This window comes from Trichechus manatus, unplaced genomic scaffold, assembly GCF_000243295.1.
Source record: "Trichechus manatus latirostris isolate Lorelei unplaced genomic scaffold, TriManLat1.0 scaffold00008, whole genome shotgun sequence".
In the NCBI taxonomy this organism is placed as follows: Eukaryota; Metazoa; Chordata; class Mammalia; order Sirenia; family Trichechidae; genus Trichechus; species Trichechus manatus.
Genome location: NW_004443944.1, coordinates 25,408,098 through 25,479,243, shown reverse-complemented (window position 1 = coordinate 25,479,243; position 71,146 = coordinate 25,408,098). Strand labels below are relative to the sequence as shown.

At 46.5% G+C, this 71,146-nt stretch overlaps 2 protein-coding genes across 2 annotated transcripts; both read left to right on the top strand.

The window, feature by feature from the left end:
• The first annotated feature begins 15,940 nt into the window (after nucleotides 1-15,940).
• Nucleotides 15,941-20,810, top strand: SLC32A1 (solute carrier family 32 member 1). Its single transcript, XM_004370349.1, has 2 exons — nucleotides 15,941-16,596; nucleotides 18,873-20,810. Exons 1-2 carry the CDS (start codon nucleotides 16,204-16,206, stop codon nucleotides 20,058-20,060), a joined length of 1,581 nt encoding a protein of 526 aa, XP_004370406.1. The 5' UTR covers nucleotides 15,941-16,203; the 3' UTR covers nucleotides 20,061-20,810.
• A 765-nt stretch (nucleotides 20,811-21,575) lies between these two features.
• On the top strand, nucleotides 21,576-61,232 carry ACTR5 (actin related protein 5). Its single transcript, XM_004370572.2, has 13 exons — nucleotides 21,576-21,687; nucleotides 22,232-22,423; nucleotides 22,473-22,627; nucleotides 22,856-23,048; nucleotides 33,675-34,219; nucleotides 35,838-36,067; nucleotides 38,088-38,257; nucleotides 47,245-47,462; nucleotides 48,188-48,370; nucleotides 55,035-55,151; nucleotides 55,868-56,007; nucleotides 57,131-57,263; nucleotides 60,189-61,232. Exons 1-13 carry the CDS (start codon nucleotides 21,576-21,578, stop codon nucleotides 60,444-60,446), a joined length of 2,646 nt encoding a protein of 881 aa, XP_004370629.1. The 3' UTR covers nucleotides 60,447-61,232.
• The last annotated feature ends 9,914 nt before the right edge of the window (nucleotides 61,233-71,146 follow it).

The following is a 71,146-nucleotide window of genomic DNA, read 5'->3' as shown; positions in this document are numbered from 1 at the left end:
GTCCAGTACAGCTAGATGGTGCCCAGCTACCACCACTGACTGCTCTGACTGGGATCCCAACAGAGGGTCCTGGACAGAGCTGGAGAAGAATGTAGAACAAAATTCTAACACAAAAAAAAAGACCAGATTTACTGGCCTGACAGAGACTGGAGAAACCTCAAGAGTATGGCCCCCGGACACCCTTTTAGCTCAGAGGTGAAGTCACTCTCGAGGTTCACTGTTCAGCCGGGGATTGGACAGCCCCATAAAACAAAACAGAAGTAATGAGGCACAGCAGTCCAGGGACAAGGACTAGATGGCAGGAGGGGATAGGAAATCTGGTGATAGGGATCCCAAGGTTGAGAAAGGACAGTGTTGACAGGTCATGGGGTTGTTAACTATTGTCATAGGGCAATATGTGTACTAACTGTTTAATGAGAAACTATATGTTCTGCAAACCTTCATCTAAAGTACAAAAAAAAAAAAAAGAATTATCTATGTGAGATAATCCTGAGAACAGCAACTCAAAAGTTTTGATGGGAAGCCTAGGGGAGAGTGAGTTGAAACTAATGGTAATGGAATAATTTGGAAAAGGATAGTGAGAATAGCAGCCCAACTGGAAGAATGCAATCGATGTCACTGAACTGTACATGTAGAAATGTTTGAAATGGTGTTTCTTTGGCTATGTATATTTTCACAAAAAAAAAAAAAAAAGTCCTCCAAGGTCCAGGAGGGAGAGTGTTGACCTGTCGTGGGGTGGTTAACCAATGTCATAAAACAATATGCGTACTGACTGTTTAATGAGAAACGATTTGTTCTGTAAACCTTCACCTAAAGTACAATAAAAATATGTAAATAAATAAAAAAAACTCCCCCAACCTACCTGAAAAATCTCTGCCCCAGAATAGGAAAACGGATCTCCCCTGGACATCTAGCTGGGCAAACTGGCGAGCTGTGGCCACAGTGTAGCAAAGAGAAGAAACGAGAGGAAACCCGGTCCAGATCAACGGCAAAAGGCCAGTCACAGGCAACAAAAGTGAGCCAGGGGCTGCCCCTTCCCTGCTCAAGTCTTGCTGGGTGTCTTACTCATCTAGTGCTGCTGTAACAGAAATACCACATAAGCAGCTGGCTTTAACGAACAGAGATTTTATTTTCTCACATTTTAGGAGGCTGGAAGTCCAAATCCAGGGTGTTGGCTCTGGGGGAAGGCTCTCTCTGTCCGCTCCGGGGAAAAATCCGTGTCTCAGCTTCTCTAGTGTTCTTGGCATTCCTTGAACATCTCCATGTGCCTCTATCTTTCCCCTATTTGTGCTTCCTTGCTTCTGTGAGTAATCTGCTCCTTTTAAATCTCTAAAGTGGCTAAGTTTAAGACACAACCTGCGCTGATATGGCCTCATCAGGTAAGAAAACCCTATTCCCAAATGGGATTACATCCACAGACATTAAAAAAAAAAAAAAAAAACTCGTTGCTGTCAAGTCAATTCTGACTCATGGCAACCCCATGTGTTACAGGGTAGAACTGCTCCATAGAGTTTTCTTGGCTGTAATCGCTACAGAAGCAGATTGCCAGGCCTTTCTTCCACAGCACTGCTGAGTGGGTTCAAACCACCAAACTTTAGCAGCCAATCACAAACTGCTCATGCCAGCCAGCGACTTCTCTACAGGTAAAGGGGTTAGGATTTACAACACATATTTTGGGGGATACAGTTCAATCCACAACACTGGGTAAGCCTTGTCTCCCCCCAGCCTGTGAGCCCTGAGGAGAGGGGGCTTGGCCGATTCATTCCTGCATCTCTAACACCCAGCATGGGGCTGACACTGAGCAGAGGATTGGTGAATGATGAATAAATGAATGAATGCCCTATCGAATGGGGGCAAGCTGTAGGGTGTCAAGAAAAGAGAGAAGGAGAAAGAACTAAAGATACAGAGGACAATAAGAATATATATTTGTTTATAAGTTTGTACTTGCATATGCAAATGAAGGCTATTTAGGAAACCAATAGCAGTGATTAGGAGAGAACTGGGAATCGGGTGGATAGGAGACAGGAGTAAGAGGGACACTTTTCACTATATACAGTTTATAGTTTTTGAATTTCTGAACCATGTGGAATTTTTTAAAAAGAAAGAAATATAGGAAATTTCTGCTCCAAGAAAAGGCCGAATAAGAGTAATCCCGTGCTTGAGACCTGTGGAGGGAAGGGAACGCTTAGTTAATACCTAGGTACCTCTCATCGTATCAGACTCAGTTGGATTAAGGGCTTGGAGACTGCCTAAGTTATTGATCTGGGACCAAAAAGCATTAGGTGAATTCCCAGAAGCCTCGAGCTTTCTGAAATTGTTCCGACAAACTCCACGTCTCTCTTGTGGGTAGCCTCCTCACACTCCTACTGTGGCTGAGGGATAGAGTTGGTAGTGGCTGCTTGGGGCTAAAGACGACAGGAAAGGCCTCTTGAGGGGTCGGAGGCCATCCTAGAGGAGAAGAGGGAGAAAGGGGTAGAAAGGGAGCGTAAGGCCTAAATACAAGAGGCCAAGGTCAAGGAGGCAAAAAGCATTCATCATACCCCTCCCTGCTGCCCACTCCCGGAGAAATTTCATAATATCCAAAATCTTGGAGAGACTTGCACAAGCCATGGAATTGGGGTAGGAATAATCCGGTTTGGGGAACTTCTCCTGGCTCCCTGGGGGCAGGGAGAATGCAGCTGACATCAGGATTACATTTACAGTAGCCAAACGTGGAGGTAGCACAGATGCTTTTAAGGAGCATTGAGCACTGAGGGCCCAGGGGCTGAACCCCAGCACCATGAGCTGCAGGGAGGGGTCTGCAGCACCAGACTCTGGGGGTCAGAGTTGGTTCTGGGGCCAAAGGAAGGAGGCAGCAGTTGCGTCTGTCTGGCCCAACCCTGACAGGCTTGGGTGCTGTCCAGGCTGTAGAGGGAGAGATGGAATCTCTCCCTGTCTATGGAATCTGGACTTGGACCCACAGCAAGGACCTCCTACCTCAAGTAGACCTATGGCCTTTGTGGTCCCAACATTGAGGGTCGCCCTTTGTACCTGAGACCCTGTGGTGAGCACATTCATTTGGCTTTTACATCTTTGCATGGAAGAGGCCTCATCCCCTTGGATGACCTTCATGTTGACACACAAAGTGGCCCAGGCTGTGAGTCTGCAGCTGCAGAGATCAAGACTAGAGGGAGGCTCCAGTGGGCTTGTGGGAAGCTCAATCCTTTGAGCACTGCCACAAAGTGTGGTCACCCTCCTGGCTGAGGTGACAAGGTGGTCTGGGGCATGCTCTCCTGGTCACAAATGCCCTTCTCAGAACAGTTTGTTCTTCCTTGGAACAGACCCTTATTGTTAGCCTGCCCTCTCTCATGGGCTCCAGCCCAATGTCCCCTCTGCAAGTGCCACCATCCTCTTAGGCTGAACACGGCTAAATCCAAAAAAACCAAACCTGTTACCATCGAGTCAATTCCCACTCATGGCAACCCTATAGGACAGAGTAGAACTGCCCCATAAGGTTTGCAAGGAGCGGCTGATGGAGTCGAACTGCCAACCTTTTGGTTAGCAGCTGAATGCTTAACCACTGGGCCACCAGGGCTCCATAACATGGCTAAAGATGGTAATAATAATAATGTTAACACCAACAGTAACAAAATTAATCACAGCTGCCATTTACTGAGTGCTTACTGAAAGACACAGGGCTTCAGGCACATTAGCTCACTTAATCCTCACAACAACCCTATGAGGAAGGTACTACTATTAACCCATTTTAGAGATTAGGAAAAGAGGCACAGAGAGGTTAGATAACTTCCGTTGGATCTCACAGCCAGCAGTGATCATGCTGGCGTTCATATCAAGGCAGTCTGACCCCAGAATGAGTTTTCTTAACAAAGATGCTATACCAGGCTCTCGCTGATTCCTTATCCAGCCCGCCCTTCCTCCCAAACTCCCTGCACTGCCAAGGCTTCTCCAGGTTCCCTGCCATTGGCTTTGGAACCTCAGGATCATCATGGAGAAAGAATTTGGCTTTGGTGACAAATAGACATGGGTTCAAGTCACAAGTCTGGCACTTGTAGTTGTGTGACTGTAGGTGAGGTGCCCATGCTCTCTGGTCTTCGGTCTCCAAGTGTATAGCATAGTCTAATAACATCTGGTGGACATCTGTGTCCTTGTCTGCTCAGCACCCCTCCTTTCTCTGAGAACTGTCTTCCCCAAGCCCACTCCACAGGGCCATGGTTGGGTTTGCCATTCTTATATAACCTGGACTCTCTGAATATAATTTGTTGGTCCAGGGATAGGGGCTTGACTAGAGCTGGCCGCAGTCATTCTCTGGGCCTTTTCCAGTCAAGCTTCAGACAGCCCACCAATCCCACTCTGGTGGTAGTAGCTGCGAGATGGGAGGCTTAACAGCTGTTGGTAGTCATGTTTCCCTCAACATGGAACAAGTTGGTCCACAACAGAAGAGAGCAAAGACGACATGTTGTGAGAAGCCAGAGTGAGGACAGAGAGGAGGTCCAGGTCCAGCTCTCCTGAGGCCAGACTGCTTCCTGCGCTTCTCAGAGTTACTTGAAATCCCAGTATCCCTCCAGGAAATGCCCCTGATGCCCTAAGCTAGTGGCTGAGGTGGAAGATAAAATGAGATAATACACGAGGGACACCTAATACATTACATAGAGAGAATAAGTCATCAATAGGGGTAACTACTATTACAATAAGGAGCTGAGGTGGCACAATGATTAAAGCACTCAGCTGTTAACCAAAAGATTGGTGGTTCGAACCCACAGCTGCTCTGGGAGAAAGTTGTGGCAGTCTGTTTCCGTAAAGATTACAGCCTTGGAAACCCTATGGGGCAGTTCTACTCTGTCCTACAGGAATTGACTCCACAGCAACAGGTTTGGTTTGGTACAAAATTATTACAATTATTAAGCGAGCACAGACTCAGCTCAAATACACACCCTAAGAGACAGTCTGTTGAAGGGGAAAAGGGCAAATTTATTTTCTAGATGTCACTATGACCTGGCATGGTTCCCAAAAGCTCCTTGGACAAGACAGGCTTGGGGAGGCCAGGAGGAGGGAGGAAGGCACTCCAGCCTGGGGAAGAGACTGGGCACCTGGGATGAAGAGACAGGTCTTGCTGAAGAATAGAGCTGGGTGGCTTGGGAACTCAGCCCCACCCTGGTCCCTGCCCTTGGGCGCCAGTCCTCCAAGGGGTGCTTGGCATCCCCATCTGGTCCTTGTCTGGCTGTCAACACCGTGGTTTGTCCACAGACCTGTGGAGAGCCTCCTCCGTGCCAGGCTGTGAGCTGAGCACCAGGATACAAGGATGACTAAGGCACAGGCCATGCCCACATGCACAGAGGATAGTAAGACTACTTAGGAGGGGCCCACCCCACATCTGGGGCATCAAAGACAGCTTTCTGGAGGAGGTGTCATCTAAGCAGTGACTTACAGAATGAATAATGATAATGGCTAATATCTCTTAAGGATGTACTTCATGTGAGATGCTTTATTTCCTTTAACTCAATCCTCTCTGCCTAAGACCAAAAAACCAAACCAAACCCATTGCCATCCAGTTAAGTCTGACTCATAGTGACCCCATAGGACGGAGCAGAATTGCGCTATAGGATTTCCAAGGAGTGGCTGGTGGGTTTGAACTGCTGACCTTTTGATTAGCAGCCGCAGCTCTTAACCACTGCGCCAGCAGGGCTCCATCACCTTGAGAGGGAGGTCTGACTACCCCCACTGAGCAAGTGAGAAAACTGAAGCTTGTTAGGTGAAGTGAGTTTCTCTGGTCAGACAGCTACAAAGTGGTGGAGGCTGGATTTGAACTCAGCTCTGTCTGCCTTTAAGATGTGTGTTCTGAACCACAGAAATGAAGTAAATGAAAGTAGGGGTGGAAAGCAGGTCACTTCCTGTACCAGAGCTAAGAGATCTTGTTGAGCTGCTAGAGAGCAGGCTACTGAGGCAGACTGGGGGTGTAGGTGGCGGGAGAGAGTTTGGTCTTCATCCCAAGGGCAGTTGGATGATGGGAAGGCTAGACTTGGCTTCAGAAATCCATCAGGTAAGCACCATACCCATAGATGCAGCCTGCAGCAGCTGAGCACACCAGGGGACAGGCCTGGAGGATCAGGATGCCCTGGGTGACAGGGTCTTCCCCTGAGCCCCTCGTGCCTTTCACAGGCCCCCTTGGGGCTGGGCAGCTGCAGAGAAGGAGCTGAAGGACCAGATTCCCAGCAGCCTTGCTCAGAGCCTTTTCATCTTGAGTGAGGCGCAGGCTGGGGCTTCTCAGCCAATCACCAAGACCGCCCTAAATGAGCCATAATGACTCCTGATTGCTCCTTTGTCACTGGACTGGCTCTCAGTGCCACTTCCATCAGGGGCTGTGGGGTGGGAGGACTCGGGGGCCATGTAGACCAACGTGCGCCGCTGGTTTCCTATTGTAGGATGACAGCATGACGTGGGGGCTGAGCAGCCCCTGGACTCTAAGAGAACCAAGTGGAGTGGCAGGCACAGACGAGTGGGAGCGGGTCCTGGGGTGATGAGAACCAGCTCCCACAGTGGGCAGGACTTTACAGTTCGCGAGGCACATCTGTGACAATTGGGGCAGGATCCTATCCCTATTTGATTAATGAATAACTGAGAGAGGCTAGTCTATGAGATGAGACAGCTGATAGATAAAAGAACCAAGTGAGGGTTTCATTCATTAATTCATTCAACAAACATTTATTAAACACCTACTATGTGTTCAGGAACTGTGCCAGGTGTTAAACATAAAGCCAGAGCTTTCCCAATTGTGACAAAGGTAATAACAATACCCATCGCTGTTGGGTCGATTCCAACTCATAGCGACCTTACAGGATAGAGTAGAACTGCCCCACAGGGTTACCGAGGCTGTAAATCTTTACGGAAGCAGACTGCCACACCTTTCTCCCGAGGAATGGCTGGTGGGTTCAAGCCGCCAACCTTTCAGTTAGCAGCTGAGCACTTAACCACTGCACCACGAGGGCTCCTTGATAATAACAAGAGCTAGTTTTTATTGAGCACTTACTATGTGCTCTGTGCTTTCACATAATGTCTCATTAACCCTCCCACCCACACTGTGAAGTAGAGGGAAGCAGCACTGTGATGGGGTGGGAAGTGCTTCTCTCTGTGCCCCTCCCGAAGATTGGCACATGCCAGTGGTGGCTAACAAATAAGGGCATTTGAAGGGGAATGAGGACTGAGGTGCTACGGGGGGCGGGGGGAGGAGAAGGGGTCCAAAGGAGAATGCAGACCGCAAGAGTGGTGATCATAGGAGGACTCCAAGAGATCTGATGGAAGAACCTCATCCCGCAAAGTGTGAGGAGCCTGGGGAAGCTGATTAGAATAGAGGACACGCACACAGAGCCATGGATTGTGCTGGATGGAAAGATCAACTTGAACATGAAGTCAAAGCCTCTTCCACATCTTCCTTTGGACTCTAGGTGCAGCCCTGCCTGCTGACCAGTTTAATAATGAATGTACCACCGCTTCCTTCCACTTAGGGCGTAGTTCTAGGATGACACTTTTACTCCCATTTAACAGATAAGTAAACTGAAGCTGAGAGATCCAAGATCACTGAACCAGGAGTGGGTGGCACAGCTGACTCCAGAGCTGAACTCTGAACCAAAATCCCCCTTAGCCTGTCCCTATAGCTAATGGTCATGAGGCCAGCCTGGGCATTTGATGGAACAGCTTCAGCCCCTCACTGTATAACTGCAAGCCCCTTCCCCCTCCTCCACCCCATTCTCCCCACGGCCTGGCTCTGCTCAGAGCTATTAACCAGGTCACGCTGGCTTGTCCCAGTCCAATAGTTCCTTTAATTGCCTTTTTATAGCACGTCGTACAACTGTTCATTACGCTGTCATATTTTCCCTTGAAGGCAGCAGTGGGGGAGCCAAACTGAGGATGGAGACCCGTCCAGGTGGCAGGGGCTGTGTGGGGGGCACAATGTGTGAAGCTTATTTTCTACTCGGTCAGAATGAATTAAACGTGTGCTTTTCACACTTGAGTAATGCACAAGCCACTTTTAAAGTGAGAAAAAAATCACAACCCCCCAACAGTTGACAGATTATCTTTATTACAATTTTACTGAAATATGCACAAACATAAAGCTAGGTCTAAACCCCTTATCTTTTGAGCCCTCATATAACTGGAAAGGCAATATAGCAATGCAATACAGACCAAGCTACAAAATCAGAAATTCCAAAGTAACGCGATTAATTTAATGTGATGGATGATGTTTTGCTGAAATTAAATTGCCACTTGCCCGGTGAATGAGCTTCTGCCTGCTTCGGCATTCAACCCTACTCTGCTCTTTTGTCAGAAGACCCGTGATGATTTAAGTGGTATTTGGTCATTGAGGAGATTCAGGATCTGCTGGTAGATTTTTTTATATATATAAAATAATATAATGTGAAATTAGCCAGTTCTGGGTGAGAGCTCACACTCTCCACGCTAGGAAACAATAAGTGACCCAGGAGCCTTTATCAGCTGTGCAGGGCTTGCTGCCTATGCTGTCGCATGGGAAACAGCCATGTGTTTTGGGGCCTGTGAAGTCCAGGGCAGAGGGCCCAGCCCTCCCAGGCCAGACCTCCCCTAGACTTTAGTGAAAGCCACAAGCCCTAGTGCACACCTCCTGTGTGCCTGGCCCTATGCCCCCACCTTCCTATAGTTGGGAGGATGGAGGTGGCCCAGAGTGGACACACATACCGGTCAGTGCAAGGAAGATGCCCCAGAGCAGGCATGGAAACAGTGGGAGCCAGATTCAGATTGCAGACCCCCTGGAGCCCACCAGCCCCCGCTCTTCCTGGCAGATTCACCCAGAGTGCTGAGGTTCTAAGGACAGCTCTGGAATCAGACAGCCCTGGGTTTGAATTCTGGATCTGCTGCTACCTAGCTTTTAGACCTTAGGCAAATTAACTTCTCTGCACTCCACTTATAGGATCACTATGAGTCGGAATCGACTAGAAGGCAGCACGTTTGTTTTTTTTTTTTTGCAGTCCAGTGTCCTCATCTTTAAAATGAACATAAAACCAGTCCAAGCTCATGAGGGATGCCGTAAGGCTTAAATGCGATAATACATCTATGACACTTAGTCTAAAACCTGGTGTCTTAGTTATGTAGTGCTGCTATAACAGAAACACCACAAATGGGTGGCTTTAACAAACAGAAATGTATTTTCTCACAGTTTAAGAGGCTAGAAGTCCGAATTCAGGGTGCTGGCTCTAGCTCCGGAGGAAGATCCTTGTCTCTTTTGAGCTTCTGCTCCTGAGTGATCTTCGTGTGGCTTGGCATCTCTCTTCCCCCATCTCTGCTCACTTGCTTGTTTGTTATCACTTTTATAGCTTAAAAGAGATTGACACGAGACACACCCTACACTAATCCTGCCCGATTAACATAACAAAGACAACCCATTCCCAAATGGGATTATAACCACAGGCATAGAGGTTAGGATTTACAATACATATTTTGGGGGGACACAATTCAATCCATCACACCTGGCAGAGAATAAACATTCATCAAATGTTAATATTCATTATTATAATAAGCATAGTATTTGTTACTATTCATTAAAAGTTAAATATTGATATTTCACCTGGCACCAGGTATCAACAGAATTAGAAGAGAAAGAAGTCTCTAGATTGGGCTGTTATCCTGGAGGCCACGGGCTCCTCATGGGTGGGCTTTAAGGGATTTGAAGGCTTGTGCGGCATTTTGTGTGTGTATAAGCATTTTTCTGGAGAGAAGATCTGTGGCCTCATCACATGTTCAACAGGGGTTGTGACCTAGGAAAATCTTGGGCCACTGAGCTAGTGCTGGTCAAAGGCTGGGGCCGGCAGAGGTGCTCAGTGAAGTGGGCTATTCTAGTTCTGGGCGAGGGCAGGTTTTGACTAGCTAAGGCTGACCCTTGAGGCTTCTAGCTAAAGCAAGGATCAATCCTAACTCCTGGCCTCAATGACCTGACACCTTCCCACCCCCATCATTCTTCCTCCCAACCTTCCCCTCTCCCCTGCTTATGCCTATCCAATACCATCTCTCCTTGTCCAGTCCTGCGGGCCCCACCTGTACCCCTAAAATGACAGTGGACTAAGCTCCAGATTGGGAGAATTTGGGGAGACAACCCACAGAGAGTGCCTTCAACAGTGCCTGACCCATAAAGAGCACTCCATAAAACTTAGCTCTGCACCAGCAGACTCGAGGGTGCCAGAAGTCAGACCCATAGCCCCTTGCACTCCTGGAGGCCAGGGTCTGATTCCTAAGGAAGGGGTGCTGAGTGTTCTTTCAAGGAGCCACTGAATGCGGGTATCCCCTCCAAGCCCTCTCTATACAAAAATCACATCTCACATGTGTATATATGGCTGGCTTTCACTTGTATGTAGATGGTGATATGGGCATAAGAAACTCATTTAGAAGAGCTACAGAACTCAGAATTCAGAGCTGGATTTTGGCCATTAAAAAACACACAAACAAAAAAACCCATTGCGCGTCAAGTCAATTCCGAACTCATGGTGACCCTACAGGACAGAGTAGAACTGCCCCACAGGGTTTCCTAGACTGTAATCTTTATGGAAGCAGACTGCCACATCTTCCTTCCACGGAGTGGCTAGTGGGTTTGAATCACCAACCTTTGAGTTAGCAGCCAAGTGCTTAGCCATTGCCCAACCAGGGCTACTATTTTGGCCATAGTGTATGTGTTTCCTCAACCAATTATACTAAAAGTTCATGGGCGGGGGAGGGGAGGGGGACAATGGTTTTGTGACATCAATTTAATTCAATCCCACAAATATTTATTGAGTGTCTACCATGTGCTGGCGACCCCATGGGAAATAAGGCTGACCTTCTCCCTGCCTCCCAGCATAAGAAGGAGTCTGTGTTCTCATAAAACGGCAGGGACCACTGGTGTAACCCACCAAGTCATGTCCAGGGCTCCTCCCACAGTCCCAGGCTGCTTCTCCTGGTTTCACAGGCTATTGAGGGCAAGGCCTGGGTCCCTGTGTGACCTGCTTTCTCGCTCCTTCTTGGCGTCATCCACATGGAAGCCATGACCTTAGATGCCTAGAAGTCATGAAATCTAGCCCCCTTTGCCCTAAGGCAGGACTCCCCTAGACACTGTCCCTGATAGGGCATCCTTGGCTGATAGAGCATCTTTGGACTCCTCACTGTCTCAGCAAGGAAAACTGCTAACACTTACAAAGTCCTGCATGTATTTTAATATGTTTTGTCCTGAGCTAGCAGACATAGCACCTACACCCTACCCTCCAGGGCCCCACCTGATCTGTCCCACTGAAGACAGAACACTCAGGATCTCTGCTCAGTGCATGGACTGCTCACTTGGAGCCTTCACCTTTGCTGCCCACACTCTTCCCTTGTGCCCATGGGCACAGCATCAGGAAGATGGGTCCTAGTTTGGGGCACGACTCCCTCCAGCTTCAGGGAAACCTCACAGTGCCTCAGCCCCAGGATGCTTGGTGGGGGAGGAGGATTAATGGAGGCAGAGCCTGTCCCCTCAGCAGAAGAGGCTCAGGACAGATCTTGCTCTGGAAAAGGAGGGCTCCAAGCCATAGTCTGGGGGTGGGGGGAGGGGGTCTGTCTGTGATCATTCAGCCCCGAAATGATGCTCATGATATTGCCTTTCCAGGCCATTAATTCAAGAGCTCCACTCCCTCCCCCCAACGCTGCTGCCTGCTCTGGGAGATAAGCCCAGTTCTATTTAACCCTATTTATCCCCCCCCAAAACGGTCTTCATCTCATCTAGCCAGGCATTTAACCCTCTGGGTACTGAGGGCATCAGAGAAAGAGAAATTGACCTCAGTATGGTGGGAGGGGGGTAGGTATTTCACCTGGGCCCAGGCTTCAGGTGCCTGATTCATGGGACTTGGCAGGAGTCTTGGGAGCCCCTCTTAGGCAGCCCAGCTCCCCGAAGACTGGTGGGACCTTGGGTGGCCCTGGGAGTATAGCCCCCATCCCCACTCCCAGGTTGGGCATTGGTTCCTGCTCCTTTACCACACCGCCCACCACTCCCCAAGCCTCCATTACCATGGCAAAGAGGAAGGCTATGTGTCGCTGCCTCTCTGTGCAGCACTGGCTGGGTCCGCTGCCTGGCATGCCCTGCTCTGTCTCCCTCCCATCCCTCTTCTTGCTTGTTCCTTTTTGTCTCCCCTGCTCCATTCCTCCCTTTGTCCTCTCCTCTTTTCCCCCTCAGCAGTTACACAGGGCTGTTCGTGCATTGGTGGGTGTCTGGCTGTTGGTCTCAGTGTGAGTCTGTTTGCGAGTGTGTGTTTTCTCGTGTCTGGGTATTGTCAGTGTGGGTATGACTGTCCGTATGTGTGCCTGTCCTTGCTCTGCTGAGTCTAAGCCTGGTAGTCCGGTGACTCTGCTCATGCGAACGAGTCCCCGCGAGTCTGTCCCGGTTTCTTTGTGCGGTGGGCAGTCTCAGCACAAAGCCGGTGTGTGTCTGTGTGTGTGCCAGCCTGTCCTCGACCTGTGTGTGTTGCTCTGTCAATCTGTGTAAATCTGCCGATGTGCTCCAATCTGTGTCTTGATCCACATGTCTTTGTGCATCTGTCAGTCGGCTTGTCAGTGTGTATGTTTGTGTGATGTGGTGTGTTTCAACTCAGGGGGCCAGGCTGCTGCAAATTCCTCTCATTGGGGGACCCTTGGAGGAGCTATATAAGAGAATTTGGAGGTTGATGGCTTCGCTAGAGCACAGCCCAGCTCTTTACCTTGGGCAAAGGAAGCTGAAGGCTGAACTGCCAGCAGAAGCTAGGTAAAACCTCGTTTGTCTCGTGGGGCTGCCTGTCAGGTGCCCTCCCCTCTGCCCTTCTGATCTCGGTTTGCTTCCCTTCACGTTAGCTCAGGACTGGAAGGGGGTGGGGACAGAGGGCAGGGTAAAGACAGAAGAATTTAAATTTCAACTCGCCCCAACTCTCTGACCCAATCACAGGCTTTTTCTCGTAAATGCACTTTTGCCCAAAATGACAAATGGCCACTGGACACAGTAATAACAACAATAATAACTTCTATCATGTATTAGGTACATGCTAGGCATGTTATATACAACATCTCATTGCATTCTGTCAGTAACACTGTGAGGCAGCTACTATTATTTTGCCATTTTACTGATGAAGAAACGGAAGCTAAGAGAAGTTAAGTAACTAGCCCAATGTCACACAGTATGTGATGGGCAGGATTTTCCAATACGGGGTGGGCTGTTGGGGAGCTTGCCACCTTCATCGTGGGAAGCAGTATTTACTGTCAACAGCAGGAAAGGAGGAAAACGGAGGCGTTCCTTCCCCCAACTGCTGGAATCCAATTATAGCCAGGGCGGCTGGAATCTGCTTTTGAATTTCATCTCTCTTAACAGTGAGATGGTTAAACACCAAACAAGAACCTGTGGGAAGGGATAGAAGGACAAGATGTGGTTGCTGGGTGCTCTCTGAGGTTCCTCCCAGACCCAAGAATTGGGGTGAGAAGTGAGGGAGGGGGCCATGCTTGGGTCCTCTTGGTGGTTCCCCCAACAGCCAGAAGAGTCACATGCATAGTAAGGGCTAGGAGAATGAATGAATACATGAATGAGTGAGTGACCCCATTTCTCACCCCCACCTCTGAAGAAAGAGCATCACAGCCTACCTTGGTGCTGAAAGCAATAAGCATCATTCAGGAAAATGAAAGAGAAGGTAAGCACCTGGATCCTTGTAAAACCCACACATAAATCAACAGTGACCAACGGATTCATATGTCATTGATTCACTTGTCAAAGAAGGCATCAACAGCCATCTCAAGGTCTGGATGTATGTGGAGCTAGATGGGCAGTAGGGCACCCTACAAAGACACAAGTCTCTGCCCAGATGGTCCCTGTTGGTCAAAAGACTTCCACCAGGAGTAGAAGAGAGGAGATTGGGGTTAGGAGGTGCAGATCTTCCTCTTCAGCATCTCTCTCCAGCATGGGGAGGGGGAGGAGTTGTGGAGGGCGGTCTCTCTAGACAGGGCTAATCTTGGGATGCAAGTTCAGCTCTGTTTCAAAGCTTCTTTGGAGGAGGCAATCCCTGCGTTTGGGGACGAGGGTCCCTGTCCCGTCTTTGTTCTGAGTTCTGCTGTGCCTTGGAGGGTCTGTGTTTGGGGAAGGGCTCTATAGGGAGGTTTTTTGTCAGAGTGGCTGGTGGAGGGGAGAGTTTCTCAGGTTAAGGGGTTGGTTTCTCCCAAACTGGGGTGAAGGCTTTCCTGAGCTCCAGAGGGAATTTAAGGGGCTACCTAGGGAGGGATTAGGAACACCTCTGTCCAATATGGTGGAGGTTCCCTGTCTAGGGAGGAGCTTCCAGGAGACTGTAGGGTTGGTGGGGGGAGGGATGGGAGCTCCTGTCACGTCCTGGAAGCTCTAACTCGCTGGTCAAAGCCCTCAGGCCGCCCTACTTGCGCGCTGACGTGAGCTAATCTAGAAATACTGCAAGGAGAAGACTGGAGTTCCCAGAGAGAAAAGGCCGCTGCAGGGGGACATTCGAGGCCCCTTCCTTTCCCCTTTCCTTCAGCCCCCCACCCGCCGCCCCGCCTCTAGGGCTGGAGCTGCCAGGTCGAACACTGTGGTTCACTGCTCCAGAGGAGCCGGGGCAGGAACCCAACTGGGGGCACACGCAGGGACCTACGCAGAGCAGCGGACCCGGACGGAGACACAACTACAAAAGGGCTCACACAGGCAAGAACGCAGATAACCCATTCAGGTACACAGATACACGCGCAATCCAGCACGCAACCTACGCGCAGGGACATGGATCCGCTTCGTGCAAACACGCAGACTCAAAAGGGCACAAAACCACACATTCACAAAATGCATACGGTTACAAAATCTTACCCTCGCAGTCCCTCACAGTTTCAGCCCGTAGCAATATCTGATGCAGTATCCGTCTTTGTCTCTCGGTCTCTCTTGGTCGCGCGCGCACACACACTGACCCCACTCAACAGGAACAGCCCAGGCTCCCGTGGCCCTGGCAGCGGCGGTCCAAGCAGCGCCCGAGCGCACCGCGCGCCTCAGCGCCCCGGGCCCGCAGCGCTGCGAGGCCTCCTTTCATCGGCGCCGGAATCCGTCTGCGCCCCTCTACCGCGTGCGTATTCGCAGACCCGCCATGAAGCGGTCGAGAGGTGTCCTCACTGAGTCCTGCCTCCTTCCAGCTCCCACTCCCTTCTCCTCGAAACGAAAAGAAAGCTAAAAGCCAACCTTTCTCCTCCCTTCTGCACACATTCGGAGACCGGTTGGTGAGCGAGTGACCCGCAGAATCGCTTCCTTTGCGGCGTCCCCGCACGCGCGGAGACAGCCTCAGAGACGGAGCCCGGGGCTGGGCATTATTGAGAGCGGCCCATGCCGGACTCCTCTGCCCTCAGGAAGGGGCTTGCGGCCAGGTGTAAGTGCGAGTGATGGGTGCGAGCGAGACATACCGACGCCCAGACGGTCCGCACCACCAGGGACGAGCAACTTGGTCCTGTTGGCTTTCTAGGCGCACAGGCGAGTCCTTGGCTAAAGGATCTGGCGCCGCGCGGCTCCGGGACTCTGAAGGGGGTGGTCCGGGCCGCGAGAATCTGCCCGCCCCGGCCCCCCCTTCCCTGCGGCGGTGAGGTGGGAAGGGCCAGGATCAGAGCTTAGCACCTCCTCCAGAAATGCAGCACTCCGGCCCCCACCCCCGCCCTCCGCACCCCTCCATCTCCGTGAGCTCCCTCCTGCCGCCTTCCCAAGGGCGCCCTTCTCCTGCCCCATCTCCCTTATCCTGAATCCTTTTGTGCCCTTTTCTCTCCTCCTCGCCCCCTCCCCACGCCCCTTGCCTCCGGGTGTTTCCCCCTCTGCAACCCCCACCCGGCCGATTCCGAGGGGCGGGAGCGCGGAAGGCAGCGCACTGGTGGGGGCGCCGTGCTAGCCTCGCGTAGCTGCTCTGACGACTACGCCGCCCTCAGCAGCCCAGCTCGCGCCCAGCGGCAGCTCCGCAGTGCACTCGCTGCTGCCGCTCCGCAAGCCCCGCCGCCCGCCCGCCCACCCGCCCGCCAGGTCCTGCCCGGAGCGAGCCTCGAGCGCCAGCCGAGAGGGTCATGAGCCAGAGCGCCCGGGGGCGCTGCGGGGAGAGCGAGCGGAGATAGCGACCTCGCGTCCCCGGCCCTCGCCGCCTAGTCCCCGCGTCCCCGGCCCCTTCTGTCCTTCCCCGAGTCCCCTCGGGCCCCGCCGCCGCCATGGCCACCCTGCTCCGCAGCAAGCTGTCCAACGTGGCCACGTCCGTGTCCAACAAGTCCCAGGCCAAGGTGAGCGGTATGTTTGCCAGGATGGGCTTTCAGGCAGCCACGGACGAGGAAGCGGTGGGCTTCGCGCACTGCGACGATCTCGACTTTGAGCACCGACAGGGCCTGCAGATGGACATCCTGAAAGCCGAGGGCGAGGCCCGCGGGGACGAGGGCGCTGAGCCGCCCGTTGAGGGAGACATTCATTACCAGCGCGGCGGCGGCGCGCCCCTGCCGCCCTCGGGCTCCAAGGACCAGGCCGTGGGGGCTGGTGGCGAGTTCGGGGGCCAAGACAAGCCCAAGATCACGGCGTGGGAAGCGGGCTGGAACGTGACCAACGCCATCCAGGTGAGCGCGGGATTCCCAGCTCTATCGGCCCCCTATCTCACCCTCCACCCTGTGCGCCGGTCTCTACCCGGAACCGAGTCTCCGGGTGATCTGGTCTGCGGGACCCCTCCTGTACCTAGGATCTCCCCTTCCCCCATCCCTCCCAGCCCTGAGCGGGGATCTCTGTCCCTGGTCATATCCCCCTCCCAAGACGCTAGCTGCAGGACAGCCAGGCGGAGGTGCAGCCAGAGACACACGTCCGAGACCCTGTGAAAGAGGAAAAATGGAGAACGTGAAACCGGGGAGGAGTTGGGGGAGCTGAGGAGGAAAGAAAATCAGGATTCTAGGTAATGACATGGGCTGGGTCTCCGGAATGGATTCACAGCTGCATTTTCGGGACGAAATTGCCGAGCGGGGAGTCTCTTCTCCCGAGACACAGGCACAGACACGCGCGCACACGTACACAGGCAGACACCCATGCCCACAGGCCCCCTCTCCACAAACGAATGCCGGCGCACACGACATGCATCTATATACAGACCACACAACTATCCCCAAAAGCAGCTGCATACACCTCTACACCCCACACGCACAGAAGCAATATCTGTACATACCAAACACATACATCCATTTGACCGTAACACGCACGCACAGACTCATGCACACGGGACCCAGCCCGCACCCTCAGGTGTAGCCCTTTGGGGAGATGCACAAAAGCACATGGAGTCCGAGGCACTCAGCGCTACCTGCTCGCAGACTCACCCCTCTCGCCCGAATCCCGGCTGCACCGCAAAGAGGCAGCAAGACCACGCCTGACCAAGCCCTCACCCGAAGCTTATTAGGGTCTCTGGTCTCAGGGCGCACCATCCTTCCTCTCGGCTCCCAACCCCTTTCCCCCCCACCAGGCGGCGCCGAACTCCGCCAGGAGCGGGTTTGGAGTCCGCACAACGACCCCGGGGAGCAGGCTGAGGCGGGCAGGCCGCGGCTCTCGGGGCGGAGGAGGCCACCGCCCCAGGGGCCGCCGATGCCTCCGGCTTGGCCCCACGAGGTCCCGGGAGCGCAGAGTCGTTGGGGCGCAAAACGTAGGTTTTCCAGGAGCGGGAGGCCGTGGCGGGTTTGTTCGGGAACCTGGGCTGAGAGGGGCTCCGCAGGGCCCTGCGGACTAGGCGGCCCGACTCGAGGCTCCTCTCGCTCCGGGGCCTGCGAGACCACCACGCGGGACTGGGGGTCGGGGTTCCGCACCAGCCTTCGTTGCTGCCCGCGCGGTGGTCCGGTTCGCCTTAGAAGGCCGCGTTCGGTAGCCCTAGAGGGGGGCCAGGGCGGAAGGCTGGAGGCCCGCAGGCCTCCAGGACCCTGGATTTCGTTAGCTTTTCTTCCCCTGTGGATTCTAAACCCATCTTCCGCAGCCATTCAGCCCAACCCCACCGCTTCTGGCTCTAGATCCCTCAGGCTCGATCTGGCCTTTTGCGCAGCGCCTGCGCACCCCTTCCCCCTCCCCAGTATACCCCACTAACTGTTCGCCTCTACCACCTTTAGTCCGCTTGCCTTAGACCCAATCCAGCACTGGCCTTGCTCTAAGACTCCCTACCGCCAACCCTGCCTTCCTCCCCTCCCCACTAACTCCTTTCGTCCCGCCCCTTCTAAAAGCCGCCCCACGCAAGCATCTGCACACTCACCATCTCTTTTTGCCTCCCCGTGGCTCCGCCCAGCCTCAGCTCCTCTTCCCACCTAACCCATCTCCTTTCGCTCCACTGCCTCCTTTAACGTTCCCTTCTCGGGCTCGGTCTTGAGTACCCCCGTTTCCCCCATTAGCACCCCACTCCAGCCCCCAATTTAAATCCCTTCCTCCTTTCCCCCCACCCCCCCACCCCAGTGGCCTTGCCTAGCTCTCTACCTTTCTTAGCGCCCTCCAGCCCCTTTTCATCTCTTCCACCTCTTCCCGCCCCTGGCCTCACTTCTGGTCCCAGTCCCAGAACTACCTCCAAGTATCTCCACATTTCCTTTCCGTCTTTGAGGCTTCGCCCCCCCTCAGCCGCTTCTCCACCTCCCACACAGTCGCGCACCTTTTCTTCTCAGTCCTGCCCTTAAATACCTCCCTCTCCATATCTGATTCAACACCCAGGCTCCCCACCAGGCCCCCCTGCACCCTTATTCCACCCTACCCTTAATCCTCCTCCCGAACTCTCACTCTCTTTAGCGCCTCCTTCCGGCCATACCCTTAAGCCACGCCCCCGGTGCCCCTCTGCCAAAGCCGTGTCCGCTGAGCGCCCCCTTCTGGTTGCCTCTCCGTTCAACAGGGCATGTTCGTGCTGGGCCTGCCCTATGCCATCCTGCACGGCGGCTACTTGGGGTTGTTCCTCATCATCTTCGCCGCTGTCGTGTGCTGCTACACCGGCAAGATCCTCATCGCTTGCCTGTACGAGGAGAACGAGGACGGCGAGGTGGTGCGGGTGCGGGACTCGTACGTGGCCATTGCTAACGCGTGCTGCGCGCCGCGCTTCCCCACGCTGGGCGGCCGCGTGGTAAACGTGGCACAGATCATCGAGCTGGTCATGACATGCATCCTGTACGTGGTGGTGAGCGGCAACCTCATGTACAACAGCTTCCCGGGGCTGCCAGTGTCGCAGAAGTCCTGGTCCATCATCGCCACGGCCGTGCTGCTGCCCTGCGCCTTCCTCAAAAACCTCAAGGCCGTGTCCAAGTTCAGCCTGCTGTGCACTCTGGCACACTTCGTCATCAACATCCTGGTCATCGCCTACTGCCTATCGCGGGCGCGCGACTGGGCCTGGGAGAAGGTCAAGTTCTATATCGACGTCAAGAAGTTCCCCATCTCCATCGGCATCATCGTGTTTAGCTACACGTCGCAGATCTTCCTGCCTTCGCTCGAAGGCAACATGCAGCAGCCCAGCGAGTTCCACTGCATGATGAACTGGACGCACATCGCGGCCTGCGTACTCAAGGGCCTCTTCGCGCTCGTCGCCTACCTCACCTGGGCCGATGAAACCAAGGAGGTCATCACGGATAACCTGCCGGGCTCCATCCGCGCAGTGGTCAACATCTTCCTGGTGGCCAAGGCGCTGTTGTCCTACCCGCTGCCTTTCTTCGCTGCTGTCGAGGTGCTGGAGAAGTCGCTCTTCCAGGAGGGCAGCCGCGCCTTCTTTCCCGCTTGCTACGGCGGCGACGGGCGCCTCAAGTCGTGGGGACTGACGCTGCGCTGCGCGCTAGTTGTCTTCACGCTGCTCATGGCTATCTATGTGCCGCACTTTGCTCTGCTCATGGGCCTGACCGGCAGCCTCACTGGCGCCGGGCTCTGCTTCCTGCTGCCCAGCCTCTTCCACCTGCGCCTGCTCTGGCGCAAGCTGCAGTGGCACCAAGTCTTCTTCGACGTCGCCATCTTTGTCATCGGCGGCATCTGCAGCGTGTCCGGCTTCATACACTCTCTCGAGGGCCTCATCGAGGCCTACCGAACCAACGCGGAGGACTAGGGTGGGAGGGCGCCCCCTGGCCGCGCCCCCCGCACTCTCCCCGATCCCTACCCTTCCGCCCCCACCCCGCCCCCAGGCCCTTGCGCCTTGCCGCCGCACTTGGGAAGCCAAGCTTTCAACATCTCTGGTTCCTAGTTTCTGATTATTCAGGGATGGGGGTGGGGTGGGGGTGGGGGGGATAGGGATCCACGATCCATCCTGTCTGCGTTTTTGTTGTCCTTTCTTTTCCACAACGCCCTGGTTTGGGAGAGGAGGCGGGGGCGCATTTGTGGGCAAGATTTTCTGTCCTTCGGGAAGCGGCCCAGACGCTTTGGTTCCAGCCACCAACGGGGGAGGGAAGGAAGGGAGAGGAAACCCAGCTCGCAGGCGCGGGAACTTGACCTTGGGGGGACATTTCACAGCCATCCAGTGTTCGGAATTTGCAGCGTCCAGCCATTTCCAGCAAGAGCGCTTCCCATTCCGGAGACATTTCAGCCCTGCAGCGGGAAAGGCTGGCCAGGAAATCTGTTTCGGGTGGGCGATTTCCTTCGGCGAAAGCGAGAGGCAAGAAGCCACGGTGGGGCCGGCTTGCATGCCGGTTTTCAGGAATCCAAACTCATCTTGTGCAATTTATCAGATTGTGGAACTGTTCTACTGTGCGTGTGGTGTGCTCGTGGTAAATAAGATGAAATGTATATCAGAAAAAAAAACTATCTCTAATTTAGAGTGCGGTGCATAATTATATCCGCAAATAAAGAAGAAACAAAGGCTCGCGCTCAGCATGGTCTATCAGTTCTGCACCTTCGCACCGGCCAGGAATCCCCGCGCGGTGGGTGGCGGGAAGGCAGGCTAGCGCCCCACGAAAGAGGCAGGGGTGGAAGAGCGGCTGTGCTGAAAGGGTCCCGAGGGAGCTCAGAGGGTGGTTCGCATCCAGGCACCAAGAGGGACGCACTCGAGGTGTCTGGGGACGCAGGGAAAGGAGCAAGCGGTGGCGGAGCTATTTTGGTGAGGTAGCAGTTTCGGCCCCCAGCCACCAGACAAGGTTTGTCCAAAACTTTCCCGGTGGTCAGATCCATTTGAGAATTTGGTGAACGCTGTCAGACCAACACTTAAAAAAAAAAAAAAAAAAAGTTTTTCTGTATAAAACCTTAGACGTTTGTTCAATAAATATGTATTGGCAGCGCATCAGGGCTGGGACTGTGCGGAGTGCAGGTGAAAAAACTCTGCCCTCCTGGAGCTTACAGTCTAGTAGGGGGGACAGAGGCAATAAACAAGCACACGCAGAAATCCACAAAATGACAGCAGACTCTGAAAAGCGCAAGACCTCAGCAGCGGGTTGTGTATTTTCCGGCCCGGGGCTAGCCCCCAGCGCGCCTCGCTAGCCTCTCTCACCCCATAAAATCGCCCCTCAGGTCCAAGCTGGGCTTCACACAGCTACTGCCAAGAGACCTGGCTGTTTAGAATCCACAGCCCCGAGTTATTTGGGTCCCAATCTCGCTTTTCTTGCGCAGCCCGTTTGAGAATGTGTTTGTCTGAATGACCCAGACTGTCCACCGCTTCTTTGTGCGGATCCGACTCCAGAGGCAGCACCCGCGGTGCCCCCGGAGCGCCAGGCGGTTTGGAAGGGTGTCTGGACCAGATTTTGCGGGTGGGAGCCGGGAGCGAAGGACAGCTGGGTGCTTCTTGCGGTCTTCTCTCACTGTCAGAGCCGCCACGCGGGAGGTTCTTGAGCTCCACCGCCGAGGCAGAGGCCTCGTTTGGAATGATTTATCCAGGTGCGCTCAGGGCACGAGAAAAAAAACAGAGAACTGCATGCCAGACGGGCATGAGTGTGTGCGTGTATGTATGTGTGTGTGTGTGAGAGAGAGAGAGAGAGAGAGAAAGAGAGAGAGCCTGGGTGAATGAAGATACGTGTGTGGGTGAGGGATGCCGTGTCCGTATTGTGTGAGAGCCGTTGGTGAGCGTGTGTGTTGGGCTGAACGTCCGTGTGGGCGTGCTCCGTGACACGCAAGTGACATAGGTGACCTCGCACCACCCTGGTTCTGCAGCCACAGAGCGAGAGTCGGGGGGGGGGGGGGACAAGATCCGGCGCTCTCGGCCGACCGCCGCGGCGCTGACGTTTCAAACAGGCCATTTAGGATGCCCTCTGTCGTTTGCCTAATCACCCTTTGTCAGTATTGTCGCGCGCTCAGGATCCGGGGCTGATCGGAGGGTCTTCAGCTTTCAGTCCCCCGACGCCCACGGATGTCTCCCAGGCCTGCGGGAGAGATTGGTCACCTCCCTGGCCTATCTCCCGCTGCTACTCAGCGGGTCCATGGCCCCTGGGGTGCGCGCTGAGTGCGAGCGCCGTCTGCAGTCCTGCGGAAGAAGCCTGGCCATCTGCAGTGGGAGGGAAGGTGGGCGCGTCACGCTGCACCAGCTCCGTCCTTCTAGCCTTTAAAAGGACAACGAGATCCAAACAGGCCCGGGACCGTGGCTTCCACCTGCTCCGGCTCGCCTGGTTCCGCTCATCTGCGTCCCGGCTCCGGGCTTTGTGCTCAGCTTGCCGGAGTCGGGAACCCAGAGGGCTGGTCCCGAGGGTGGCAAAGGTGGGAAAGCCAGTTCCCTGGACGCCCCAAAGGCAACCCTGCACCCTCGTCGGTGGGACACCAATCCTCAGACGTGCAATCAGGCCGCTGGGAGAAAGAGGGAGAGGAATAGATGGGAACCATCTTCAACACCCCCCCCCCACCCGCCGCAAGTGCCTGGCTCAGGGCCTGGGTTGGAGCTAAAAGGAAGAACTCCTAAGCTCTGCTCGCTGTCCCGGTCCGAGGGAGCAAATATGGCCTGACAAGGCTCCGTTCCGGGGTCGAATTGAAAAGGAGAGGGGGCGTTCGCGCCAGCCCCTAGAGCCCCCATTGGTTGTCATCAATTCTTTCGGCGCGTCCTGGCTCTATACCCTGCGGACCCGGGATATTGTCCCTACCGCGCCCAACGAAGCCACTCTGTCGGCGCGCCGCGCCGGGTGCGGTGACAGCTCCGCACGGAACCACCAAGACCTTTGGCTCCAGAGGAATCGCCGCCACCTCGGAGGACCACGGTCCGAAGACTGCCCGCCCTCCCCTCAGAGGAGAGAGCGCGCGCTGAGGGCCCTCGGAGACGGTGGTCCACCTTTCGAATCTGGGTAAACTCTTTCGCACACACCTCAGATTCCTAAGCGCTTCGCGCCTCCTCCCCCGGCCCGCCCAGTTGATAATTACTACTTATCTCTAATGCTTTGTTTTAGGTCCTCATTATTTCAAAAATGGGCTTTTTGTCGTTCTTTTCCAAATAGAATTCTATATTATTGAACATGCTTTGGTAAACGACATCCCCTAGCCCAGGGACCGGTATGTCCCCAGCTTAGAGGCCTTGGAGGGAGGGAGAGAGTCAAATAGGCCCCGTGGGTATGCGTGAGGAAGTGGAGAGGATCCAGGCCTTGCTATTCCAGGGAGACCTCAAGAACAAGGGACAAACAGAGGCTTTTGTGGAGGAGTTAGCAGAGGGGAGTGCTCAGTCCTCACTGAGTGTGACGGTGAGGCAGGGACTAGGCCTGGAGGGGGCCTGAGGTCCCTGCCAGCCCATGGACATCCAGAGATTCGAGTGTGGAGCTGGTTTGATCCCAGGAAGCCAGTCTTGTGTGTCCTCGGCTTCTTTTATTTTTTTTTCTCCATTATTATGAAAAATTCCAGATATTCAAAGAAGTGGGAAGAGTTTTACACCAAATACCCATACACCCACCACCTAGTCTGAACAAAGAACCTTTTACAATACTTTATCCGCGGAGCCCTGGTGGCTCAGTGGTTAAGAGTTCGGCTGCTAACCAAAAGGTTGGCAACTCAAATCCATCAGCCGCTCCTTGGAAATCCTATGGGGCAGTTCTACTCTGTCCTACAGGGTCTCTATGAATCTGAATAGACTGGATGGCAACCGGGTTGATTATCAATCCCTATCTATCCATCTATCCAACCAACAATCCATCTTATTTGTGTGTGTGTGTGTGTGTGTGTGTGCATTTCAAAGTTTAAGTTGCAGACATCAGTATAGTTCTCTCCCAATTACTTACCATGCAAATCAGTAACAGTGCCATTCAGGGAGCACTGGGTCAGGAGCAACGCGATGTTGAGCCATCCGCCACCATATCGGAGTTTGAGGCAAATGGAAAAATCAGTAACACCTATCCTGTCTTTATTTCAGATTGTATTTTGTTTATCATAGGTTTTTGCATTAATATTGATGTTTAAAAAATATTACATTAAAACATTATCTTGTTTACTGAATTTTTTGGCACTCACTTAAATTTTGTTCCTGAGGCAAGGCAAGTGCCTCACTTGCCTCACCCTTGCCCTGACCTTGGGTGTGGGGTAGGGCTTGGGAGATAACATCTATTCCCTAGAAGTTTGGATCAAATCTTTTCAGGAGTCTGGATACAACTGATTTCACAGTGATCCTGTGGGTGCCACCTCTGCTATCTGGGGGATCCAGGAGGGGCCAGGTGAGGGAGGGGCCTCTGGCCAGGGAAACTGGCAGGATGATCCAGCAGTGCTGAGGGTCAGCCATATACAGGCTTCATACTTCCAGGGACTCCCAGCAACCTTCCAGGGATGGATGGAAACCCGGTGAGGAGATTGAGGAGCTGCTGAGGGGATGGTGCAGGAGATGGGGGATTGAGTCTCTACAGGGTCTAGACAGCCAGAAGAGAGGGAAGAGTTAAAGGATTAAATTCTTAGTATTATCTAATACCTGACACAAGGTCTGATAGGCACACAGAATTGACTTACAAAATATTTATTAAGTACCCGCTACAAGCCACACAGGAGCCCTGGTGCGCGGTGGTTGAGAGCTACGGCTGCTAACCAAAAGGCCAGCAGTTCAAACCCACCAGCCACTCCTTGGAAATCCTATGGGGCAGTTCTACTCTGTTCTATAGGGTCACTATGAGTTGGAATCGACTCGATGGCAACAGGGTTTATAAGCCACACAAGGAGCCCTGGTGGCACAATGGTTAAGCACTCAGCTAACCTAAAGGTTGGCATGAATCCAACCAGCAACTCCATGGGAGAAAGACCTGGTGATCTGCTCTGTAAAGATTACAGCCAAGAAAACCCTATGGGGCAGTTCTACTCTGCTACGAGTTGGAATCTACTCAAAGGCACCCAACGACAACAATATAAGCCACACACTGGGCTAAGGATTGTTCTAGGCCCTGATGCAATAGTAAACAAAGCAGATGTAATCTGTGGCAATTGTCAGTGCTCTGCCTCATATACCACAGACTTACCTGCGGTCACCTGAAGCTGTGGATGCTTCTCAGAAATCTGAGAGTGAACCGCCACATGTGCCTCCACCTGTCTCTCTTCTCTTCCTGAGGGCTTTCTAGGATACGTGGGGGCACAACCCAGAATTGTTGGGGAATTAACAGCTCCCCAGCAATCAGCCAGTTGGTGACAAATGCCTGATGGGATTGTCTGAGGTCTATTCCACAAGGTATCTCAGAGGACCCCAAACAGGATTGAACCTCCAGTGTCTTCAGTGGTAACAAGCTCATCATAACATAAAGCTGTTCAGCAAAAATCTCTAATACAAAAAATCTCTAACACATTGGGTGTCAGTTCATACTGTGCTGGGGCTCTTTCTTTTAAGTAGTTGTCCACTACTGCTATAACAGAAATACTAACAGCGGGTGGCTTTAACAAACAGAAATTTATTTTCTCACAGTTCAGGAGGCTAGAAGATTGAATTTAGGGCACTGGCTCTAGGGGAAGGTGCACTCTGTCCACTCAGGAGGAAGGTCCTTGTCTCTTTTCAGCTTCTGTTCCTCAGTTCCTTGATGACGGTCATATGGCATGTATCTTCCCCTCCATTTATGCCTGCTTGGTTGCTTAATCTGCTCTTTTATATCTCAAAAGAGATTGACTTAAAACCCACCCTAAGCTAATACAGGAGCCCTGGTGGCACGGTGGTTAAGAGCTTGGCTGCTAACCAAAAGGTTGGCAGTTCAAATCCACCAGCTGCTCCTTGGAAAACCTACGGGGCAGTTAACTCTATCCTACAGGGTCACTATAAGTTGGAATTGACTTGGTTACAGGACAGGGGGTTACAGAGCACTGATAACTGCCTCATTAACACAACAAAGAAAACCCATTCCCAAATGGGATTATAACCACAAGTATAGGAGTTAGAATTTATAACACAAATTTTGGAGGGACACAGTTCAGTCCATAACATTCCATTTGGCCCCTCCAAATTCATGTCTTCCCCAAATGCAAAGCACATTCACCCCATCACATCACCCCAAAAGTATTAATCAACTCCAAGTCCAAAATCTCATCTTCTGAATCATTGAAATCGAATATGGATGAGACTTTAGGCTTATTCAATCCCGGAGCAAAATTCCTCTTCATCTGTGAACCTGTGAAATCTAGAATACAAGTTATCTGCTTCCGAAGTACAATGGTGGAACAGGCACAAGGCAGACATTTCCATTACAAATGAGAGAAACTGGAGGGAAAGAAGGGATAACGGGCACCAAGCAAGTCCAAAACTCAGCAGAACGAATTATAGTAGCTCTCAAAGCTTAAAAATAATCTTCTGTTCTTTGAGACCATTTCAGCAATGGCCTTGCACTCCAGACTATGGGTGTTGGCCATGCTCCCTGATTCTAGGTGAAGGCCCCTTGGCCCTGGATAGAGACCCCACCCTCTAGGCCCACTGATATGGAAACCTCGCCCTCTCTGCTTTGGGTGGCCAGTTCTCCTACTCCACCTAAGTGGCAACCCCATGCCCTTGGGCCCCAGTAGGCTCTGTTCTCCTGCCCCTTGGGCATGGCAGCCCCACCTCCTTAGCTTTGGGGGACGGCACCATCCTCTTGGCCCACCGGAATGGCAGCCCCACACTCCAGAACTGAGTTGGTGGCGATCTGACTCTTTAAAACCTAGGAGGCTGTGGCTCCACCCTTTGAAACTGAGGCAGCCCTGCTTCCTGTACTCCTTCCAACAATTCTGCTGATCTCTGAACTGCTCCAGGGATGGTCTTTTTGTTTTCTTGGAGGTCAACAGATGTTTGGAACCAAGTTGCTCCATTGGTCTGTTTCTTGCCCTGTAAGCAGGTAGGAGCAAGAGTAGAATTCCAAGAGGCAGACAGCTTTCCTTCATTTTGTCCTGTCTCTGTCCCCTTCAGTCTAAGCTGATGGGTTTTCTGCTGAGGTAGTACAATACAGCCATCAGTCACCAGCTTAATCTCTTTAACAAAAGATTGTGTAGCCATGTGCTTAGTTAAGAGTCCGAGAACACATGTCCTTAATTTGTACAATAGAATTTTCCAAATCTTTAGGTTCTGGTTTGATTTTACAAGTTCATTTTTAAGTCCATCTCTTTCCTCCCACATTCTACTGTAAGCGGCAAGGAGAAACCATGCTGCCCCTTTGAGATCTTGCTTAGAAATCGTCTCAGCCAAATATCCAAGTTCATCATTTAGAAGTTCTACCTTCCACCAAACATTTGAACATAGTTCAAATTCTTTACCACTGCATTAAAAGTATCACCTTTCCTCCAATGTCCAATCACATGTTCATCATTTCCTTTTAAAGTCTCACCAGAAGCACATCTGATGTTCACATTTCTAGCAACATTCTCGTGATGAGAGATACTCTCATCACAGCTCTCAATTCTTTCTGAGCCCTCCTCCGAATCATCTTTAATGTTCACAATTCTACCCGTCTCTTCAAGGCAAGCTAGGGCCTTACTATGAAGCACATTAAAATTCCTTCAGCCTCTACCAATTACCCAATTCCAAAACCACTTCCACATTTTGGGTATTTGTTAGAGCAGCACTCCACTCTCGGTACCAAATTCTGTCTTAGTTATCTAGTGCTGCTATAATAGAAATACCACAGGTGGGTGGCTTTAACAAATAAACATTAATTTTCTCACAGTTTAGGACACTAGAAGTCCGAATTCAGGGTGCTGGCTCTAGGGGAAGGCTCTCTCTCTTTGTCTGCTCTAGGGGAAAGTACTTGTCTCCAGCTTCTATTCCTAGGTTAATATTCCTATGTGTGTTCAATTGCCTCATATGCACGCGAAAGCTGGATAATGAATAAGAAAGACTGAAGAAGAATTGATGCCTTTGAATTGTGGTGTTGGCGTAGAATATTGAATATACCATGGACCGCCAAAAGAGTGAACAAATCTGTCTTGGAAGAACTACAATCAGAATGATCCTTAAAAACAAGGATGGCGACACTATGTCTCACATACTTTAGACATATTATCAGGAGGGATCAGTCCCTGGAGAGAGACATCACGCTTGGTAAAGGAGAGGGTCAGAGAAAAAGAGGAAGACCCTCAATGAGATGGATTGACACAGCGGCTACAATGACAAGGTCAAGCATACCAACGATTGTGAGGGTGGCATAGGACCAGGCAGTGTTTCGTTCTGTTGTCTGTAGGGTCGCTGTGAGTCATAACCGATTCTACGACACCTAACAACAACAACAATTCCTAGGTTAAGGAATGCTGGGTGACACAACATTTGGCTGCTAACCAAGAGGTTGGGAGTTGGAATCCACCAGCAGCTCCACCGGAGAAAAGACCTGGCGATCTGCTCCGATAAAGATTACAGCCTAAGAAGCTCTATGGAGCAGTTCTACTCTGTCCTATAGGGTCGCTATGAGTCGGAATCAACTAGACTGCACACGATATCAACATTCCTAGGTTACTTGGAGATCATGTGGACTGTATCTTTTCCTTTGTTTGTGCTTGCTTGCTTGCCTGCTTAATCTGCTCTTTTATATCTCAAAGAGATTGTCTTAAAACACACCCTACACTAATACTGCCTCATTAACATGAAAAGAATCTATTCCCAAGTGGGATTATAACCACAGCTATGTTGTTGTTGTTGTTAGGTGCCTTCGAGTCAGTTCCAACTCATAGTGACCCTATGTACAACAGAAGAAAACACTGCCCAGTCCTGCGTCACAGCTTGGGTCAGGTGCACCTTAGTCTTCAAGGTGACATCTTTGCTTTGTAACACTTTAAAGCGGTCTTTGCAGCAGATTTGCCCAATGCAATGCGTCTTTTGATCTCTTGACTGCTGCTTCCATGGGTGTTGATTGTCGATCCAAGTAAAATGAAATCCTTTACAACTTCAATCTTTCCTCCATTTATCATGATGTTGCTTATTGATCCAGTTGTGAGGATTTTTGTTTTCTTTATGTTGAGGTGCAATCCATACTGAAGGCTTTGATCTTCATCAGTAAGTGTTTAAAGTCCTCTTCACTTTCAGCAAGCAAGGTTGCATCATCTGCATAATGCAGCTTATTAATGAGTCTTCCTCTGATTCCGATGCCCTGTTCTTCTTCATATAGTCCAGCTTCTCAGATTATTTGCTCAGCATACAGATTGAATGAGTGTAGTGAAAGGATACAACCCTGACACACACCTTTCATGACTTTAAACCACACAGTATTCCCTTGTTCTGTTTCAACAACTGCCTCTTGATGTATGTACAGGTTCCTCATGAGCACAGTTAAGTGTTCTGGAATTCCCATTCTTCACAATGTTATCCATAATTTGTTACGATCCACACAGTCGAATGCCTTTGCATAGTCAGTAAAACACAGGTAAACATCTTTCTGGTAGTCTCTGCTTTCGGCCAGGATTCATCTGACATCATCAGTGATATCTCTTGTTCCACATCCTCTTCTGAATCCGGCTTGAATTTCTGGCAGTTCCCTGTTGATATTCTGCTGCAGCCACTTTTGAATGATCTTCAGGAAAATTTTACTTGCGTGTGATATTAATGATATTGTTTGATAATTTCTGCATTCAGTTGGATCACCGTTCTTGGGAATAGGCATAAATATGGATCTCTTCCAGTCAGTTGGCCAGGTAGCTGTCTTCCAAATTTCCTGGCATAGATGAGTGAGCACTTCCAACACTACATCCGTTTGCTGAAACATCTCAACTGGTATTCCGTCAATTCCTGAAGCCTTGTTTTTCGCCAGTGCCCTCAATGTAGCTTGGACTTTTTCCTTCAGTACCATAGGTTTCTGATCATATGTTACCTCCTGAAATGGCTGAATGTCGACCAATTCTTTTTGGTATAGTAACTCTGTGTATCCTTTCCATCTTTTTTGATGCTTCCTGCCCATAGAATCCTTCAGTATTGCAACTTGAGGCTTGAATTTTTTCTTCAGTTCTTTCAGCTTGAGAAATGCCGAGTGTGTTCTTCCCTTTTGGTTTTCTATCTCCAGGTTTTTGCACATGTCATTATAATACTTTACTTTGTCTTCTCAAGCTGCCCTTTGAAATCTTCTGTTCTGCTCTTTTACTTCATCATTTCTTCCTTTTGCTTTAGCTACTCGACGTTCAAGAGCAAGTTTCAGAGTCTCTTCTGAGATCCATTTTGGTCTTTTTCGTTCTTTCCTGTCTTTTTAATGGCCTCTTGCTTTCTTCATGTATGATGTCCTTGATGTCATTCCACTCATCTGGTCTTTGGTCATTAGTGTTCAATGCATCAAATCTATTCTTGAGATGGTCTCTAAATTCAGGTGGGATATACTCAAGGTCATACTTTGACTCTCGTGGACTTGCTCTAATTTTCTTCAGTTTCAACTTGAATTTGCATATGAGCAATTGATGATCTGGTCTGCAGTCGGCCCCTGGCCTTGTTCTGACTGATGATTTTGAGCTTTTCCATGGTCTCTTTCCACAGATGTAGTTGATTTGATTCTTGCGTATTCCATCTGGTGAGGTCTATGTGTATAGTCATTGCTTATGTTGTTGAAAAAAGGTATTTGCAATGAAGAAGTCACTGGTCTTGCAAAATTCTATCATGTGATCTCTGGCATTGTTTCTATCACCAAGGCCATATTTTCCAACTACCGATCCTTCTTCATTTCCATCTTCTGCATTCCAATCACCAGTAATTATCAATGCATCCTGATTGCATGTTCGATCAACTCAGACTACAGAAGTTGGTAAAAATCCTCAACTTCTTCAGCCTTGGCCTTAGTAATTGGTACATAAATTTGAATAATAGTCGTATTAACTGGTCTTCCTTGTAGGTGTATGGATATTATCCTATCACTGACAGCGTTGTACTTCAGGATAGATCTTTAAACGTTCTTTTTGACGATGAACGTGATACCATTCGTCTTCAATCTGTCATTCCCAGAATAGTTGACCATATGATTGTTGGATTCAAAATGGTCAATACCAGTCCATTTCAGCTCACTAATGCCTAAGATACTGATGTTTATGCATTCCATTTCATTTTGACGATTTCCAATTTTCCTAGATTTACACTTCGTACATTCCACGTTCAGATTATTAATGGATGTTTGCAGTTGTTTCTTCTCATTTTGAGTTGTGCCACATCAGCAAATGAAGGTCCCAAAAGCTTGACTCCATCCACATCATTAAGGTTGACTCTACTTTGAGGAGGCAGCTCTTCCCTAGTCGTATTTTGAGTGCCTTCCAATCTGAGGGGCTCATCTCCCAGCACTATATCAGACAATGTTCTGCTGCTATTTATAAGGTTTTCACTGGCTAATTATTTTCTGAAGTAGACTGCTGGGTCCTTCTACCTAGTCTTAGTCTGGAAACTCAGCTGAAACCTGTCAGCCATGAGTGACCCTACTGGTATTTGAACCCTGGTGGCATAGCTTACAGCATCACAGCAACATGCAAACCCCCACAGTATGACAAACAGACAGACGTATGGGGGAACCACAGATATAGGGGTTAGGATTTACAACGCAGATTTTAGGAAGACTCAGTTCAATCCATAATAGTATCCTCTTCAATGTGCAACAGGTAACTGAGATGCTATGGGACCTTGAAGTTCCAGTACATTAATGGAAGGGCTCAGTGAGACGTGGCAAAGAGGGCTGCACAGTAGTTTATGAACACATCTGGGAGGTCTCTTGGGAGCTTCCAAGGAAACCCAGGGATTCCTTGGTAGGAAGAGGAATGCCTGTAGGAGCTCCCCAGTAAGCAGGTAGGAGCAAAAGTTGGGGAAGTTTGAGTTAACTGATTATGTGAGATCGATTTACCTCCAGGCAGATTCAGAAGTATAAAAGCAATGGGCATCTCAGAATTTAAAGTGGTGGGCATGGAAAATAACAAAAAACAAAGTATGATGTAAACTACAAACTTGTGGTTCCAGCAATACTGCAGCATAGATCACATAAAAGACACTTTGCTACTAACATCTAAAAACGCTGGATAAAATCTGACATTGTTTTAAAGGCAGAGCTAAGCTTAAAAAAAAGAAAGAAACAAATGCTTAGATGCAAGCAACCAAGAGTAATAATCACGTGAGCAGTTGCCTGGGGGCGGTTTATTATCCTCAGTAACCTACAAGCTTAGCTTTAGTTACAGAAGACAAGAAATAAGGCTTTTGGCCCTAGGACATGAAGAGTCAGTATCATGCCTCAGCATAAAACCCAGAGCTCCTAAGAATTTGTCATTTACAGAAGGGATGGCTAGAAACAAATCTTCTCTATGTCACAGGGAGATGACTGGGGTGCTCAAGAAAGGTTTGAGGTCTCATGTACTGCTAGGGATATGTATTCAGAGTCACTTTTTAATAAATGATTTGCTTTCACTTCTGAAAGTTCCATAGCTGGTAGAGTAAAGTCTCTAATTCTTATTATCTCCTCAGCTAGTGGAAAAGGGGAAATGAGGCACAGAGAGCGCCAAATCATTTTAGGGCTAAATCTGGGAGTGGGTCACATCACCTCCACTCCCATCCTCATTGTCTAGAACTTAGTCACATGATAACACCCAGCTAAATGACGAGGGAGTTCTACCACTAAAAGGAAGAAAGGGAAACTACACATATTGGGGAACAATTGTCAGTGCCTGAGGTCTCAGTGGGAATTACTGGATGGTGCAAAAAGTTAAGTGCTTGGCTGCTAACCAAAAGACTGGTGGTTGGAATCCACCCAGAGGTGCCTCAGAAGGAAGACCTGGCCATGTACTTCCAAAAAATCATCCACTGAAAACCCCATGAAGCACAGATCTACTCTGACACACATGGGGTGACAATGAGTTGGCATCCACTTGAGGGCAACTGGTTTGTTTTTGGTCTTGAGGTCTCAGCGAGAGGGCACAGTGTGGGAGTTAATAAGTAAATCTACTTTTTTTTAAAAACTTCACTTTATATTATAACGTACACACATAAAAGTGCACAAGTCACAAGTGGGTAGCTTCCTGACTATTCAGAGTGAACACAATTGTGTAACGAGCTCCCAGGTCAAAAAATTGAACACATCAGGAACCTAGGGTTTTGAGTTTTCATGACAGCCTGAGGGCGGAGTCAAAAGGGACGGCGCTCTACGTTTAGCCAGGTCGCTAAACTAGGGGCGTGGAAGCCACGTGAAGGCGGGGCCAAGGGCGGTTGAAGGGTTGTTACGCGAGAGTAGGTGTGGTTAGGCGAAAAGACCAGGAGTTTAGTAGCCAGTTCTAGAGGCAAGGAAGGGGCGGGACCTTGTGGAGATATACATTGGGGGCCGGGCTTCCTGGCTCGGAGTCCCAGCTAGAGCGATAGGGCGAGGTTTAGCAACAGGATGAGCGAGGTCTAGCGGTCCTGAGGCTACCTTGGGCCCCAAAGGCGAGTCAAGCGGAGAGGTGGCAGGGTTCAGCGACGAAAGATGCCTTAAGAGTTCAGTCGCCCTGCGTTACGCGCGGGAGCGGGGCTTCGCGCCGTCAGTACGGACGCTGGTGCGAGGGGGCGGGGCCAGGCCCGCGCGCTCCAACATGGCGGCGGCCAGTGCGGCAGGCCCGGCGGCGAACGTTTTCCCGTTCCGCGACGCTCGCTCCGCGCCGGATCCGGTGCTGGAGGCCGGCCCGGTGGCATACGGGCCGCTGCCGGTGCCGCTGGTGCTGGATAATGGGTCGTTCCAGGCTCGTGCCGGCTGGGCGTGTCCCGGCCCGGATCCTGGCCCTGAGCCGCGCCTGCAGTTCCGTGCGGTGTGTGCCCGCGGTCGTGGTGCGGCGCGGGGCGGGCCGGGCCCTCAGGTGGGCAACGCGCTGGGCAGCTTGGAGCCGCTGCGCTGGATGCTGCGCTCGCCCTTCGACCGCAACGTGCCGGTTAATCTGGAGCTCCAGGAGCTGCTGTTTGACTATAGCTTCCAGCATCTGGGTGTTTCCTCACAGGTAAGAGGCAGGGGTGTGGTGCGTTGAGGGGAGGGGTGAAACTTGTCCTTGCTCACTCCTGTCTCCCTGAGAAATAACAACCCCTCCAGTGGGTTTGATTGTCATTGTCATTCACTCAATTGGTGGATCAAATATTAAGCGCCTAACGTGTGTAGGGCCTTTGCTAAGCGCTGAGGGTAGAGCAGTGAACAGCACAAAGCCTCCCCCCGCCCCCCACCGCCTTTTCTCTTGGAGCGTACATTCTGGCATATGTGCTCGTTTGCTAATAAATTCATTTATTAACAAATATTTATTGAGTGCCTACTCTTGTCAAGCACTTTCTAGGTGGTTGGAATACAACTGTGAACATAACAGAAATTCCTGTGTTTATGGAAGTCGTATAGAAAGTCATTCTAGTATGGTAGCACAGACGATAAACAATAGAACAAAGAAGTAAGTTCCGTGACATGATAGAAGGAGAGGAGAGGGTTACATTTTTTAATAAGATGATCAGGGTAGGTCTCCTGGAGAAAGTGGTATTTGAGCAAGAACTTGAAGGAGGTGATTGAGGGAGTAAGCCATGTGGATATCTGAAGGAAGAGTGTTCCAGACAGAACAGCCAGTGCGAAGGTCCTGAGGCAGGAGTGTGCCAGTCCCTAGAAAAGGACATCATGTTTGGTAAAGTAGAAGGTCAGTGAAAACGAGGGAAATCCTCAATGAGATGGATTGACACAATAGCCACAACAATGGACCCAAACATATCAAAGATCATGAAGATGGCGCAGGACTGGGCAGTGTCTCATTCTTTTATACATAAGGTCATCGTGAGTCAGAGTCAGACTGGGTAACTAACATTAAGAGTGTGAAGGGGAGAGTAGTACTAAGTGGAAGAGGGGGTCAGAGAGGTAGCCAGGGAACAAATCACACGCTTTGTAGGCTTTTACTGTAAGTGAAATGGGGAGCTGTTGCAGGGTGTTGAGCGAAAGAAGGATATGACTTAGGTTTTAAAAGAATCAACTATGACTACTGCAGAGGAGCCCTGGTGGTGCAGCGGTTAAGCGTGGACTGCTAACTGAAAAGTTGGCAGTTCCAGCCTACTCAGTGGCTCTGTGGGAGAAAGACCTGGTAATCTGATCTGCTCTCATAAAGATTACAGTGTAGGAAACTCTATGGGGCAGTTCTGCTCTGTCACATGGGATCACTTTGAGTTGAAATCAACTCAGTGGCACCCAACAACATGGCTGCTACATGGACTGTCATGAGGCAGAGGATGGAACAGAACAGCTGTTGCAGTGATCTGGGTGAGAGATAATGGTGGCTTAGAAGAGGGAGGCTGCATGGGATGTGGTGAGAAGCAGTTGGATTCTGGAGATATTTGAAAGATAGAGCCAACAGAATTTGCTGACAGTTTGGATGGGCTTGACTTAATGACGTTAAATTGTTTGACCCTCCTTTCGCATTTTCCAAAGCAACCTCCTGTAGAACTGAGAGGAATGTTTTTCAGTGGCTTCTTATCAAGTATTTGATTAGAGACCAAAAGCAAATTCAGCTCTACAATAAGGATTTTGTTTTCTTTTATGCTTTAAAAAGAATATTCTTCAGCTATCACTCATCTGTTTGCCCTTTTCTTTCAAAGTAGGGCTGTGTTGATCATCCCATAGTTTTGACAGAAGCTGTGTGCAACCCACTGTATTCACGGCAAATGATGTCCGAGCTTCTTTTTGAGTGCTATGGGATTCCAAAGGTTGCCTACGGAATAGACAGTCTCTTCAGCTTCTACCACAATCAGCCAAAGAACTTGATTTCCAGTGGGCTCATCATTTCATCTGGATATCAGTGTACACATATTTTACCCATCTTAGAAGGGAGGTGAGTTACATTTATCACATTTGAGTGCTATTTATAGACGTGTTCAAGAAACATTTATTGAGTGCCTGCTTTGAAGATGGAGTGGACGAGCAAGTGCTGGACCAGGAACTGGGCCTCTGGGTTTGGCTCTGACCCCACTTTACTGTTAGACGATGGTTAAGTCACTTTACCTTCCTTCCTTAGTGACCTCCTGGAGGGAGTTGGAGTAGGTGGTCTCTCAGGTCCAAATCCATAATTCTAGAATTTTATAATTCTAATTTATGGGGAGATACTAGCACAGTACCTGCAGGTAGTAGGCACTCAATAAAAATGTTTTGAATAACTTACTTGAATATATTAGATTTAGACTGTCTTTTTGTACTGGAGTCACTTTTTTATTAAGAGATTGTATTTTTTTTTCAAAGCTTTTTAATCACTATTGTTTAGACCTTTACAGGTACAGTGCCTGGCACATGATACACACTTACTGAATATTTCTGAATTGAATAAAAGATGAAGGTAGTTTCTGTCATATTTAAAATCTGTCCTCACTTTGTAGTTGGACTTTAGTTGTCTGATAAGAGACGACCAGCTTTGTGCTGTCTTTGTTTAAAAGGTTCCTCACAGTGCAGAAATAGAGTACGTGCAGTAGGAGAGAGAGCCCTGGCTTTGGGGCTGAGTGCCTGGCTTTGTAGCCCTGCTAAGGAGGAAGCATTTAACCTCTCCACTTCAGTTTCCTAACATGCAAGTTTGGGATACAGTGATTTCTCAGGGCTATCCTGAGGATGAAATGAGATAATTTAGGTGACAGTGCTTTTTAAACTGTAACCAAAAAACCAAACCCACTGCCATTAAGTCGATTCCCACTTATAGGGACCCCATAGGGTTTCCAAGGCTGTAAATCTCTACGGAAGCAGACTGCCACATCTTTCTCCTGTGGAGCCGCTGGTGCTTTCCAACTGCTGACCTTTCATTTAGCCGTCGATTGCTTTAACCACGGCGCCACAAGGGCTTCTTTTTAAACTGAAAAGCAGTTTGCATATTTAAGTCACAGTGTTAAATGTTAAATGCTTAAATTTATTTGAGACCTATATTTAAATAAATACTTCAATTGATTGAAACCTTTATTGGGAGTTTCTCTTTAAGCATCTTTGAAAATTTATGAAGAAGAAAGTATATTCTTAGACATTACCAAATATTCTTGAAATACAGAGGGTCTCTGTTTTATTGGGTACGCAGAAATTAAAAATAGCATGTTGAGAGAAAATTGTTTTACCTGAAAGCTCAGAAATGAGCAGATTGGAGCATATCCTGTTCTATGCTGGCATCTACTGGTGAGGTCTGATACAGCAGTGACATTTCCATATACAGCAAGTTCTTAAATGCTGTTCTGTTCTTTCTCACAGTAAGGCTACTCTGGTTCTTTTTCTTTTCAGTTCGTGTGAGTGGCATCTAGTGCTCTTAGGAGATTACTGCAAACCAATATATGTATGGTTACTTAATGTGTTTGCATCAGTAGAAGTGGGGTATCTAGGGCAGGGGTTCTCAAACTCTGGTCCACACCAGAATCACCTGGGAAGCTTGTTAAAAAGGCAGATTCTCACGTCCCACCCAGGCCAAAACAGTTGGACTCTCTCGGGGTGAAGCCATGGGAATTGGCATTTTGAACATTTTCCCATATAATTCTGGGATACTTGGTCCTAGGACTACAGCTTGAGAAATATATGATGAGAAACGTAAACGTCTGACTCTGGAACATGTATTCTTTCTATTGATCCTTGTTTTCTTCTGAGACTCTGGTCAGAAGTTAGATGGCCAGGCATCTGTCTGGACGTGGATTAGGAATTCCTGCCTTGAGTAAGAGATTGGACCGAAGGACCTTTAAAATCCCTTCCAACTGTAAAGTTTTTATGTTATCCCAGCAAGTCAGTTTCTTCCTCATTCATCTGCATTAAGTTATCCCTTTTCCCCTAAAGATACTCCATGTTCTCCCCTCCATGTGCCAAACATTTCAGTGCCATTTTCTGTTGCTGGGTTGCAGGTTAGATGCTAAAAACTGCAAACGCATCAATCTTGGGGGAAGCCAAGCAGCTGGTTACCTCCAGCGCCTCCTTCAGCTGAAGTATCCTGGACACCTAGCAGCTATCACTCTCAGCCGCATGGAGGAGATCCTGCATGAGCACAGCTACATCGCTGAGGATTATGTAGAAGGTAAGCCTCAAGCAAAGGATGTTTACTTGAAGCTTTTGGATGTTGTCTGCTTTTGGGGTGTTCCTTCAGTTGTTATCAGGATGACACTTTGGCTTCTGTACTTTTCTGCTCTGTTTTTTAGCACCCCCTTCCTCTTTTGGTATGCATTTTCTTAACAAACTATTCATTACACTGATTATTTATTTTTGTGGGTTCCTTTTGCAAATGATAGCTTTTATAGCTTGCCAAAATACAGGACTTAGAATTGTACAACTTTCAACTTATTCCAGAAGGTAAACATTTTTAAGAGTGCCAGTATCTTGAGCAGACCATACTGGTTTAAAAATCAACTTTAAAGCAGTTGAAATTATTTCACTGCACTATTAATATAGAATTTTTGCTCTAGGAGCTTATTTTTTTCTTTTCAAGTTAGATCTTGAACTTTTGATTATATTCTCCATTAGTAATAATTACTGTAAGAATGATTACTATTGTTATCGCATAATGCAATGAAAATAATATTGTATTCCTCATAAATTTAAATAGTTCCAATAAAACCAAATTACTGTGAAAGTTCCACTGTGAATACAACTCCGTCCCACAGTACATGAGTGGATCTTCTGGTTGGCAATGAAGGTAGTGACTTCAACTCATTACTAGTGAGTTCCCGAAGGGCAAGAGCTGTGTCTTAATTCACTTCAGAACACATTTATTAATTGTCTCTGGTATTCCTGGGATACAGAGACGTTGGGGAGACAGACCTGGAAAGAAATAATTGGTGAGAACACTCCAGTCAGAGAGTTAAATGCTTGCCAGAAGACACACAGCTAATTAGCTCTCCTTGCTCCTGCTTCTCTGTTCTCACGGTGCTCTGGTATTGACTTTTCTTTGGTGCAGTGTATGAATTGTAACATATATATAGATTTATGTAGCCCCCACCACAGTTAGGACACAGAACATTCCAGCACCCCAAAAAAATTCTCTCATGCTGTTTATGGTCACATCTTCCCTTCACACCAACCAATCTCTTCTCCTCCACTGTGGTTTTGTCTTTTGGAGAATGTCACTTAAATGGAATCACCATATTGTATGTAACCTTTTGAAATTGTCTTCTTTCACTCAGTATAATGCCTTTTGAGATTCGTCCAAGTTGTTGTGTCTGTATTCATTCCTTTTTAGTACAGAGTAGTAGTTCCATTGTATGGATGTAGCACAATTTGTTTATCCATTCACCCATTGAGAGTCGTTTGAGTTGTTTCCAGTTTTGGGCAATTACAGATAGAGCTGCTGTAAAATTCATGTACAGGTTTTTGTGTGAACATGAGTTTTCATTTCTCCAGTGTAAATGGATTGCTGGGTCACATAGTAAGTGTATATTTAACTTTATAAGAAACTGCAGAGTTGTTTTGTGGAGTTACTTAATGTATGAGAGTTCCAGTTGCTCTATATCCTTGCTAGCGCTTGGTATTGTCAGTATTTTTTATGTAGCCCCTCTAATAGTTGGATAATGGTAGCTCACTGAGGTTTTAATTTCCATTTCCAATGGCTAATGATGTTGAACATCTGTCTTTTCAAGTGCTTATTTGCCTTCATTACATCTTCTTTGGTAAAGTGTCTGTTCAAGTCTTTCACCTATTTTTTACATAGATTGTTTTCTTACTGTTGAATTTTAATGTTCTTTATATATTATGGTTACAAGTCATTGTTGGCTATATGATTTACAGATACTTTCTCCGAGTCTGTTGACTCTCTTTTCTTGACAGTGTTTGTTGCACAACAAAAGTTTTTATTTTTGATGAAGTCTAATTTATCATTTTTATTTTATGGATCATGCATTTGTTGTCATGTCCAAGAACTCTTTGCCGAAACCCTAGATTTGAAAATTTTCTTCTGAAGTTTTTGTAGTTCTGTTTACATTGAGTTCTGTGATCCATTTTGAGTCCATTTTTATATAAGGTGTAAGGGTTAAGCCCTTAACTACTAACTCAATGCTTGGCAGTTTGAACCTATTGGTAGTTTGAGGTGCCTCAGAAGACAGGCCTGGTGATCTGCTTCTGAAAAGTCACAGCCTTGAAAACCCTGTGGAGCAATTCTACTCTGCATACATGGGGTCGTCATGAGTGGGAATCAATTCAACGGCAACTAACAGCAGTAAAGGGTTAGGTCATGGTTCTTTTTTTTTTGCACACATATGTCCAGTTTTACCATATCATTTGTTGAAAAGACTATTATGTTGGGAGACCCCAAGCCCACCCCCAGGTTCGATGATACTCTAGAAGGACTCACAGAACTCAGAAGCCATTATTCTCATGGTTATGGTTTATTACAGCAAAAGGCTACAAAGCAAAATCTGCAAAGGGAAAAGTTACAAGGTGCAAAGTCCAGACGAAACTAGACACACATTTCCAAGAGTCCTCTCCCAATGTAGTTGCACAGGACACACTTAATTCCTTTAGTAATGAATTGTAATACACATGAGAAATGTTGTCTGCCAGGTACACGCTCATTAGCAACTTAGGGCCCAAAGCTTTCACTGGGGGCTGGTCACATAGGCATCCTCTGCCTAGCACATACTAAAATTCCAGACTCCCAGAAGGAAGGCAGGTGTTCAGGATAAACCATATTGTTTGCACAAACAGTCTAGGCACAGGAACCCACCCTAACTATTTGGGAAAGTTTTATATCATGTAGGGAACTGTTAACGAGCCAAGTTCCCAGACACCAGCCAAGAGCCAGCCTTGCAAGCAGGTCTTTCTAAGGATAACAGTCTTACCTCTTTTCTGCACAGCTATTTTTTCTCTATTAAATTGACTTTGCATTTTTGACCAAAATCAGTTGGCTATATTTATGCAGGTCTAATTCTGGACTCTCTGTTCTGCTCCATTGATCTGTGTTTCTATTCCTTAGCCAATAATACACTGTCTTGGTTACTTTTGCTTTACAGTTAGTCTTAAAATTGGGTAGTGTGATTATTAACAATTTTGTTCTTTCTTTTCAGAATTCTTTTGACTCTTCTTGTTCCTTTGCCTTTCCATATAAATTTTAGGATCAGCTTGTCCATATCTACAAAAAAAAAAAAAACTGTTGGGATTGTGATTGGAATTACATTAAATTTGTGGATCAGTTTGGGGAGAATTGACATTTTTACTTGTTGAGACTTTTAATCCATATACACAGTATATTTAGGTCTTCTTTGATTTCTTGCATCAGCGTTTTATAGTTTCCAGTGTACACATCCTGTATGTGTTTTATTAGATTTATGCCTATTTCTTCTTTGTTGTTGTTACTTTTTTTTTGTAGCTATTGAAAATGGTATTGTTTTTTTCATTTCACTTGCCAGTTGCCCACTGCTAGTGTATAAATGCACGTAATTTGTATCATGTGACCTTGCTAAACTTACTTACGAGTTCTAGTTTTTGTAGATTCCTTGGGAATTTTTATGTAAACAATTATGTGATCTGTGAATAGGAACAGTTTTATTTCTTTCCAGTTGGTATGCCTAATTTCTTTTTCTTGCCTCATTTTACTGGCTGGGACTTCCAGTATGATGTTGAATAGGAGTGGTGATAGTGGATATCCTTGCCTAGTTCTCTATTCCTGATCTTGGGGATGTGGGGAGGGGAGCATTTAGTCTTTCGCTACTAAGTGTATGATGTCAGCTCTAGGTTTTTGTAGATGCCCTTTATCAAGTTGGGGAGGTTTCCTTTTATCCCTATTTCTACTGAGTTTTTATCATGAATGGATTTTGAATTTTGTGAAATGCTTTTTCTGCATTGTTTAATAAGATCATATAGTTTTTCTATTTTAGACTGTTCATATGGTAGATTGCAATGGTTGCTTTTCAAATATTAAACGAGCTTGGCATTCTTGGGATAAGCTCCACTTGTTCTTGTGTAGTATTTTTTTTTTTAATTTTTTTTATTGTACTTTAGATGAAGATTTACAGAATAAATAGTTTCTCATTAAACAGTCGGTACACATATTGTTTTATGACATTGGTTAACAACCCCATGACATGTCAACATTCTCCCTTCTTGACCTTGAGGACCTTTTTTTTGGTGAAAATATACATAGCCAAAGTTACACCATTTTGAAAGTTTCTACATGTACAATTTAGTGACATCGATTACATTCTTCCAGTTGTGCTGCTATTCTTACTATCCTTTTCCAAATTATTCCATCACCATTATCTTCAACTCACTGTCCCCTAGGCTTCTCATCAAACCTTTTGAGTTGCCGTTGTCAATTTGATCTCACCTAGATAATTCTTTTTTTTTTTTTTTGTACCTTAGATGAAGGTTTGCAGAACAAATATTTCTCATTAAAGTTAGTACACATATTGCCCTATGACAATGGTTAACAACCCCATGACATGTCAGCACTGTCCCTTCTCAACCTTGGGTTTCCTATCACCAGCTTTCCTGTCCCCTCCTGCCTTCTAGTCCTTGTCCCTGGACTGCTGTGCCTCATTAGTCCTGTTTTGTTTTATGAGGCTGTCTAGTCCCCGGCTGAATGGTGAACTTTGGAAGGGGCTTCACCACTGAGCTAAAAGGGTGTCCGGGGGCCATATTCTTGGGGTTTCTCCAGTCTGTCAGGCCAGTAAATATGGTCTTTTTTTTTTTGTGAGTTAGGATTCTGTTCTACATCCTTTTCCGGCTCTGTCCAGTACCCTCTATTGTGATCCTGGTCAGAGCAGTCAGTGGTGGTAGCCAGGCACCATTTACCTGTAGTGGACTCAGTCTTGTGGAGGCCCTGGTAGCTGTGGTCCATTAGTCCTTTGGACTAATCTTTTCCTTGTATCTTGTTCTCTTCATTCTCCCTTGCTTCCGAAGGGGTGAGACCAGTGGAGTAGCTTAGATGGCTGCTCACAGGCTTTGAAGACCCCAAACGCTACTCACCAAGGTAGAATGTAGAACATTGTCTTTGTCGACTGTGTTATGCCAATTGAGCTAGATGTTCCCTGAGACCATGGTCCCCACAGCCCTCCACCCAGCAATTCAGTCCCTCAGGGAATTTGGAAGTGTCTATGGAGCTTCCATGGCCTTTCCTTGTACAAGTCGTTCTGGCTTTCCCAGTAATGTGTACTGTCTTACCCTTCACCAAAGTTACCACTTACCTATTTAGTTCCCCCCCACTCCTGCCATCCCTCTAACCAACAAAGATTGTTTCTTTTTGAGTGTAACCTTTTACATGAGTTATACAGTAGAGATCTCATACAATATTTGTCCTTTTGTGATTGACTTATTTCACTCAGCATAATGTTCTCCAGTTTTGTTCCTCTTACTCTTAGTAGGTTTGTTAACTTTCTTTGTGGTTACCTTGAAATTATATCTTCCTAGATTTGAACCAGTCTGTTATTGCTTGGTATCGCTTGACTTCCTCTCCATTAGAAGGTTCTATACCTACACCGTTTATTCCCTCTTTTATTGTTCTGATGCTGTTGTCATTTACAGATTAACCTCTCTGTTTCCCTTTTATAGTTCTTTTGGTTTTGCATAGTCTTTAAAAATTCATTTCCTAGGTTGGTATCTGGCTAGTACAATCCTCGTCCTTTATTCAGCCTGTGGTCTAATATTGTTTGTTCTCAGATCGAAGGACTTCCTTTAATAAGTCTTGTAAGTTAGGTTTGGTTTTTACATAGTCCCTTAATTTCTGTTTATCTGGAAATGACCTAATTTCACCATCATATTTCAACGAGAGTTTTGCAGGATATATTATTCTTGGCTGGAAATTTTTTTCTTTCAAGGTTTTATATATGTCATCCCATTGCCTTCTTGCCTGCATGGTTTCTGCTGAAGAATCTGAGCTTAGTCTTATTGTTTCTCCTCTGTATGTGACTTTTTGTTTTTCTTGAGCTGCTCTCAGGATTCTTTGTTTGTCTTTGGTTTTAGTGAGTGTGATGATGGATATGCCTTGGTGATTTTCTTTTGGGATCTATCCTATATGGGGTTTGTTGAGCTTCTTGGATGGTCAGCTTTTCATCTTTCATGATGTTGGGGAAGTTTTCTGTCTGCAATTCTTCAGTGATCCTTTCTGTGCCTTCTGTTTTCTCCCCCTGTTCTGGAACTCCGATCACTCGCAGAGTTTTGCTTTTGATTGTATCCCACATAATTCTCAGGGTCTCTTAAATTTTTCTTCATTCTTTTTTCTGACTTTTCCTCAAACAGAGTTGTATCCAAGTGTTTGTCTTCAGTTCCGCTGTTCCTGTCTTCCACCATTTCAAATCTGCTCCTCAGCCCTTCTATGACACTGTCCATTTCTGAAATCTTGTTGTTTATCTTTTGGATTTCTAGTTGTTGTTTTTGTATAATTTCTAGTTGTGAATTTATTTTGACATTTTGTTCCTGCATTATTTTCCTGAATTCCTCTGTAGTATTTTTTTAATGCTGGATTCAACTTGCTTACATTTTGTGAGTGTTTTTGCATCTCTCTCTCTCTCTATATATATATACACATATATACGTATTCTTTAACCATTCTTACTCATTGTCGTCAAGTTGGTTCCAACTCATAGCAACTCTGTAGGACAGAGTAGAACTGCCCCATAGGATTTCCAAGGCTGTAATTTTTATGGAAGCAGACTGCCACATATTTCTCCCATGGAGCAGCTGGTGGGTTTCAACTGCCGAGGTTTTGGTTAGCAGCCAAGTGCTTAACTACTGTGCCACCAGGCTCCTTTGCGACTATATTCTTGAGGGATGTTGGTCTGTAGTTTTCTTTGTTTGGTTTTAGTGTCATGGTGATGCTGGTCTCATTAAATAATTTGGAAGTGTTTTCTGTTTTCTGAAAGAGATTATGAAGAACTGATGTTATTTCTTTTAAATATTTGGTTAAATTTTCCTATGAAACTGTCTGGTTTCTAGTTCAATTCCATTATGGTCAGAAAACTGATTTCAGTTCTTTTAAACTTGTTAAGGTTTGTTTTATGACCCAGGATGTGGTCTACTTTGCCAGAAGTTAGATATACCCTTGACAAGCATGTGGTTTCTGTTGTTGTTGCCTGAGCGCTCTGTAAATGTCACTTTGGCTCTGTTGGTTAATGGTGGTGTTCAGTTCTGTATCCTTGTTCAGTTTCTCTCTGCCAGCTCTGTTGATTAGTGAGAGGACCGTTTGAAGTCTCCAGGTATAATCGTGGATTTGCCTGTTTCTGCTTTCATTTCTGTCAGTTTTTGCCTGAAGCTCTGGTTTTAGGTGCATATTTAGGCTTCTTCCGTCTTATTGGTAAATTGACCCTTTTATCATTATGTAGTACCCCTCTTTGTCCCTGGTGATTTTCTTTGCTTCAAAGTTGACATTCTTTTGATGAGTGCTTGGCGTGGTATGTTTTTCCATCCTTTTAGTCTGCCTATATCATATTTGAAGTGAGTTTCTTATAAACAACAAGTAGTTTGGTCATTTTTAAAATCTACTCTGTTGATGTCTGTCTTTTAATTGATATGTTAAGACCTTTTACAATTAATATTATTCATATGGCTAGATTTAGGTCCACCATTTTATTTGTTTTCTGCATTTCTAGATGAATAATTTGTTTTGTGAGGATCAGCACAAAGCTGGTTCCTATGAGGCGGAGGTTAAAGATGTCCCAAATATCCAACTTTTCCAAACTGCTGTACCACCCCATCATCTCTAATATCAACTGCCCCTTCTTCCCTCAGCACTCTCCCTCCCATCTTTGGGTTCCCTAATTCACTGCAGCGTCTCACAGAACCTCTCACAGAACCGTATCAAGGAAATGGCTCATGCGGTTTTGGAGGCTGACAAATCCCAAATCCGTGTGTCAAGTGTAGACTTCTACTGACCTATGTGGCTGCAGGGGCTGGATTGGCAGGTCATACCCCAGGCTGCTGGCTCACAAGGCTGTGGAAGCTGGCAAACCAGGTCTGATGATAAAACTACTGGCCCACGGGGCTGCAGAGGCCAGCGAATCCCAGAATTGGCAGGTCAGATGGCAGGCCTCTGGCTCAAGTCCCAAGAGAGGTTAGACAATCACTAACTGAATGTGGGATCCAGATGCAGAAGAGAGAGGGAGGCCCTGCAGGGCACCTACATATATACCTTGGATGCAGGCCACATGCCAGGGAAGAGTGCAACTTGAGTAAAGGTGAGACTTGAGTCAAGCCCTCCTACAAGGCTGTGACTCAGGATACATCCCACACCAATCCTGCCCCATTAACATGTAGAGGTTAGATAAAATGGAGGACAACCATACAGTACTGGAAATCATGGCCTAACCAAGTTGACACATAACCCCAACCATCACAGGTTCCATGTACCTTGTTTGCATAGTCCCACTCAGTCATTGTGTGAGTCACAAAGACCATAGCTAGAAGGCCTATAATAAGTAATTCGTTGCACCGCAGCTTCTCTGTTTTTTATTTATCTGTTTCCCTTTCCTGCTTTTTTTTTTTGAACTTTGTTTTCTTTTTTCTGGTATTCCATTTTAATTTACCTATTGTGTTTTTACTGTATTTCTGCGTAGGTTTTTTTAGGGTTGCTCTAGGGGTTTCAGAAAACATGCTTAACTTTTCACAGTCTGCTTAGAATCAATGTTTTACGACTTCAAGTGGAATGTAGAAGTGCTAGCACTATCTAGGCTCCTTTATGTTATAGTTGTCTTATGTATTACGTTTTCATACACTGAAAATCCCATCAGACACTGTTATAATTTTTGCTTTCAATTGTGAAACATATTTTAAAAAACTCGAGCGGATAAGACAAGTCTATTGCTTTTAACCAGATTTTATCATTTCTATTGCTCCTACTTCATTCCTGATCTTCCAAGTTTCCTTTTGGTGTCATTTCTCATCTGGCTGAAGAACTTTGTTTAGCAGTTTTTCCGAGTGGGTCTGCTGCCATTATGTCCAGATTACGTGGCTGCATTCAGTTAAAGAGAGAAGGTGGAGTGTGCTTTCTCCATCTTACCTGGAACTGGACCCCCGGTCTTGATTTTTAAATTTCTGCATTAGGAGTGTTTTCATTTCATAACTTCCAAAATTATTTCCTTGAAGAATTGCAGAAATGGCGGTGCCCTGATTATTATGAGAACAATGTCCACAAGATGCAGCTCCCATTTTCCAGCAAGCTTCTCGGCAGCACTCTGACCTCTGAGGAGAAGCAGGAAAGGCGGCAGCAGCAGCTGCGGCGACTGCAGGAGCTCAATGCCCGTCGACGGGAGGAGAAGCTACAGCTCGACCAGGAGCGGCTGGACAGACTGCTCTACGTGCAAGTAAGAACAGATGCCGGCTGGGTCCTCAGCCTTGCTCAACACAGTGGTCCCAGAAAATTTTCTTGCTACGTTTTCTCCTGCAACCTCAAAATTTATTGGCCTCCTAAGTCATCCTTGGGGTCAGGAAGGAGTCTAGGTGAATCAGCAGTATAGACATTTTGAAAGTAGAGTATGGTAGCAGGTGTTTCTGAGAGAGCTCTGGACTCTGGCTTTATTAATTTGTTTATTTATTTTTGCCCTATAATCTCCTTTATTATATATATTTTTTAACTTTCTAATGTACGTAAGTATGGCACACATGATGCAAAGGGCACAAATCTTAAGTGTACAGTTTGGTGAATTTTCACAAAGTGGATACAGCCATGTATCTGCCATCCAGTTCCTGAATATTGCCAGAAGCCTCCTTCATGTCTCCTCTCAGTAACTCTCCCACCTGCCCCTATCCAAAAAGCAATGTTTCTGACATCTGTCACCATAGATTAGTTTTGCCCAACTGGGTGGTGCTGGAACGGTGAAATAGTGTTGTCCTAGAGAGAGTTGGAGAGGAGGGCAGCTCTGTGGAACTGCAGTGGGAGATGGAGGTGGGATTTTGTGGAGGTAGGTGAGCTCTGGAGCCCTCTCCTGTGACACTTCTTCTGTCTTTGAGTTTTAAGCCACTTCTCTTCCCTTTGCGTATGATTGCAGTGTTTGTCTTTGTGGGTGACTTGTGACTGCTCTGGTTTCAGGAACTTCTAGAGGATGGCCAGATGGATCAGTTTCACAAAGCCCTGATAGAGCTGAATATGGACTCCCCAGAAGAGCTGCAGTCCTACATACAAAAGCTCAGCTCAGCAGTGGAGCAAGCTAAACAGAAAATCCTTCAAGCAGAAGTCACCCTTGAGGTGGATGTGGTAGACAGCAAGCCAGAGGTAACGGAGGGCCCTCCCTTGGGTGCCACAGGGTCATTTAGAGAGAACAGCCCTTCCTTAGGGGTTGGAGGAGGATCTTGAGAAGGCTGACATCAAGGGGTTGTGACCAGACTTGGAGAAAAAGAGAGCAGTGTGATTAATGATGTCGTGGGGACATGGGTGGGGACAGGGATGGCACTGACCTTGTATCAGCTGACACTCTGACAGGAGGAATTTCGCCTTGTAGTTCTCTGGCCCTGCATTTGGGAGGGCAGGTGTGTGCGTGGAGTAGGAAGAGCATTCACACACCGGTCATGTGGTCCTGTCTCGAACCTGAACCTGCTCCTCTGATGGTTATTTGTCAGTTAGTCACATACTCCCATTAGCTGGCTTCGGATGTTTTACTAAATTGATTGTGGTTAATCTTTCACTTACTTCCTTTCCATCTTGATGTTCCCTAAGGGATCATGCTCCATACATAGCTTCTGAATTTTTTTACAGCAACTAATTGTTGTTGTTAGTTACCATTGAGAATGAAACATTGCCCAGGCCTGTGCCATCTTCACCATCATTGGTATGCTGAAGTACGTTGTTGTGGCCACGGTGTATTTTGAGTGCCTTCAACCTAGGAGATTCCTACTCCAGCACTATATCAGGCAGTATTCTGTTGTGATCCACAGGGTTTTCATTGGCTATTTTTTTGAACCGGAGCGCCAGGCCTTTCTTCCTAGTCCGTCTTAGTCTAGAAGCTCCACTGAAACCTGTCCATCATGGGTGACCTGGCTGGTGTTTGAAATACCAGTGGCAGAGCTTCCAGCATCACAGCAACACGTAAGCCACCACAGTACAACAGACTGGTAGTCAGGTGGTGGACAGCACCTGATAGGCTTGTTCATTGCCTTGTGACACTTTAGAGGCAAGATTAACCAATATAGCTTGTTGTTTTTTTTGTTTTTTAGCTCAACTTTCTTTAAATTTTTAATTATCCATGCTTTTGGAAAGGAACAACACTGTGGAAGAATCCAAGTCAGTGCTGTTTGATGCTAGGAGTGTTGTGGGGCTTCTCGGTGATTTCTGAGCTATCTTTGGCTCAGCCTGAAGCTCACTTTTGCAGTGACTGTCTCGTAGCTACAGGCTCACTCTTGTAGCTTCTGCTCTAGCCTTCCGTCCTCTGGCGCTTTGCCAGGCTGTAGATTATATGCAGACAGTGACTGGCTGTGAGCACACGTGTTTTATAGAGCAGATCCTGAGGCACGCTTACCAGGTCCAGCTTCCTGGATCACTGCCATCTTGGCAGAAGGAGCCTTTACTACCACTTTTCTCCCCCACAGCATCTCAGATTAGCTTTGGTTATCTAGTATCCCTTTTCTAGTCTGCTTCTCTCAGTGTGTGTTTCAGATGTGAACTGTTGTTTACTGGGATCCAGAACCATGTTGTCTTTGTTGTTCATTCATCCACATTTAGTTTTTATCATGTTTAACGTGTCACTGTCAATAGGACACCAGCATCTTTATACCAGAGATGTACCACTAAGCCACATGCAGGAGAGAGATTTCAGATTTGAACAAACAACTGTAGGGATGTGACTGGGGAGCCGCTGGGGAATTAGTTTTTCCTATTCTCTGTCCATTTTTTCTGCATTACATACTGTGATTCAGCCACTCATTCATTCAGCAGGTACTAACTAAGTACCTACGTTGTTCTGTGCTCTAGGGACACATATTCAAACATCCCCAAGCTTGGGGAGATTTGAAAATATTGGACTACAAAAGGTTTCTCTACATACAATAAAAAATCTGATGAACTGATTTGTCACCAAAGCTTTAGTGGTCAGTTAACATTTATTGAGGGTGATTGTTAGTGATTAAAGTCAATTCCGTTAACATTCTTGGAATAAATTTGACCATGACACTGGCCAGCCACTTCTACCTTTCAAGAAGTGTTTACAGTGTTTTCCAACAATAGAATTCATTGGAACAAAGAGAATAAATTTATATGGGCCAGAATTCATTTTAAAATGCCATTTAAGCAGTAATGGCTGAGTTGGATTAATATAGCTAAATTTTTAAACTTATAGTATTTTGTAAAATCCATTTTTTCCTAAAGATCAATCTTTTCTAGCCGTTGCCATTCTGCAAGTAATCCTACTAGGATGTTGTAAAAGACGGCTTTGTTACCACTCGTAACGAAACATTTACAACTAGAAGATGCTTACTTTCCATGACTATAAACACAGCACAAGTGTGTATTGCTGGGGGAGGGACGCAGTTTTAGAACTAACCATCGTTTGTTAGAAAACACAACGGGCCAAATATAGAACATTCTTTTACTTGAGTAGCCAAGATCAGAGTTGGTCTCTGCTTGTTTTTATGTTACTTGAGGCTGTTCCAGGGACCCATACTACATCTTCTCTGATGTGCTTTGGCAAGCTGTTCTTCTGTTCGGTTCCAAAAGAACAGTCATATTTGTGGTTCTGAATGCCACACAATTATGTGGATACCCTGGCAAACCCTAGAGGGAGAGAAGCCAGCAGGGTTAGAGAAATCTGTTCCCTATCAGACGCCTATTCTCTGCATTGAAATTACTAGCTTTGTTCCTCTCTGTGAATCATATGAATTGGGATAAAATTTTTTTTTTTACCATTCAAGTTGTTGTTGTTAGGTGCCATCAAGTCAATTTCAACTCACAGCGTCTTCACGTGACAGTGTGGAACTGCCCCATAGGGTTTTCTAGGCTGTAATCTTTACAGAGCAGATCACCAGGTCTTTCTCCTGCAGAACCACTGGATGGGTTCAATCCGCCAACCTTTTAGTTAGTAGCTGAGCACTTAAGCATTGCACCACCAAGGTTCAGTGACATGCTTGTGACTATAGCTTGATGAAGGTGGATGGTGATATTTTACTGCAGCTGAAGAAGCTCTTTGAAACCCCTGTGTTTTACAATCTTCTGTATTCCAGAGCGATTTGAGGGTGTGTCCCAGGGGCCTACCACTCAGTGCCAGGCATGGTATGCCAGAGACCAGGGATGCAGAGGTAATTAAGATACAGTGCTTGCCCTCCTGGGTGGTTCAGAAAGAATAGATGCTAGTCCCATAGTTAGCTGACAGTAATAAAGTATGTCAGGCATGGTGGTCTATGTGTGTGGAACCTAGACAGATTTTTGAGAAACGACTGGGACATTTGAGCTGGGCCCTGAAAGAGTATTAGGATTTCAACAGGCAACAAATAAGGAGGAGGAATGTTTTTGATGGAAGGAGCCGCATGTGCAGGGAGCATGGCATATGTGGTATACAGCGTGTGGGCAAGAGGGGCCATGATGGGAGACGAAGTGGGGAAGGGAGGCAGAGGCCAGGCTCTAAAGGTCTTTATCAAGTAGATGTACAGACATACAGAACCTTCAAAGTATGTTGAGCCAGGAAATCAAAGGATAAGATTTTATTTTAGGAAAATAACCAGTGGCAGTTAGGAGGATGGGCTGTAGGGAGAGATGAGGCTAGAGGTGGGAAGACAGGATAGAAACATAGTATTTCAGAAGAGAGCTGAAATTTGCCATGTTTATGGGGATGGAGGGTGGGTACTCAAGAAGTAGGATCTAAAGATCTGGGTGCCATTCAGAAGCAGAGGTGACAGCAGTGGCACTGACTGATGACAGTAGAGCACATGACATGTGCCCGACTGTGCTGAGCACTTCTGCCGGCATTGTCCTGATTCATTGTCACAACTCCATGAATAGGTGCTATCGTTGTTCCCATGTTACAAATAAGGAGACAGGAGTGAAGAAACATGCCTAAAATCTCACAGCTGCAAGTAGTACAGCTGAGATGCAAACACAAGCAATCCATTCCATAGTCCACGCTTTTAACACTTAGGCTATCCCGAAAGGCAGGGGTGGGTGATGCCTTTGACCAAGTTTGGAAAGCTTATGAGATCAGTTTTGAGCACCTTATCTTTAAAGTCTCTGTGGGACATCAGGTAGAACTCTCTAGGGCCCAGGTATGGGAGGACATAGAATCACATGGGGAAAACATGGGGAGTGAGAAAAGCAGAATGCCTGGGGTATGCCACCACTTAGGAGGTGATGGAAGAGGAAAAGCAAGACAAGAGACTGAGAAAAAGCAATCAGAGAAGAGAGAAGCCAGAAAGCGTTGATGGGAGAGTTTGAAGAGCCTGAGTGGTGAGCTTAACCTAGGATAGAAGATGGTGTGCCTCATTCTTTGAGACAAGGAAGGGTGAAAGGACAAGAAAAAAGATGAGGTGGAATGGAGAGTAAATAGGGGAGTTTGTTCTTTGAAGCAGTGAAAGTGATCTGCTGAGAATCCCGGGATTAAGACAGAAGGTGGTTGAGGAGAAGAGTGTTGAAGAGGTTTAAGGCAACTGCTGTGGGGAATGGGAAGGGAAGCTGAAGGGTAACAAAAGGATTGCCTAGTAGCAACCCAGGGCTTCCTCCTCTCCTGCCCCACTGGAAGCATACATTGTCCACTTCTCTACAGCCATGTAACTAAGCCGTCAAGTGGACTGTGACTCATGGTGACTCCACGTGTGTTAGAGGAGAATTGTGCTCCATAGGGTTTTCAATGGCTGTGACCTTTTGGAAGTAGATCACCAGGGTTGAGGGATGGTGGCAGTTGTGATTGGACTCTAGGTTGGATAGAGAAAGGTACAAATCCACATGAAAGGTCCTCACTTGGAGGTGAGGGAGGTCAGAGGAGTGGAGGTTGGGATGAAGATGGAGAGTAAAGGTGGTGAGACAGGTGGGGAGTAGAGAGGCAGATAGGAGGGACCTCAGTGGAGCCCAGTGCTTGCCTTCACCCGTTATTATTTGCAGGGTGGTCTCAGGCTAGGAGTCTTCTGTATCATAAACGGCAGACGGCGTAGGAATGCTTCTTGAGACGCTGTCACTGCCCTGTCTGGCCAGAGGAGCCTGTCGCTCCCTTGAGCTGGTTTTGCTGCCGCATGTAAGGTCTTTCATTCGTCTCTTGTATTACCCACCCTGAGCTTGGCCTAGATCTTTTCAATACTGCTAAAGCCCCAACTGTCCTGTCACTCTCAGACTCGCAGTTTATAGAAGTTCAGGTAAAGCAGAGCAGAGACTTTGGAGCTAAGCAGTTTTGTCTCAGGCAAGTTCCCCCTACTCACTAGTGTGATGTAACCTTAGGCAAGATACTTAACCCTCCTGAGCCACAGCTTCCTCAGCCATGAAATATCGGATACTATCTGTAGCGAGGACTTGGGGGTGGAGAGAGCATTGCAAATGGCAGGCGTCCCTGCCCCTGAATCTGATTCAGTATTGGCCAAGATGACTTCCGCCTTCTTGACTGAGAAGGAGATCCTTTTGATTCTTACCCCCTGACTCATCTTCTTTTCTCCTTTAATTACCTGCTTCTAAACCAGTCCCTCTCATTTTGTCGTTCAGTCTCAGATAAGGAAATACTCCCCTTCCTTTCCAGGGCTTACCCTCAAGCCTGGAAAATTCCCCATAAATATGGTAGAATCATCTATATTGGATAGAAATTAGAATGCATTGTCCCCCATTCATGCCACACATGCCATGCGACTTTTGTGGAGGTGAAGGCGGGCATTGAGGGTCATTGCCTTGTTTAAAAGTGAGTCTGGGAAAAAAAAAGGGAGTTTGAATGCTTGTTTACATCTGTAGTATATATACTACAGGTTCTAGAGAAGTATATTTAAATTCTCTGAATTGCATTGGTAATCCACATACTTCATAGATTCCCAGAGTAAGGAGGGACTCAGAGAATGCGTACTCAATGTAGGCATGTCCTCCCAAGCATGCTTGACTGTTGGTTCCTGAGTCTGCTTGAATCCTCCTAAGGCAGCACCTTGTGAGACAGTCCATTCTACAGCAGCTGTCATTGTTAGGAGATTAACAAAATATTTCTCCCTGTGACTTCACCCCTTTGAGTCCAGAAAGGTAAGACTCATCTGCCCTTCTCATGGCAGAATGACAGATGGCTGAAGATGTCATTCAGAATACCCTTCCCCTGCACAACTTCTTTCGTGCAGATGAAAATTAAAATAAAAATGCCCTAAGCCCTCTACGGGGAATGATGCCAGCATTTCTAGGCCCCACCCAGGCTCATTTTGGTCGATGAGGATTGCCTGTTCAGTAGGCAGGTAGGATGCCACAGAGAGGAAGCACTCAGCCCCCTTGGGGCCCTTAGTCTCATTCCCAGCCCAGTGGGACCTGTTCTTAAGGGACCTGATTGTTAAGCCCATCAGTGTTGGCACAAATATTTATTAATTATTAAGGGATCTATTTGATTTTGCTCTTAGTCTAAGCTATTTTGCAGGATACCAGCTATCAAACCGTTTCCCCCCAGAGTTCTGAGTGAGGTTGGGGGGATAATACATGCAGTGAGTTTCCACTGGGCCCCAGCCGGGAGCTGGCACCTTTGGAAGGCTTCAGAGAGAGAAGGTGGGAGTTTATGAGGCTTGTATAGGTAGGAAATGGCAGAGATTAAAAGCAAAGCCCATTCCTGGCTGTTTAGTCTTTTAATCCTTGTGTTCATATGTGTTCTTTTTTTTTTAATAGCTTAGAAGATTTTTCATAGATTTTGTGTAAACTTTTAGAACACTGGTCAAGATCCCAATTCTTTTTCATGACTCTGAACTAACAGAACTAAGGCTCACTGAAGTCACAGGTTCAGTTTTGTTTTGTTTGTTCATAGACCGCTGACCTGGAGCAGCTGGAGCCATCCCTGGAAGACGTGGAAAGCATGCATGATTTTGAGCCCTTGTTTTCAGAGGAGACACCTGAAGTGGAGAAGCCAGTTACCACTGTCCAGGTTTGTCTCCTGTAGCCCAGACCGAGCTTTTGTGTTGAAACATTTGCCACAAATGACCAGACTAGTCAAGGAAGATTAAAAAAAAAGCTCAGTTGTATTTTCTAGAAAAAGGGATACTGATACGTAAAACATCTGAAGTCAGAGTTTTTTTTCCCGGTGATTGACACCAAGATCTGTGAATCTGTGAGAAACGTTCTTCCTGGCAGGGACATTTGGGCAATGAATTGAGAACTTTAGACCCCAAAAGTGGCTTTTAGTGGTTTCATTTAAAGCTTAAGCCAATGTTATTATGCTTAATTCTCACTTGGGCCTATGTTACTGTCATTACAATAGCAGCCAGATAAATGGATCTGAGTCTGAGCCACACCTGGGTAAATGCTCTCTTGGCTGGGGAGGGTCAGTGGTACAAAGGCAGGCACTGGGCGGGCAGAGTTGGGCTTCCACTGCTCGGCCTCTTACCTGCTGATGTCCACAAAGTGTCTTTCCCTGCAACTCCAGGGCCATTTTTCATGATGCACATTCGGAGGTCTGTAATTCTGAGGTTGAAAGGAGGCAGAAAACCGGATTATCAAATCAGGAGAGTGGGGGAAGGCTCTTCTGGCATGAACAAAGGACAAGAGCTAGATTGAAATAAGAAATGCAGTTTGAGGAAACTGGCAACTGGTATGTTTGTCATTATGGCCTAAAAATATCTTCTAAACCTTGGGTTTTTAAAGCCCGTGTTTAACTTGGCAGCATATCATCAGCTGTATGTTGGAACGGAAAGAATTCGAGCTCCAGAAATTATTTTCCAGCCATCTCTCATAGGAGAAGAGCAGGCTGGGATAGCAGAGACTCTCCAGTACATTCTGGACAGGTGAGACTGCAAAACTTCATCTCCTTAGATTTTCCTGAACCCTTTTATTGGATTTCATACTGAATGGTAGATTTGATGGTTGGGCACTTTGGAAGTCTGCCTGTCTTGCTCCTTTTGATTGATGTGCTGTGCTCAGATAGTATTCTTTCATCTCCAGCCCAGGCCTGGCACATAGCTGGGACTTTGTCATTCTTTTCTGAACACGCAAATGCTCAGTTGATTTGAGGAACTTCCGCACTTTCTTATACGTGTGAGCTAGATGATAATATGTGTGCACTGGCTTTTATATAAATTTTACATTATTAAAGACTAAAAATACACAGAGTTTCTAAAAGTTTTTTTCCCTTCTTGCTGACATGTTATTTATTAAGAGCTTGCATCTCTATAACAATGTTCTTCTCCCCCCTCTCATTTATAGAGGCATTTTCCTGCAGTGGACAGGAAAATGATTTAAAAAGTTGGACAAGTAGGGAACATGATTTCTAGTACACTGGCTGCTCTTGGTTATAACAGGATTGTTATAACCAACAGCACGTAGCAAGGAGAAAAAACGATTACAGCTACTTTTTTTGAGTGGCTTTGAGCTTTGTGTTAACAGTGGGTGGAAAAATGATCAAACGTGGATGAGATAAAGAAACACACATAGATGCTTAAGAAACACACATAGATGAGGGATGGGCCCTCAAAAGGGAGGCAGGACTTTTGGGGTGGGGAAAGTATTCTGTACCTTGATTGTGGTATTGGTTACTGGGGATATAAATTTGCCAAACTTTATTAAAATGTATGTAAATTAATCCTCCATAAAGTTGATTAAAAAAAAAATGTATAAGAAAGGGCAAAAGTTCTAATCATGTTACAGAAATGAGTTGAACGTTCAAATTTAGGTTTTTGACTAGCTATTTGGAAACGCTTGGCTGGCATTCTGTAAAAACATACAGGAAAAATGAACATTTTTTTTTTTAACTTGTTGTTTAGATGTTTTATATTTTGTACTTCCAAAACACAAAAGACCGGACTTGTTGCCGTTGAGTCAATTCCAACTCATAGGTTACATTTTCACATCTACATTCTTGTTTTAATATTCAAGTTGGAGGGACTAGACCAGAAATGGTTTCTCTCCTAGGTATCCAAAGGATGTCCAGGAGACACTGGTTCAGAATGTTTTTCTCACTGGCGGGAACACAATGTATCCTGGGATGAAAGCCAGGATTGAGAAGGAGCTGTTGGGGATGAGGCCCTTCCGGTCTTCTTTTCAGGTACTGATTAGCCGTGTAGCTGACTGTTTGGAAAATAGCATTAATTATTTGTTTTCTGATTGCAAAAGTAATAAAGCGTAAATAAACAATAAAGTGCAAATGCAAAAATCATAATTTTGTCATCCAGAGATATGCTATTAATATTTTTATGGCTTTCTCTCTGGTCTTTAGTCTGTGTTTAACTTTAAAGCAGAATTGGAACTTGTTTTATGTACTTCTTTCTGCCCTATCCTTAATATATATTCCTTTCTAGACCCCCCTTGCTTAGGGCAGGGACAATGAGTGTCTTATGAACGGTTGTGTTCTAAGCCCTTGGCACAGGGTCAGTTACTTGGTCACTATGCAGGTTATATGAAGGCAGTGCAGAGGGAGAGGAGAGGAGGGGTTTGATATGATAGAGATTAAGGGAGTAAAATTGTCAGGACTTGGTAATAGATTGAATATCAGGACAGAAGTGGGACATAAGACATAAACTTCCAAGTTCTAGGTTGGACAACTGGTTTGATAAATACCGATCTTTATTTGTTGGCGAGTGAACATCTGCGAATGATAACATCAGCAAATTACATGCTGCAACACTGTATGTAGTATGTATGACTAATGATAAGATGTACCAAAAAAAAAAAAAGATGGTCGTAAGTGTGGATCGTTGTAACTCAAATATGTTGTTAAGTTGAAGACTGCCTGTATTCATTTGCAAATTTTCCAGTCATCTTTAACAGAAACTCAGCATCCCCTAAAGCAATGAGTTCCCTTCTCCTCCTACCCATCTGCTGTTGGTAACCACTAATAAACTTTGGTCTCTGTACACTTGCCTATCCTAGATATTTAAGTGGAGTATTTGTTCCTTTGTGATTGACTTATTTGACTCATCGTAATGTTTTCAAGGTTCGTCCATGTTGTAGCATGTATTAGGACTTCATTTTTCTTTATGGTTAAGTAATATTTCATTGTATGTTTGTACCACATTCTATTTATCCATTCGTCTGTTGATGAAGTTAGGCTTTTGGCTATTCTGAATAATACATCAGTGAACATTGGTGTACAAATATCTGTTGACATTTCTGTTTTCAGTTCTTTTGAGTATATGCCTAGGAGTGGTGTTGTTGGATTGTATGATGATTCTATGTTTAACTTTTTGAGGAATGCCAAACTGTTTTCCACAGTGGTTGTACGATTTTACAGTCCCACCAGCAATGGATGAGGGTTTCAATTTCTCCACATCCTTGCCAACACCTTTTTTCTGTTTTTCTTTTTTTTAAATCATAGCCATTTTAGTGGATATGAAATTATATCTCACTGTGGTTTTGATTTGCGTCTCCCTAATGGCTAATGAAGAGTCCTGGTGGCTCAATGGTTCTGCACTTGGCTACTAACTGAAAGGTCAGCAGTTCTAATCCACCAGACACTCTGTGGGAGAAAGATGTGAAAGTCTACTTCCATAAAGATTGCAGCCTTGGAAACCCAATGAGGCAGTTCTGCTGTCTTCTTTGGGGTCGTTATGAGTTGGAATCAACTGACAGCAGTGGGTTTGAGTTAATGGCTAATGAGGAGTCCTGGTGGCACAATTGTTAAGCGCTTGGCTGCTAACCGAAAGGTTAGTGGTTTGAATCCACCCACCACTCTGCAGAAGGAAAGACCTGGCAACCTGCTCCCATAAAGATTACAGCCTAGAAAACTCTATGGGGCAGTTCTGCTCTGTCCTGTAGGGTCGCTGTGAAGTGGAATCTAGATGGCACACAACAACGACAATGGCTAATGACGTTGAGCATCTTTTCATGTGCTTGTTGGCCATTCGTATTTCTTCTTTGGTGCAGTGTCTATTCAAGTTGAAAGCATCCTTTTTTAAAATGGCTATTTAGTATTCCATCGTTAAACATATATCTTATTGTACTTTTTATTAATAATAATGATAACTACCGTTGTTGAATATTTACCCTGTCCCTAGCAGTCTGCCAGACGCTTTGCAGTCATTCTCACTTATTCCTCCTAAGGCAGAGCTGTGGGGTCCCTTGTTCTCCTCATTTTGTTGGTGGGAAATGATTCCCAGAGAGGATGAGTCAGGTCCCTGTAGAGAAGTCACTTGCCTGTGTGGGAGCCCAGGCAGTCCGACTCCTGTGCATGCACCTTCATCTCCTTCATCCCCGCTCCGCCTGTGCATGCTAATTCCGCATTGTATCACTTACTTAGGGGAGTTCTGAAGCCACCGTTCCAGGTTGGAATGGGAAAGGGAAGTGAGAGGAAGAGGGGAGATGCAGACTCCGAGAACCCAAGAAGCCCTATTTGAGCTACAGTGTTAGCCTGAATGGGTAGGCCAGCCTAGATGAGGGGCATGCAGACCTGCTGACCCCCAGGATAATAAGGAATGGAAAGTAAGCATTGTTGACATCACAAAGAGCTCCCTAGGCCATCCCTCCCCGCTCTCGTTTCTTCTGAGACTCGTTCGCCACTATGACGAGAGCCATCTTGAATCAGCCTCTGCTTCCCTCCGCCTCAGAGAGGTCAGCAGGGCCAACAGGGCCTTTCCTCCTTGCCCTGTACCTAGCCTCTGTGTACTGTCTCCACCTGACAACTTGTGGTTGACAGCAGCATGGAGAGGAAGCTGGGCAGCTGGTCCCCTGTCCAACCCAAGGTGGCAGGTCTTGTGTTCTTAAAATATCTGACAATCATGTATTCTGTGAGGCCGTTTCTGATGTGCTTTACATTCTTTTGTGCTGTTTTGGGGAGTTTGACATTTTAGCTCAGCTTTGCTTGGAGGTACAGAGGTAGTCCTGCACCGCCTGAGAATTAAGTGGGCTCCTCCTATTTGTAAATCTCTGGGGATAAAACATAGGATGTAGCTGGGCCTGCTGAATACACACTCCCTCATGAGCATGGAGCCCTGATGGGAGATGCCCACTGGTGAATGTTCCCTTCATGTTGCAGGTCCAGCTTGCTTCTAACCCTGTGCTGGACGCCTGGTATGGTGCTCGTGACTGGGCCTTGGACCACCTAGACAGCGATGAAGTCTGGGTCACCAGGAAAGAATATGAAGAAAAGGGAGGAGAGTACCTCAAGGAGCACTGTGCTTCCAACATCTACGTCCCCATCCACCTGCCAAAACAGGCTTCGCGTTCCTCGGACGCCCAGGCATCTGGCAAGGGCACAGGGGCCAGTGGAAGTGGTGCTGGTGAGCATGCTTAGCAGAAGGCCTCTCCAGAGAGACTGCCCTGCACTCGATGTCCTTGGGTCATGCTGGCCAGTGTGACACAGAAGTGACTGTGCTAGAGGATTCCAGCGAGTCTGGTGGTAACAGTTGACTGTGAAATGGATTTCTCCTGGGGAGAATGGAGTTAAAGGCACACTGGGAGCTACCCATTAGAATTGTGTTCATTTAGGGACTTGTGCGACGAAGAAACTTTAGGTGACCTCATGGTGTCTTTGTGGAACCGTGGATAAGCTGTGGCATCCGCTTTCCAGCAGCTTCCTGCAGCAGTAAACGAGGACAAGGAGGAAGACAGAGATGTACAGAATGTACAAGACTTATTTCTTGCTGCATTTTGAAGCCTTTTTTTATTAAGATTTATATTGTGAGTGTAGATACTTTATTCTGCTAAATTTGTTCAGAAATTGTGTGAATGCCCAGCAGGGGGAGGTCTTTCATCTATATAAAAAGGTAATGTTTATGTAATAAAAACAATCACCCATGGAATCTCAGGAGCTGGAAATAGTTCCCTCCTCTCTTTGTTTTCCTTACAAATAAAGATAAGAGGCCCCAGGAAGATAACCAACATATCCAAAGTCCCTCTGATGTTAAGCGCTGCTTGTTGCCTACGTCTGAATGGGTAGAAATGGGACTAGCAGCCCAGCTTATGCTCAGCTCAGGTGTGTATGCTGGAAACTTACCATTGTACGAGGCTGTCTTAGTTATCTAGTGCAGCTATAACAAATACCGCAAGTGGATGGCTTTAATAAAAAGTTTATTTTCTCACAGTCTAGGAGGCTAGAAGTCCGAATTCAGGGTGCCGGCTCCAGGGTAAGGCTTTTTCTCTTTCGGCTCTGGGAGAAGTTCCTTGTCATCAATCTTCTAGTCTAGGAGCTTCTCAGCGCAGAAACCCCAGGTCCAAAGGACGCACTCTGCTCCTGGTGCTGCTTTCTTGGTGGTATGAGGTCCCCAGTCTGTGCTCGCTTGTCTCTTTTATACCTCAAAAGACATTGATGTAAGACCTAATCTTGTAGATTGAGTCCTGCCTCATTAACATAACTGCTTCTAATCCTGCCTCATTAACATCATAGAGGTAGGATCTACAACACATAGGAAAATCACATCAGATGACAAAATGGTGGACAATCACAATACTGGGAATCATGGCCTAGCCAAGTTGACAGATATTTTGGGGGGACACAATTCAATCCATAACAGAGGCCTTCCTGCAGATATTTTTGTCCCCTTGAGTTTGTTGGCTGCTTAATATTTTTAGGCCTTTCTGAAGAAATGGAACCTGGTAGTGCAATGGTTATGAGTTATGGCTGCTAACCAAAATGTCAACAGTTCAAATCCACTAGCCTCCTTGGAAACCCTATTGGGGCAGTTCTGCTCTGTTCTGTAGGATCGCTATGAGTCGGAATCAACTTGGCAGCAACAGGTTTGGTTTTTGAAGAAAGAGACTGGAAAAAAGTTAATCATGCAGCCTTTTCAGTTTTGCCCTAACCTCACATTCCCTGTACCCTCACAGTTTCGTCTGAAATGGACAATAACCCCTCTCTTTTACAGAGATTGCTCACTGAGACTTTTATCTCTTCAACACACCCAAGAACTGAACCCAGAAGGCCCCCTTAGTCACTAATTTCATACCACAGAATCCACACACGTAAATCCTATGGAGCCTCCCATCCACCCCTCTGATGAGGCCACCACAGAACCTGTTTGCTCATACAATTTACCAAGGGTAGTCATCTGTATTTCCAGCTCTCGAGAGCTTAGAAACTGCAGACGAGAAAGGGGCAGTGGTAGTGGCGGAGAAAGTAGAAGACTTAAGTGAATGCAAGAACTCATGAGATGGTGATAGGCCTGAGCTACTAAGAAAGAGTAGATGTGAAGACGGCAGGGCCAACATCCACATGACAGAGGTTTCCCTATCACAGTTCCAGGAAGAGGGACGTTACTAACTGCTGTCAGAGGCCTGGCGGTCTTTCTCCCACAGTGAGCAGATCAAACAGGCTGAACAGGAGGGGTGGCAGAGATAAGATCAAAAGACTGTTGTGGCAATCAGGCCATTACCAGTCTTGACTGCAGCGTGATTGAGGGGGTGTGATGGGGAAGGACCCTGGGGTGGGCAGGTAAGATGGGATACTGCATGGCCGAACAAGCTTGAAGCTGGACCTACTCAGGGTTCTCTGTAGGCTGGAACTGCAGGAGACGCTAAGGGGCTGTGGTGAGAGACAGGCTGAGGGGCTGAGCCTTGAGCTCACCTGTTTCACCTCTCACCCCTCACATGAAGCATGCTATGACCTTCAGTGACCACCTCTGCATGTGCAGTTCTCCTTAGGGGATCCTACTGATCCTTTAGTGCACTCACGAGGATTTGTTACTCTCAGGGCCCCTCAGCACCTGCCACAAACCACCAGCAGAGCACTCACTGCAATACCTTGGGCTTTGTTTGTGCCCCAGGATGGTCTCTTCTAAACTGTGAAGTGTTCCCCCAAGAGCAGGAAATGTGTTTCATTCAGCTTGGAGTATCCAGAGCCCAGTGCTGGATTTGGAGGGTGCCAAGGGCTCACAGGATTTTTATTGAGTGACCAACTGGTTGGTAAATAAATGAATGACTAAATCTGAACAAAGAAAATTTGAGGTAGCTCAGTCTGTTGAGAGGAACAAATCAGGAGTCCACACTGAGGACTTTCCCTCAGTCAGGGAGTCCTACTCACAGAGACATTTTGACATGCCTCTGACCCTGCCATGATGCTTGGAGAGAAGACGGATCTGACTGTAGCCAGTGTTCTGGGGTCAGCTGCCAAGGAATGGACTCCCAAAGCCCAGCTGAGACGTCTCGTTTGTGGGGCTGTGGAAGGAAAAGATGGCACAGGGAGGGGGTAGTCTGTCCTGTGGGTCTCTGGGACCACCCAGCTTCAGGTTTGAGTTTGAAGGTTGAATAGCCACTTAGAATGATCAGAAACACCTTCCCCTGGCTAAAGTGGTGGGGGCTGTCCCCCTTGCTGCCCTCTTATGCTGTCTCTGCCTCCTGCTGGCATTTCTGGAAAGAAACAGTTTCACCAAAGGAAGGTACAAAGGTAAGTTAGTAGAAGAAGTTAAGAATGAAATGTTAAAATATGAGCAGAGAAGACTAAAACAAGAAATGGAGAAGTCAAGTTCATGCAAATACAATAGGCAAAGTTTACTCAGTAGAGGCCTACCTCATGGATTAAGTGAATGAATGAAGTCTGTCATTACAGGAATTTGATATTAAATCGTTACAAGAAAATGGTAAAACATGAGGATTAAAAGGTGTAGGCAAAGAGATTGTTTACCAAACATATTTTCCTTTCCTCCTGGGCATACAGCTAAACTACATTTCCCAGCCTCCATTGCAGTTATACATGTGGCCATTTGATTTCTGGCCAATGGAATATGGGTAGAAGAGATGTACACCATTTGCCACGAGAGCCTCTTTCCTCACTCAGTGAAGAGAAGTCTAAGGCCTGAGAAGAGCATGGAGCTACAAAATGGAAGGAGCCAACGCCCTGGGAATGTTGGGCTTATCTGTAGCAGCTAGCATTATTCTAAATGAAACAGTAGGTTACAAATAAGAACTTCATTTGAAAACTGTGTTTATCAGGGGAATTTGTTAGGTAGGAAAAAGAAAAATAAATAGTATGAAATGAGAACAGTGTAACAGAGTTATTTCTTCATTTAGGAAATGGAAGTAATTCCTTTCATCCAGTAGGAGGATTAAATGAAGTAATGAATGCAATCCCCTAAGGATTTCAGGAAACATGGAAGACTAACCCAGAAGGACCCCCTTCCTGCTACAAATGTAGAAAAGCTGGATAAAATCCAACTAAAATAAGAAAATTGTAATGCTGAACTTGAAAGACAGGGAAAGTCATAGATATCAGACATGGATACAAAAATCAAAGCCAGAGTAGTAACCAAAAGCTGACACTGAACCTTCCCATAAGGGTTTCATACAGAGAAATGAGTTCTAGGGGCGGGTGGGAACAGGTTTTAATGTTCAAGCAGGGACCAGGGATGTGGCCCTGGACCCTCATCAAGTGAGGAAGCTGGAAAAAGCTCCTTGAGTAAATAATACTAAAGCAGCAAGGTAACCTCAAAAAGGCTAGTAATAGAGTGTATAAAGCCAAACACGAGAAGGAAGAAAGCCAAATCAATAATAAAGGAAAGGGAGAGGGAGCAAAGTAGTAGAAATGAGTTCAAATATATCAGTAATCGTAATGTAAATAGATTAAAGCTGACCTATCAAAAGGAAAATAGATCAGATTTTTAAGAACTACAGCTGTATACTATTTATAAAAGTACATTGAAAACATGATAAAAAGATAGATGAAGGGATAGAAGAAGCTAAACCAGGCAGATGAACACCAAACAATTTATCTGCCATAGTGATATTAACATCAGGCAAAATAGTCTTTAAAGCAAAAGAAGTAAGAGAAACTTTACTTAGTAATAAAACAGTTCATGGGAAAATAGAACAATCCTGAAACTAACCTGCATGCACCTGATAAAAGAGCCTTAAAACATACAAAGCACAAACTGACAGAATCATAAAGTGAAATTGACAAATGAAAAATGCCTGGACCATAGGAGCTCAGTATTTAGGAGCTGTGATTATTATGAGACCCAGAAGGAGGGGGGGCCTGGTACTTTTCAGCAGCAGGGCAGAGTCCAGGGGTAGTCAATCCTTATAGGAGCAAAGGGGAACTTTGGGCTGGGGCAGTTATAGCTGGACTCCTAGCCTCTTTCTAGAGCCCTCCCATTCCACCCTGAGGATGGCTATGCTCAGGAAGAAAGGAGGACCCTGAGCCGGAAGCCACATCCTTCCTCTACTTTAGCAACAGCCTCTCTGCTGGTCCTTCTGACTCTCAAAACCCTTATGGGACATTCCTACAGTAGAAACAGCCATCTGCAAAAGTTTTTGAAGGAAAATTTGAGGCACATCTCTCAAACACAGTCTGGTAACCCTAAGATTTCTGGGACTCCACCCCCTCCCTTCATTCCCTCCCCCTCATATACTTCATTCTTCTCTTTGCTTGCCGTCCTCTTCAGCCTCCCCCTCAACCCTTGGCAGCCAGGACAGCCCCAGAAGTTTCTCTGTTTTGCCCAGCAAAACTCCGGGGCATAGGAGCCTGTCCCAACAGCTCTACCCTTGTGTCCTTTCATCACTACTTTGCCAGAAGGCCAAGAGCCTCACCTCTGGGAGCTGCCACAGTCAGAACCAGTGTGGGCATCCCAACTCAATTTAAGTCAGAACACAGGCCCTGGGAAGTTCCATGAATAGACTAACCCACTCACTGATGATTCCCTTTCTGTTCCTTCTATGATGTTCTGCCTCTGCTTTTCATTGTCTAATTCAACCTACACTCATGAGCACTCTCTCGGTCCCAGATATTCTTGTGTCTGCCCCTTGCCCATTCTTCTACTCCTGCTTTCCCAAGTCCAAGGAGCCCCAGAGAGTGCAGAGTTTCCGTTGATTCAGGAGACATTTCCCAGAGCAAATATTTTAACTGACCAAAGTCCACATGAGGTCAAGATGGAGTCTGGTTGGATGACCAGGCTGTGTGGGAGGCATCTGAGTACAGGCAGGCAGCTGTTAAGCCTTAGAGAAGGAAATAACTTGTCCATAAGAATGGAGGAGCCCTAGAAAGAGCAGAACCAGATAGCACCAACAAAGTTTTGCACCCAAGAGAGCACCCCGTCCACCTATGAGGATGCAGCATTGGCAATGAAGGAGTGGAAAAGAAGGGGCTTGGAAAGTGCACAGGACCAGAGCTGACAGCCTTGGAAAGGCACCACATCTAGAAGAGAAGGAGACACCTTGGAAGCCAGAGGTGATGTAAAGGGAACAAGGAAGGGCTAGTGACAAGAGACTAAAGTAAGATAGGGCCAGAGGAAGCCTGATCACAAAAAGGTGCCAAGTATTCATCTGTCCTTCACTGTAGCAACAGAAGAGGGAGCGCTTGAGAAATGTGAAACCCACCCAGACTCTCTCCCTGCCCCATCCCTTATCCATTATATCCTCTGGGTGGTGCAAACGGTTAAGGGCTCCAGTACTAACTAACTGAAAAAGGTTGGCAATTCAAACCCACCAAGAGGTGCCTCAGGAGACAGGCCTGGTGATCTACTTCCGAAAGGTCACTGCTTTGTAAACCCTACGGAGCAGCTGTACTCTGTACACATGGGATCGGCGAGAGTCGGAGTTGACTCGACGGAAGCTAGCAACCACAACAACATTTGTTTAGGTAAATCTAACGTGCTCCAGTACGGACAGCAAGACAAACTGTAGCCTCCTTACAAAAATACTGTAAGAAAAGGACAAGACTAGAAAATTCAAATTAAAACTTTTTAGCAGACCAAACAACAACCAAAAAAACTACTACAAAGTGGAGGACAACTGTAACACAACATTCCAACTCAATTTAAAAATAATTAGATGAGCAAGTGCAGATGCGGAAGGACACTGCAGAACAACGGGGACACTTTGAGAAAAGATGACCAAACAGCAGGAACTCGTGAAGGAAATGATGAAACTCAGGAAAGAAATTGAAGAAAAAGAGAGTTATCTCAGAAAGCTAAACTCTAAATCGGAAATTCTAAAATTAATATTTAAAATGACAATTTAACAGACACCCCCCTCCACAAAAAAAATAATAAAATAACCACCCTGAACCTAAATACTGGTAAGGATAACTGTGTGCTGGGAAAATGGACTTATAAGTATCTAGGAAAGATTCTGGTAAAATTATTAGACTTTAAAGATAAAGAAAAGAAATTCTTTGGACCTCCAGGCAATATCGAATACTAGAAAACTGATAAAAGAAATTGAATAATTAGAAAATAATAAATGGCAACATAAGCTTTTTTGGGGGGGAAAAACAAAATTTAAAAACTAGCTAAACTAAGAATAGAGAAAGCACAAATACACAAAATAAGAAATAAGGAAATAACCAACAAAACAGAAGAAATAAAAAAGATTAGTATTTTGCATAATTCTGTGAAAATACATTTGAAAATCTAGATGAAATACTTTCCTAGGAAAACATAATTTACTAAAACTGACCCTAATGGCGATAAGAAGTCCAAACAGACCTATTTCCATAGAAGAACTAAAGGCAGTTGTCACAGAGCTGCATAGAAAATAAATCATATAAATTATTTTTAGCTAGTGAGTATAACATTGTTATCAAAATCTAATAGATTGCGTGCACACACAAACCCCAACTGGACCAATCTCACTTAAAGATATCAGTGAAAAATCAATTCAACTTCCTGACACTTTCCAGCCTGGTTAATGCTTCGATAAGCACCTGGCTGGAGAGGGATGTATCTTATCCTGCCAGCCATTTCACAGCCTGAGCACACACCTGAGGATTACCTGGGACTGAGGTTGATGGGTATCCCCCAGCCTGGACAAGGTTCTGATAACTCTTCAGCTATCATCGTGAGGAGAAGGAGTTTTTTTTCCTGCTGATCATTCCCCAGCTTGGAATTATTGGATTTCAATAATAATTTGGAATAATTTGGGTTTCATCTGAAATGTTAAATCTGTAAGGCTTTACAATTGGACCAATAATATCCATGTCCTGATCACTATTAATCAGCAAGGGCCTTCCAAGACTATAAACAAAGCTCTTTGGTTGATAGTGACTTTTTCAGCCACTGTCATAGGCATTCCTTTAGCCATTCTGAAAGGTACAATCAAATGCCCACATATACTCACATGAATAACATTGCTTCATCTGAGTAAAGTCAACCAGAATTTGTACAGAGGCCCCCAAGGGAGAGGATGACCTGGCCTCTTTTTTTTTTTTTTCCTTACAACTTTGTTGTTGTTGAGAATATACACAGCAAAACATACACCAATTCAAGTTTTTTTCTTGACAGTTTTTCCCGTGTTCAGGGCCTGACAAATAGGGAAGCTCCTACAATACTGTTGAGATACACTGGGAGATTTGTGGACATACCGATCACACCCAGTTAATCCCAGCATCCCCTCTGCATCTGTGTGTGCCAAGACTTGGGTTGCTTGATCAGGGTGCTAGAATAGATCCTTTGGGGCCACCTAGCAGCTTTCTGGGGTGCACCAAAGATGACATGTGTGCAAAATCTCCCAAAGGCTCCCTTCTGAGTTCAGGGCTGATTTTGGAGAAGGACCAAATTTAAATGAGCTGACAGAGAAGCCTGGTTGGATGTTAAAGGTAGGATCAGAGGTGTAACTTGGGAATGTGAAGTGCCTCAGCTCTGGCTCTTTGTCAGCCACAGAAGCAGAATCTTACAGCTTCTCGTTGTCCTCGTCTCGTCTGTCCGTGTTGTAAGTTTGAGTTCTCAGCCTTGCTCTTTTCACTCCCTGCTGCCTGATGGGATTCCAGCACTAGGCCTTGAGAATGCAGATCCTCCTGATGAACAATTTCTAGGGAAGAGAATCTCAGAAAGAGATGTTTCTTCTTTCCCTACAAGTGTAGTTGTTCATACACTTTCCTGAGAGCCTCGTAAAGCTGGTTCAAAGAGCCTGTTCTGATAAAGCATCAAATGCAGAGCAGTCACAAGATAATCAGTCTTACTCTCCAGCCCAGCATAGGCACATGTGTGAAAATGTTATATGTAACAAAGGAGTCTTTTAAGTCAGCTGGGTTTCAGAGATGTCTGTGTTCAGTAAAATGTAACCATGTCTAGTTTAAAGAAAAGAAAAATCTACTTTTAAATTGGTTCAAAACCAAAAAATCCAAACCAGCTGTAGTCAAGTCAATTCCGAGTCATGGTGACCCGCTGTGTTGCAGAGTAGAACTGTGCTCCATAGGGTGTTCAAGGCTGTGACCTTTCAAAAGTAGATTGCCAGGGCTTTCTCCCAAAAAGCCTCTGGATGGTTTTGAACCATCAACCTTTCGATTAGTAGCTGAGTGCTGAACTGTTTGCACCATGCAGGGACTATTTTTTTGTTTGTTTATTGTTGTAGTTTAAATGAAGTTTACCTTTCAAGTTAGTCTCCCATACAAAAATTTATACATACATTGTTATGTGACCCTAATTGCTCTCCCGATACTGTGACAGCACACTCCTCCCTCCCACCCCTGATTCCCCCTGTCCTTTCAATCAGCTCCTAACCCTCTCTGCCTTCCCATCTCACCTCTGGACAGAAGCTGCCCGTTTAGTCCCTTGTATCTACTTGAGCTAAGAGGCACACTCCTCACGAGTATCACTTTATGTCCCATGGTCCAGTCAATCCCTGTCTGAAGAGTTGGCCTCGGAAATTGTTTTAGTTCTGGGCTGATAGAGAATCTGGGGGCCATGCTTTCTGAGGTTCCTCCAGTCTCAGTCAGACCATTAAGTCTGGTCTTCTTACTAGAATTTGAGTTCTGCACCCCACCTTTCTCCTGCTCCATGAGGGACTCGCTGGCAGAGACTATTTTAAGTTGGTAGTCTTGCTTAATTATATGTTGCCCTGGTAGTAATATTTAAATTGACATTTCTGTGTTTTAAATTGAAGGTCCAAATGTTTGTAAGTGTCTGCATTGGCCAGAAGGGCTGTGCAATATCCTCTTCTTTCTCCTATGACTATGATTTTCTTAAAACAAAGAGCTTGAGAGCCCTCGTTTCATCTTAAATTAATAATACATGCTTTGTATATTTGCCTTTGGAGTCATGCATATGTTATACAAAATTATAAAACAAACAAATTTCAATCAAAATAAGAATACAATCCTTAAGAATCAAAAGCAAAGTGAAATAAATAAACCTAATTATATATGAAGTGGAAACCCTGGTGGCATAGTGGTTAAGAGCTGTGGCTGCTAACTAAAATGTCGGCAGTTCGAATCCACCAGGCATTCCTTGGAAACCCTATGGGGCAGTTCAACTCTGTCCTAGAGGGTAGCCATGAGTCAGAAGCAACTGGACAGCAATGGGTTTGGTTTCGGTTTTTTAATATATGAAGTTGGTGGCTTACTCACACAGAGAGGAATTATTTTAAGTGACTTTAATTAGGTGACTTTATTTTAAGTGACTTTTTTTCACAGTAGTTGAAGAAAAAACACAGTTATTGAATGTACATCCCTGGTGGGATATATTCTAATGACAAAAAAGAACTGCAAAGAAATGTTATTGTTTTCAGTAATTATGTTGTTAGAAATAGCATTGGTGTGGTTATTCTGAAAATACACAATACATATATATGTCTATGTACATGCAAATAATTATAGTAATGTTGTTAGGGACTAAGATATTTTCAGGATAAGATACAAGATATACAAATATATAATAAAGATTTAAATACAAATGCTGTAAGCCTAAATTTGAATGGCGTATATCAGTGTGAATGCATAATATATCTTTAAAAATATGCATTTCTTAGCTGAAATATGGTCTAGAAATAATGAATAGCCCAGTAATGAGGAGCACTCCTAGTGCCCACACTGTGGCTTCAAAATACCATTTCCCATTCCAAGGAATCAGGGCTCCTTAGAGAAATGGCTGGTTCTAGTTCTGGGGCAGGAAATATACAAGATGAACCTGGAACATCTTGTTGCATTAAAAAACAAGGAAGCTGTCAAACACTCCTGGGATTATAGCAAAACAACTCAGGAGCCAACTTGAATGGGGCCCCCACTGGCCAAAGAATGGGACGATTTGATCATCAGAAAGAATAATAAGGCAGGAGGGGACAGGAAAGCCG

Coding starts and splice junctions, on each gene's coding strand:
- SLC32A1 (XM_004370349.1), top strand. CDS start 16,204: ATGGCCACCCTGCTCCGCAGCAAGCTGTCCAACGTGGCCACGTCCGTG. Junction 16,597..18,872: donor ACGTGACCAACGCCATCCAG/GTGAGCGCGGGA, acceptor TCCGTTCAACAG/GGCATGTTCGTGCTGGGCCT.
- ACTR5 (XM_004370572.2), top strand. CDS start 21,576: ATGACCCAGACTGTCCACCGCTTCTTTGTGCGGATCCGACTCCAGAGG. Junction 23,049..33,674: donor GGCGCGCCGCGCCGGGTGCG/GTGACAGCTCCG, acceptor TGGGCCCCAAAG/GCGAGTCAAGCGGAGAGGTG. Junction 56,008..57,130: donor CTCCAGTACATTCTGGACAG/GTGAGACTGCAA, acceptor TTTCTCTCCTAG/GTATCCAAAGGATGTCCAGG.